The sequence below is a fragment of the Bubalus kerabau genome, chromosome 1 (assembly GCF_029407905.1).
Source record: "Bubalus kerabau isolate K-KA32 ecotype Philippines breed swamp buffalo chromosome 1, PCC_UOA_SB_1v2, whole genome shotgun sequence".
NCBI classification, from domain to species: Eukaryota; Metazoa; Chordata; class Mammalia; order Artiodactyla; family Bovidae; genus Bubalus; species Bubalus kerabau.
The window spans coordinates 167,292,407-167,345,277 of NC_073624.1; the positions used below are offsets into that span (position 1 = coordinate 167,292,407).

At 38.7% G+C, this 52,871-nt stretch overlaps 1 protein-coding gene across 8 annotated transcripts; it reads left to right on the forward strand.

Moving 5' to 3' along the window:
* The first annotated feature begins 342 nt into the window (after window positions 1–342).
* ZFAND4 (zinc finger AN1-type containing 4) lies at window positions 343–51,765 on the forward strand. 8 transcript variants are annotated; one of them, XM_055538777.1, is made up of 11 exons: window positions 343–455; window positions 6,239–6,539; window positions 25,494–25,569; window positions 26,481–26,548; window positions 30,392–30,578; window positions 37,189–37,336; window positions 42,224–43,399; window positions 44,051–44,105; window positions 47,715–47,756; window positions 49,677–49,794; window positions 50,781–51,765. In XM_055538777.1, the coding sequence occupies exons 2-11, from the start codon at window positions 6,356–6,358 to the stop codon at window positions 50,914–50,916; spliced, it is 2,190 nt and encodes a 729-aa protein (XP_055394752.1). In that variant the 5' UTR covers window positions 343–455; window positions 6,239–6,355; the 3' UTR covers window positions 50,917–51,765. The 8 variants fall into 8 exon arrangements, with proteins under 8 accessions (XP_055394752.1, XP_055394779.1, XP_055394764.1 ...); XM_055538789.1 differs by having other exon boundaries at window positions 365–771; window positions 49,677–49,798; XM_055538787.1 differs by having other exon boundaries at window positions 367–771; window positions 37,192–37,336.
* The last annotated feature ends 1,106 nt before the right edge of the window (window positions 51,766–52,871 follow it).

Consider the following 52,871-nt stretch of genomic DNA (forward strand, 5'->3'; position numbering starts at 1 on the left):
TGGCTTCAGCAAGTCAGGCACCTCTAAGCGCCTTAGGTTGGTCTCGGTAAAGGTGCTGTCCACACCCTCGTCCGGCCACAGGCCAACCCTGCTGTTCCCAGAAGGCTGTGCGACTGGTCTGCCGCCCGCTTTGGCCCTCGTCAGGCGGCCACTGTTAGTAATAAAGGATTAACATCCGGGCTTCTCCTAACCGACAACCACCACCGAACGCGAAGGAAGCCTGGGCTTCCGAGCAACCGCCGGCATCCGGCGGTCAGGTCCCGCCCCTGGCCCCACTGATTGGAGGGCGACGCGAGCGCTGGCGAGCGATTGGTACGCGGTGTCACAAAGGGGCGGGGTCGCGGCGGCGGCGGCGGAGCGTTGCTCGTCGGTGCCTGCAGCAGCGTCGCTCGTGGGGCCGCGCCTCCTTAAACACCTGCGGGAGGGCGAGCGAGCGAGCGAGTGGAAGAGAGCCGGTGAGGGCGAGCGGCCGATGGGGAGGGCGCCCAGCGTCGCGGGCCGCTGAGTCGGGCCGCGCTGTTGCCGCTGGCCTCTTGGCTGCGCCCCCTCCGCCGCCGCTGTCCCGAGACCGGCGCGGTGGGCTGCTTTGGCGGAGGAGACTGTCTCCACTTTCCGCCCCCCCCGCGAGCGCGACGCGGGGTGCCCGCCCCGCCGGACAGGTGCTTCCCTGCGAGTCGCCGATTCTGACGCGGAGCCTGACCTCTGCGGTCCTGATCGGGCCAGTGCGTATGCGTAGCCGGAGTTTATTCTGGAGGTGCACGGGCTGCGCAGGTGACTCCGTCCTCTTCAAATGTCTGTACTTTGAAGGCTCGAGAAGGCTTTGGCTCCGAAGAGTTTCCCAATCCCGCTGGAAAACTGATTTCAGAGCTTAGGGTACAGATGCGTGACGTGGTGGATGTAATTCTGAAGCTTATATTTAAAACTTACGGGTATTTCCAGACATTAGTAAAAACAGTTCATTAAAAGTTGGTATATTTAAGGGCTGCGTAATATACTGGATCTCTTCATGTCGGGAGAAGAGTTTAAAAGAACTGCTTTTATATGACATACTCTTTAGAACAGAGAGGATAAAGCTGATTTTGAGTTACTGAAATTAGTTATTCAGCACGGTCCTGCGTTACCTGTCTTTCATTTCCCTTACATCTGTGGTGATTGTATTTTAAGGACTTTTTCAGAGGACAAGAGAGAAATGTTTGCTGCCATTACTCTTAATAGCTAAGCATTTTTTTAAAAATTATTGGTAAAAATTCTGGAAGTAATTTTTCCACCTGCATTCGTCCTTTCTTCCTCCTCTTCTGTTTTTTTCTTTTTTAAGCTGTCCTTGTATCATGTTCCATCCTTGTTTTGATTCTTCTTTGCCCCTCATTTTCCAACATCTTAGGGTTCCATAGTAAGCTCAGTCAAGCATATTCACCCACAACTTTCAGAAGGTGTCCTGATGCAGTGATTTCTACTACTGAGGAAAGGTATAATTATTTCTTAGAGGCATACATTTCAGTTTCGAATTTGATTACCAATCTTGCTTCTTTTTGGATGTTGGGAATTACTGCATGATTAGGACCTAGATTTGTGGCAGTGCCCTAGTACCAGGAATGCTCTTCTAAGTTGCTGTTTTTTCTTTAGACCATAATTACTGTATCCATTCTCACTGTAGATGAAGGGCTTCCAAACTTGTCTTTATGTTACCTTCTCCCATCTCCCACCCCTTGTTTATTATATTCAGGGCATTGCTGTGGAAGTCTACTGTGGTGAAAGAAATGCTTTTTGTGTTTGTCTCTGAATTCCTTGGGCAGGCACTGGTCACCCATGGCTTTATTTTTCTAATGCTCAGTTTAATATTCTGACCCCTGACTTCCCTTACTAGATCTCTTACTGTGTAGAATAAAAGTGCTCTTGGCTTTGAGGGTACAGACACTGATAATTCTGTAGTATGTTCTTATTTGATATAGCATGATAAGTATGTTCTTACGAATCCACATTCTACCAAAATTGTATTTTGAATCCAAAAACAGTCATTTCAGTGAGATGGAAAAAGGGGTTGGGGTTCATTTTATACATTCATTATTTCTACAGGCCTGTGAAGACATTAAGGACATGAGAAGCGCAGCCTGAGCAGTAGAGCCATATATCTGGCTTTTACGTGAGAGGAATGGTCTTTTACCACTGTCGCCAGCAGTAGTATTGGCGGCACAATACTTTGTGTTATTAGGGCTTCCCTGGTGGCTCAGACTGGAAAGCCTCGGCCTACGATGCGGGAGACCCGGGTTCGATCCCTGGGTCAGGAAGATACCCTGGAGAAGGAAATGGCACCCCACTCCAGTACTCTTGCTTGGAAAATCCCATGGACGGAGGATCCTGGTAGGCTATGGTCCATGGGGTTGCAAAGAGTCGGACATGACTGAGCCACTTTGCTTTCACTTTGTGTTATTATATTTATGACTCATTATTTTGATAGTATAACAGCACTTGAAGCAGCTGTGCTGCCAGCAAAAGCTTTTCTTTCATCATATCTTCAGGAGCTTTTGCAGTATATGCACAATGCAATTCAGGTTCCCTAGTTAGTTAATTATATTAAATATACTTCATTATATTAAATATGGGCCAGAATACTGGAGTGGGTAGCCTATCTCTTCTCCAGAGGATTTTCCCTAACCAGGGATCGAACCAGGGTCTCCTGAATTGCAGGTGAATTCTTTACCAGCTGAGCCACAAGGGAAGCCCTGTATTATAGTTTTGCTCTAAAAATCAGTTGAGAGGGTGAAAATTTATTTACTTTCTCATTGAACAACCTTTTAATGTGCACCAATATGTACAAAATACTGTTTTAGGTGATGGGGCAGTAAATCCTTCCCTTAAGTAGCAAAAAAGCCATTTTAAAAATGAAACTGATTGTAATGGGTGCACTGTATTATGGAGGTCAGAGTGTGAAGGGGAGTAACCATAAAAGGTTTTGTGGACTAGCTACTATTTGAGTTGAGTCTTGAAAGGTCATAGGTGCTTGTCAAGTGGCCAGGTGTGGGGATGACAGTGAGGAGAGGAGAGCAGGAGCAATGATATAGAGACCAATGTATTCTGAAGCTGCAGGTGCAAATGATTAGTGGAGAGAACGCCCGAGGTATTGCAGGACGGGATGAGCTATGTGTATAAATGAAGTAGGGCTTGGGAGCCTTTCTAAGGAGTCAAATCTGTAGACAGTGGGAAGCCATTGTGGGGCCTTGAGCTAAGGAATAACGTGATCAGTTCTACATTTTAAAAAGATAACCGTGCTCTACATTGCATGTTATTAGCGAAATGCAAATTAAAGCAGTGAGATACCATTTCGTTCAGTTCAGTTCAGTCGCTCAGTCATGTCTGACTCTGCCACCCCGTGAATTGCAGCACGCCAGGCCTCCCGTTACATGCCTGTTAGAATGGTCAGAATCCAGATCACTGACAACATCAAAAGCTCATGAGGAAGTAGAGCAGTAGGAGCTATTCATTGCTGGTGGGAAAACAGCATAGAACAGCCACTTTGAAAGACAATTTGACAGTTTCTTAAAAATTAAACATATTTACCATAAGATCTAGCAGTTATACTCATTGGTATTTACCCCAGTAAGTCGAAAACTTAACGTCCATACAAAAACCTGCACTTGGATGTTTATAGCAGCTTTATTTATAATTGACAAAACTTGGAATCAACCAAGAGGTGTCCTTCAGTAGGTGAATGGATAAATAAACTTTGGTACATTCAGGCAGCAGAATGTTTTTCAGTGCTCTAAAGAAGTGGGCTATATCAGCCCATGGAAGAACGTAGACGAAACTTAAATGCAAATCACTAAATGAAGGAAGCCAATCTGAAAAGGCTACATACTGTATGATTCCAACTGTATGACATTTAGGAAAAGGCAAAACTATGGGGATGGTGAAAAGATCAGTAGATCAGTGCTTGCCAGGGATTGAAGGGAGAGAAGGATAAAGAGGCAAAGCACAAAGGATTTTTAGGGCAGTGAAGCTGTTCTGTGTTACTATAATGATGTTACTACAATCGATAGAGTTTGCAAAACCAAGAGTGAACCCTAATGTGAACTGTGGGCTTTGAGTGATGCTGCTGTGTCAATGTGTTCATTGATTGTAACAAATACACTACTCTCATGTAAGTTGTTGGTAGTGAGAGGCTGTGCGTGTGTGCGGGCAAAGAGTGTATGGAAATTCTATTGTTCAGTTGCTAAGTCGTGTCTGACTCTGCAACCCACCGACTCCCCACTCCAGGCTTTCCTGTCCTTCACTGCCTCCTGGAGTTTGCTCAAATTCATGTCCATTGAGTCTGCAATGCTATGTAACCATCGCGTCCTCTGCCACCCATTTCTCTTTTTGCCTTCAATCTTTCCCAGCATCTGGGTCTTTTCCAGGGAGTTGGCTTTTTTCATCAGGTGGCCAAAGTTTTGGAGCTTCAGCTTCAGCAACAGTCCTTGCAATGAAAATTCAGGGTTGATTTGCTTTAGTATTGACTGGTTTGAGCTCCTTGAAGTCCAAGGGACTCTCAAGAGTCTTCTCTAGCACCACAATTTGAAAGCATCAGTTCTTTGGCGCTCAGCTTTCTGTATGGTCCAACTCTCACACCTGTACATGACTACTGGAAAACCCATTGCTTTAACTATACAGACTTTTGTGGTAAAGTGATGTCTCTGCTTTTTAATGTGCTGTCTAGGTTTGTCATAACTTGCCTTCCAAGGAGCAAGCGTGTTCTAATTTCATGACTGCGGTCACTGTCTGCAGTGATGTTGGAGCCCAAGAAAATAAAATCTGTCACTGTTTCCACTTTATCCCCTTCTGTTTGCCATGAAGTTACGGGACTGGATGCCATGATCTTAGTTTTTGAATGTTGAGCTTCAAAACAGCTTTTTCACTCTCCTCTGTACTTGGAGACTGTACTTTCTAGGAACTCTATACTTTCTGTTTTATCTTGCTGTGAACCTAAAACTGCTCTGAAAATAGTTTATTTAAACGGAAAACAGATTCAGGCTTTAGGCTATCTTAGGTTCATTTCCTCATTTAGTCTGAATGCGTGGTTTCACTGCAGTGCATTCTAAAGTCAAATATTAAGTAATTTTAAAATTTTGTGTGATCTTTTCCCCTGCTTAAATATAATTAAGAATAAAATAATTTCTGAATTATGTGATATGATACCTTAATCCAGTTTTTATTAAACTTTACTTTTTTAAAAAAAAAGATAACTGATATTCTAGAGAATAGATCAGAATAATGAAGGGCAAGAGTCAAAGATCATAGCTAGGCTATCAAAATTTCTCCATTAAGAGCTAATTATGGCCTGAACTAGGTCCTAATCAGTGAGGTTGGAGAGGGTCATGTATTATAGAAATGTTAAGTTGTCCTGTTAGAATTGGTCACATCTGGATCCCTTGAGGATTGTGAAAAAATCTAAACTGATTCTTGGACTTCTGGCTCGAGTGACTAGGTTAATGGTGGTGCTCTTTACCAGGATGGGGACTAGGACAAGAAGGTGGTTTGTGGACAAGATGCTTAGTTTTGGATGTGTTGGATTTCAGATGCCTGTGGAAATCATCTCTGTAGAATGGAGATATAGGTTATTAATTAAACCACACGTTTTAAAAAATAAGTGCTCCCTTATATTGTTAATGAAAATTGCAGTGAGTTCAGTGATATATGCTTTGGCAAAAAAAAAAAAAAAAGTAAAAAATTTATCATTCATTTTTTCTTCTTGATTTTTGCACTGCCCTTGTGTTCCCATTCTGTTCGCCTAGTCTTCCAGATATTCTTCTCCCACTTGGAGGTTTTACCCATTCAGTGTGATTCAAATGTACAATGTCTATAACATTATGCTTTATATGGGTTATAAATGTAACTTGTGTATTTCAGGAAAGGATGTGCATAACATTCAAGGTCTTGCAAATGTATACCTACATGTTGAAGTCATTGGTTTAAGTATCATTAACAAGAAGACATATAATTTGTTCAGCATGCAGTATACATAAGTAACTGCTGAGCTCTAGTAAGATAAAATATATCAAATATACCTATTCTTAATAATCTTACATTCTAACTGGTAGAGAGTGCTTTCAAAGACAATCGTGAATAGTTTAGGAGTAGACATAGTAAGCACTAAAACGAATTCCGGGCTGTCTGGAAGATTGATATAAGCCAGAGTTCAGAAAATCTCTGTGGAGGATTGAGACTTTCACATGGGCTTGTTAAAAAAATTATTCTTGTTTTTTAGGTATAAAACTCAAAACATGAGCAACCATATATATAACCAGTGTTCAAAGCTGATTTGGCTAGAACTGGAATACAGTTGCCTACAGCATATTCCAGAGGAATTAGAAAAGTCAAAGTAATGGATAACAGAAAAGATCCTCCATTCTTCAATGAAGATAACGTGGGACCATTTTACTACAGACTTCCTTTTTATGATACCATGGAGCTCTTCATTGAAACACTGACTGGAACTTGTTTTGAGCTGAGAGTTTTACCCTTTGAAGCTATCATTTCCGTGAAAGCGAAAATTCAAAGATTGGAAGGTACTAGTCTATTTTTAAAATTTTTAGGATATGAGGATTAAATTTGTTCTTCAAGATCGTGTAATACCTTTTTAGCATTTCTTGTGGAGAAATGTCGACCATACATGGATTAGAATCGGATGATGAATCCTTATATGGCCCCTCTTCCGCCTCAGCAGTTACCATGAACTGTCTTGCTTCCATTCCTGCATTTCCCCGCTCTTCCCTTTCTACCAGATTTTTTTGAAGCAAATCCCTGGCATTATGTTAATGTGTGAAACAATATTTTAAAATGGTTTTCAGCAGGTTATGATGATGTGCAGATTCTGCTGTAACTACCTTACAGTGATCATTCAGTGACTCGTGTTACTTTTTTACAGCTTTGCAAAAAAATTTTTTTTTTTTAATGTGGAGATTTTCTGAGGAGAGTCTTTGGTGTACATTTACATAGATTTGAAGTTTCCTCAGTATAGAGGTGGAGAAGGCAATGGCACCCCACTCCAGTACTCTTGCCTGGCAAATCCCATGGATGGAGGAGCCTGGTAGGCTGCAGTCCATGGAGTTGTGAAGAGTCAGACACAACTGAGCGACTTCCCTTTCACTTTTCACTTTCATGCATTGGAGAAGGAAATGGCAACCCACTCCAGTGTTCTTGCCTGGAGAATCCCAGGGACGGGGGAGCCTGGTGGGCTGCCGTCTATGGGGTCGCACGGAGTCAGACATGATTGAAGCAACTTAGCAGCAGCAGCAGCAGCAGTATAGAGGGATACTGAATGTTGTATAATATCTCTTTTTTGACTGGTGTATTTGTGAAAAGTGTTATGAGTTACTTTGTGTTAAAAATTAGTCTTTTTCTTTGGCAGATTTCTGAAAGAAGTGGTTTTTTGCCATTTACAGTTGAGTAAACACTAGAAAATTGTTCCATGTAACGCTAAATGGGTCTTTGCATTTTGTGCCAGCTAGAACTAGCTTATAATTTAAGGCAGAAACTAGCATTGCCCTCCAGCCCAGTTTAAGTTCAGAATTAAAGAAGGATGAGGAGGATTGGAATTTTTTATCTTTGTAAAGTCAAGGATCTTGGTATTTGAGCTTCTGAATGATAATTCATTTTTGACTTTGTTCTGCTTTTTTATATATATGATGTTGTAATGGTAACTTTTTAGGAGCAGGAAGATTGAAAAAAAAACAGCCTCTTGTGTTCTAAATAATCTCTGCATTATTTTCTAGCTTTCATGCATAATCTCTGAGCAGCTAAAGCACTCTAGAAGGAATTCTGTTTAGTTATCTTAATGTCAGAAGAGTAAATTTGGGCTTAGGGAAGATTAGGTACTCATCCAAGAGAACTATTCACTGACAGGATTGGATAAGAGCCAAGATGTAGGAGACATTGTCAGGATAAAAGCAGTGTACTTTGTAGTTATTAGACAGTTGAATCCTAGTTTAGACATACAAAACAAATATACTAATTGAGAGATTAAATGAAGTAACGTAGAACCTCTGCTGTCTTTGCTAGGGCTATCATAACAAAATGCCATAGAGTAGAAGGCTTAAACGACAGACATTCATTTTCTCACAGCTCCAGAAACTGCAAGTCTGAGATCAGGGCACCAGCACGTGCAGGCTCTGCTGAGGCTGTCTCCCTGACCTGCAGATAGGCTTACTTTCAGTCCTCACATGGGCACATCTTCTTGGAAGGATGCGGATCCCGCTGTAAGGGCCGCACCCTCATGACCTCATCTAAACCTGATAATCTCCCAGAGGTCCCATCTCCGAATGCCGTCACTCTGGGGGCTTAGGCTTCGAGATATAAACTTGGGGGATGCAGCTCAGCTCGCAGCACTTAGAGCAGTGGCCGTGCTCCGTGTGCTCAGCCACGCCCACTCTGCGACCCTGTGCACTGCAGCCCGCCAGTCTCCTCTGGCCATGGGAGTTCCCAGGCAAGAATACTGGAATGGGTTGCCATTTCCTTCTCCATGGAATATTCCCGACCCAGGGATCGAACCTGAGTCTCTTGTGTCTTCTGCATTGGCAAGCAGATTCTTTACCACCGCACCACCTGGGAGGAGAGACAATCCTTATTACAGAAAACGCCACTGTGTTCCTCACGTAGGCTGGAAATGCCTGCAAACCAGGATTAGCGTGCTTAGCCATCAGAGAAGCAACGTAGAAGACAAACTCACACCTGAGACTCACCCACCTGTGAGCAGTTCACTCAGGTACCTGGAGACGTAGGATCAACTCTCTCTGCCAGGGGTTGGACTGTCATCAAGGGAAGGAAAGGTGGGAGGCCCCGCTAGTGGTCAGTAGACCTTAATTGCTTTTCCCGTTCCCCACCCTGTAGTCCTCACCCCTTCTTTCCTTCCTGTTCTTTAAGCTTTGGTAACTCCTTGCAGCATGTGGGCAGGGACAGTCACTCTTCTTCAGGAGGCTTCGAGAGGGATTCCTTCAGGTAAAATACATACTAATCCTTTAGTAGGGGATCTTTCTATTTCTACCCTGGAGAACATTTGAGAGTAACATTTTGGAGCAGTCTCCCAAGATAGAGGAAACTGGGATAGGGCAGAGGGGGCACTGCTCGGCCCAGTTACTCAGGAGAATGGTGGTTCCGCTGCGGTGCTCTTCCTGTTGGGCAGCTTTGGGAAGTTGGGAACTAGAGCATCATAGAAGAGAAGAGGGTAGATGGAGAGCACTGCAGAGAAAGTTTGAAGGAGTGTGCTGGATAGACGTGATGAGGCTTAATGAGGAAGGAGCAGTACTTACAAGGGAATCTAAATGGGCCTCGATGGGCCAGGAGCACTGAAGCCACGCTGCCTGATTCCAGATTACCAGCTGAGTAAATTACCCTCTCTTTACCTCAGTTGTGCTAATTAAAAGTGGGAATAATAATAATAGCTATTTCAAAGAGCTGTTCTCAGGATCGAATGAACTGAGTGAACAGCGCTTAGCAGAGCATCTGTGCTCTATCAGTCTGTGGAGATAGTGCGATACGCGCTCACCAATATAAATGCTGTGCCCTTGGGAGGAGATGCGCTTTAGTTCTGAGTTTCCGGAGAAGGGAAATTGTTTGGAGCTTATCATTACGTAGAGCAGTGATCTGTAGAGAAGAGTACATAGTACTCAGAGGATAGGAATTTGGAAAGAAAAAATGTGCCAAGAAATGTAAGACATTATTGTCAGCTGGTCTTCATTGCCACGGGCAGTGGATCCCCTGGGCTTGCCATCAAGTCATTGGCATTACTGCTTCCTAATCAAGATTTCTCTTCATGGGATAGGATTGTTCTCCTGGACAGTTTTTGAGTAGATGGGACCATGTTAATAGTTCTGACCAGTGAGCTATGGATGGAAGTGTCCATCAGCCTGAGTCCGTGAGTGGCTATGGTGAGCAGAGCCCTCATCGTGACATGCAGTAGACATGTAACTTATGCAGAAAATAAGTTAAATGTCACTTAAACCAGTGACATTTTAGGCATGGTCTGGGATAAGTTCAATTTAACCTACTTTATTTTGCCTCATACAGTATCAAGTAGGCATCCATTTTTTTTTTTTTTTATAAATAGTTATCCAAATACCATCTACTGAGCTAGTCTAGCCTCTCCTCACTAATTTAATGCCTGTCTCTCTTCCATTTTTGTGTGTAGACGCAACTGTCGATCGCCTGATGGGTCTCCCTGTGCCAGTATTGCACTGTCTCTCTGTGAGGCTTCAGGCTCCTCCAGTTTCCTTGTTTTGCCTCCTCTGTTCTCTTTGGGTTGCCCTGAGAACTCCTCCCTAGAAAGAATCTGCGTGCTGGAGCCCTTTCTGTTGTAGTCTGCTGTTTTACACTAGGGTCCTATTAGTGTGGTGGTAAGGTACTGGGGAGGGGAGACTGTCTGCTGTCTAATGATTAAATCTCAGTCTTTCAGTGGGCCCATGTCTCTGGGGCAAAGTTTTTCTTAGCTTCTTACCTTTCCCCACCATATAATCACTTAGGTGAAAAAGCAAGAACAGAGGAGTCTGGAATCACCGAAATCTCCTTTCACCAGGTGGGATCAGCCCCTAATAAAGTGAGTTGGCCTCCATTATGGAGAATACTCTGGAATTTTTCATAATGTTTATGTCCCCCTCCCTCTGCCCGAGCTATAGGGGAACTTTCTTGACTTCTGAGTAAGAACCTCATGCAGTTTCTAGAGATAAAACTCTCAAAAGTGCTACAGCTCCACTAAGACTGTGACTTCAGGGACTCCTCAGTCCCGTGTTAGCCATACTCAGCCCCTACCAGATCCTGAAACTGCCGTTTACATTTTCCTGCCAGCTTATGTCTCTGGAGGCTTCTGCTTCAGGTAAGCAGATCTTGGCTGTAACTCTCTGGATTTTCCTATCTGTAGGTTTGGACGTGGTGGTTTGCCATCCTGCCTCATTTTTCTGGTGGCTCCAAGAAAAGTTGTTTGTTGAATTTCAGTTTGTTCAACCTTTTTCTTATTGTAAGGATGGGAGTGGCAGCTCACATGCCCTTTACATGTTTTACATAAAACTGGAAGTCTAAACTTTCTTCTAAATGTAACCATTTATGATTTAAAATTTCCTTCCAAGAACTGTGTTAGCCAAATCCTACAAGTTTTCATAGGTGGAATTTTGTTGACATTAAATTCTCAGAGTTTGTTTTGCCAGAAATATTTATTTTTTACTATTTAAAAATTATGTTAGGGGCTCTGTAACCACAGTTATATATAGGATTGGATACATTTAATCACTTAAAAATAATTTATTTATTTTAATTATAGGCTAATTACTTTACAGTACTGTGGTGGTTTTCGCCATGCATCGCGTGAATCAGCCACGGGTGCACATGTGTCCCACCATCCTGAACCCCCTCCCTCTCCCTCCCCACCCCACCCCTCAGAGTTGTCCCAGAGCACTAGCTTTGAATGCCCTGCTTCATGCATCGAATTTGCACTGGCCTTCTATTTCACGTGTGATAATACACGTGTTTCAATGCTGCGCTCTCATACAGTCTCCCCTCTCCCTCTCCCACAGAGTCCAAAAGTCTGTTTTTACATCTGTGTCTCTTTTGCTGCCTTGCATATAGATTCGTCAGTACCATTTTTTTTTTTAATTCCATATATGTGTGTCAATATACTGTATTGGTGTTTTTCTTTCTGACTTACTTCACTCTGTATAATAGGCTTCAATTTCATCCACCTCATTAGAACTGATTCAAATGCATTCTTTTTAATGGCTGAGTTAATATTCCATTGTGTATATGTACCACAGCTTTCTTATCCATTCGTCTGCCAGTGGATATCTAGGTTGCTTCCATGTCCTGGCTGTTATAAACAGTGCTGTGATGAACATTGGGATGCACGTGTCTCTTTCAATTCTGGTTTCCTTGGTGTGTATGCCCAGCAGTGGGATTGCTGGGTCATAAGGCAGTTCTATGTCCAGTTTTTTAAGGAATCTCCACACTGTTCTCCATAGTGGCTGTACTAGTTTGCATTCCCACCAACAGTGTAAGAGGGTTCCCTTTTCTCCACACCCTCTCCAGCATTTATTGCTTGTAGACTTTTTGATGGCAGCCATTCTGACCTGCATGAGATGGTACCTCATAGTGGTTTTGATTTGCATTTCTCTGATAATGATTGATGTTGAGCATCTTTTCATGTGTGTGTTACCCATCTGTATGTCTTCTTTGGAGAAATGTCTGTTTAGTTCTTTGGTCCATTTTTTGATTGGGTTGTTTATTTTTCTGTTATTGAGCTGCATGAGTTGCTTGTATATGATTTGATCACTTTTTGTAGTTTATACTCACTCCCAATATTCTGACCAATAATATAACATGTTTTCATTTGTCTCCAAGATCTAGCAAACTCTTTTACTCCACTTTTTACTGAATATATAAATATAATTTTATATATTATACAATTTTGTATATTGTAAAATTCACTATTTTTAGTATTATATTCGTTTTCTTGGGCTGCCATAAAAAGGTACCACAAACCAAGTGGCTTAAAGAATAGAAATTTATTGTCTCATATTTTCAGAGGCTTAAAGTCCAAGATCAGGGTGTTGGTATTATTAGTTCCTTCTGAGGGCTCTGAGGGAAAATCCAGAACATGCCTTTTGCCTAGCACCTGGTGGTTTTCTGGTAGTCTTTTTTGTTCCGTGACTTGCAGAAGCATCACCCCAGTCTCTTTACATCTCCCTGTATATGTCTGTGTCTATCTCCAGATTTCCCCTTTTTATAATGACACCAATCATACTGAATTAGGGCCCTCCCTAATGACTTCATCTTAACTTGATTAATTTGTGAAGACTCTCTACAAGTAAGGTCAGATGCTGAGGTTCTGAGGGTTAGGACTTAAGCATATGAACTCCTGGGGGACACAGTTCATCCCATAACTAGTCTATGTTCATAGTCCTGTCAGTGTTGACAAACGATACTGTCATGTAACTCCCACCATGATCCAGGTACAGAACAGTTCCATCACCCACCAAAATTCTTCTGTGCCTTTGTGGTCAACTTGCCTTCAGACCTGGTACCTGGCATCTACTGATGTGTTTTTGTCCTCATAATTTTACCATTTCCAAAATTTCGTATAGCTGTATACAATAGTATGTAACCTTTTGAGTCAGCTTTCTTTTGCTTATACATATGATACACATGCATTTGAGATTTATTCATATTGTTCTGCGTATCAGTAGTTCATTCTTTTATGGCTGAATAGTGTTCCATTGTATGGATATCCTACACTTCTTCATTCCTAAGTTGAGGGACCCTTCACTTGCTGGTGATGTTGAATAAAGCCATTTTTAAGTTTCATGACAGTTTTTTATGGGTGCATAAGTTTCCAAGCCAGGCTTCAGCAATATGTGAACCGTGAACTTCCTGATGTTCAAGTTGGTTTTAGAAAAGGCAGAGGAACCAGAGATCAAATTGCCAACATCCGCTGGCTCATGGAAAAAGCAAGAGAGTTCCAGAAGAACATCTATTTCTGCTTTATTGACTATGCCAAAGCCTTTGACTGTGTGGATCACAATAAACTGTGGAAAATTCTGAAAGAGATGGGAATACCAGATCACCTGATCTGCCTCTTGAGAAATCTGTATGCAGGTCAGGAAGCAACAGTTAGAACTGGACATGGAACAACAGACTGGTTCCAAATAGGAAAAGGAGTACATCAAGGTTGTATATTGTCACCCTGTTTATTTAACTTCTGTGCAGAGTACATCATGAGAAACGCTGGACTGGAAGAAGCACAAGCTGGAATCAAGATTGCCGGGAGAAATATCAATAACTTCAGATATGCAGATGACACCACCCTTATGGCAGAAAGTGAAGAGGAACTCAAAAGCCTCTTGATGAAAGTGAAAAAGTTGGCTTAAAGCTCAGCCTTCAGAAAACGAAGATCATGGCATCTGGTCCCATCACTTCATGGGAAATAGATGGGGAAACAGTGGAAACAGTGTCAGACTTTATTTTGGGGGGCTCCAAAATCACTGCAGATAGTGACTGCAGCCATGAAATTAAAAGACGCTTACTCCTTGGAAGGAAAGTTATGACCAACCTAGATAGCATATTCAAAAGCAGAGACATTACTTTGCCAACAAAGGTCCGTCTAGTCAAGGCTATGGTTTTTCCAGTGGTCATGTATGGATGTGAGAGTTGGACTGTGAAGAAGGCTGAGCGCCAAAGGATTGATGCTTTTGAACTGTGGTGTTGGAGAAGACTCTTGAGAGTCCCTTGGACTGCAAGGAGATCCAACCAGTCCATTCTGAAGGAGATCAGCCCTGGGATTTCTTTGGAGGGAATGATGCTGAAGCTGAAACTCCAGTACTTTGGCCACGTCATACGAAGAGTTGACTCATTGGAAAAGACTCTGATGCTGGGAGGGATTTGGGGCAGGAGGAGAAGGGGACGACAGAGGATGAGATGGCTGGATGGCATCACTGACTTGAACGTGAGTTTGAGGGAACTCCAGGAGTTGGTGATGGACAGGTAGGCCTGGCGTGCTGCGATTCATGGGGTCGCAAAGAGTTGGACACGACTGAGCGACTGAACTGAACTGAACTGAAGTTTTCATTTCACCTGGGTCAGTATTTATGAGTAGAATTGCTGAGTTGTGTTGTAAGTGGTTTTTTAACTTAATATGAAACTGCCAACCTTTCCAGAGTGGCTGTACCATTTTGTATTCCTGTGAGTAGTGTCTAAAATTTCTTGTTGCTCTGTATCATCAGAACATGGTATTGTCTGGGTGTTTTGTTTCTTTTTTGCCATTTTAATAGATCCTGGTTATATCTCATTGTGGTTTTAATTTGCGTCTCCCTAACTAATGATTTTGAGCATATTTCTATTTTCCTGTTGATTACATATTCTTTGGTAAAGTTTCTATTCAATCTTTGCCCATTTTTAAAAATTAAGTTTTCTGATTATTGTGTTTTTAAAGTCCTAGTGCTTTTAAATTTCTCATATGTTTCCTTGTGTCTTCTTTGACCCCTGAAGTTTTGGAGGTACACTTTTATTTCCATACTTAGAGGAATTAAAAAGTTTCATTTTATTATTAATTATGAATCTAATTGCAGGTGGTCAGTAAACAGAATATTTATGGTAAGCATGGTATTTATGTGTACAATTGTCTTTGAATCTTATAGTAACCTGGGGCTCTATAAAAATTTATGTGTGGTATAGAAGAAACAGGAAGAAACAATCTGATGAGGTAGATTATTGACATTGCGAGTTCAAGTATATCTAAGCAGAGTGGGAGGTTAGCTCCGATGTAAATCTTTGTTCTCTAAATCGCACAACCACTGTTTTTTTTTTTTTTTTTTTCCCCCACCTGCTTTCTGGAATTGCAAGATGCTCTAGGATGATCTTGTGTATTTTTTGCCCTATCTTAGAAGTAGCCATTTCTTCAAGAAGCTCTGGTTCCTTTTTTTGGAGTATGGTATTAAAAACCAAGATCTGGGCATGACAATTGATTTTTCAGCAACAATAATAGAAACCAGAAGACAGTGGAATATTATCTGCACAGTGCTGAGAGAAATAACAGTTTCTACTTAGAACTGAATTTAACTTCCAGGGGTGAAGACAAAATAAAGACATTTCCAAACAAAAACAAAGCTTGAATTTCCTAACAACAAATTCTTGCCAAAGGGACTTCTGAAGGATATATTTTAGAATGCAAATGATCCCTAAAGGAAGTTGATGATGCAAGATGGAATGGCATATTTTTGGGAAAATCTAAATAAACATTTACTTAAAAAAGCAGTATATGAAGGTTTGAAAAAATAGTGTTTGAGGTTTTAAAAATAAAATAAAATTAAAAAAAAAAATCCTAGTAACTGGCATGCAAATCAAGGTGGAATTGTTCGTATTGGAAGTCATAAGGCTCTCAGCGTTGTTCATGAGGAGGATAAAGATGTGATTAGCTTTTAGACTTTATTTTGTTAAATATGATCATTTAAATTTCTAAATTCATCACTTGAGATTAGAAATAGAATTAATTTCAAAATGACAGAAGTGCCTCACCTTTTCTCATCATTCAGAATTAATACATAAAGGAGGCAAGAGATAAAGCAGAGCAATTAGAATGCACAAAATAAGGTAGTAAAAATGAATAGAAATATGTCAGTAATCCCCCTAAGGTAAAATGGATACAACTTTCTAATTGAAAAGCTATTAGCAGACTGGTTTTTTTTAAAAATCATATGAAATGCTGTTTGCCAGAGACCTAATCTAAAATAAAAGGTTCTCAAAATGTTGAAAGCAGAATTGAAAAAGATATATCAGGAAAATACTAACCTGAAGAAAGCTGGTGTGTCTGTATTAGTAAAGTTGTTTTGTAAAATACATTTCAAAGTTAAACATGTGAACAAGTCTTGAGGAGGGATATTCCTGGTAGTCTTGTTGATAATGTCAGAAATCTAGCAACAAGCTGAGGGACTACGCTAGAATGCATAAGTTGTGGTATATGTAAATATTGTGTCATATGGTGGGATCAAATTCTGTGAATTGACAACAAGGAAAACTAATGAAATAGTAGCTTTGTACACGGCATGGATAAATTGAGAACAATGGCGAACTAAAAAAAACAAGACGGATGAGCACAGTATGATTCTACTTACATAAAGGTCAGAAAGGGGCAAGGAAACACTATCACTGCAAGTAAAGCGTTGACATAAGGCGGAGGAGTAAACCGTGCCACGCACAGAACCACCGTTTCCCCTGGCTGGAGTGAGGAGGACAGTTGCGGAGAAGCAGGAATATTTTTTTCCTTTATGTCCTTCACTGGGTATAGTCAATCTTTTTTCCGTCCTTCTAGTAGGTGTGTAGTGATATCTCATTGTGGTTTTCATTTGCGTTTCCTTAATGATTAGTGATATTGAGCATCTTCATGAACTTATTTGCCATCCTTATATATTCTTTGTTAAAGTGTCTATTCATTTCTTTTACCCATTAAAAAAATGGTTGAGTTTTAAGTGTTCTTTATTCCAAATACAAGTTTACACATTTTGCTGAGATTTTTCTCCCAGACTGTGGCTTGTCTCTATTCTCTTAACAGTATCTTTTGAAAAGCAAAAATGTTAATTTTGCTGAAGTCCAATTTATGGATATGAAAATGGATATCATATCTATGAATATGTCAATCTGAGATCACAAACAATTTCTTCTGTATTTTCCTGTAAAGGTTCACTTGTGTTGATTTGCCACACCGCAGCAGGCAGGGCTAGTTTCCCAGTCAGAGATCAGACCTGTGCTCCCAGCATTGACAGCAGAGTCTCAACCACTGGACTGCCAGGGAAGTCCCAATTACACTGATTTTTAAAATATTAAACTAGCATTTCTAGAATTCCCTTGACTTGATCATATTGTATATCTTTTTAATATATTGTTGTTTGTTAAGACTGTGTCAGAATATTTGTATATTTTTTTCATGAAGAATATTGATTTTATTTTATAATGTGCTTGGTTTTGGTAGGGAAGTAGTGTCTTCATTGAATGAATTGGGGCTATTCTTTCCTTTGCAGTTTTTAGATAGAGCATAATTGGTGTTATAGCCTCAAATGTGAAGCTATCTCTAATAAATATAGGGCTATTCAGATTATCTTTTTCTTGAGTGAGTTTGGGTAGTTTGCATCTTTCAAGGATTTTGTTGATCTGTTAAATTTTATTGGCATAGAGTTCATAATATTCCCTTATTCTTTCAATATCTGTGTAGTCTGTAATGATGTTACCCTTTTCATTCCTGATACTGGTAATTTGCATATTATTTAACAAATTAGCCTTTATTAATTTTAGTGAATTTCTTAAAGAATCAGATTTTGTTTTGATTTTTTCCTCCTGTTTTTCTTTTTTCTATTTCATTGAATTCTGTTTTGATTTTTATTAATGTTTTGGCTTACTTTGGATTTAATTTACTCTCTTTATAATTTCTTGAGACCAAGGTTATTGATGTGATTCATTTTTTCTTACGAAATATTGCTATTTAGTGCTTTGTTTCCTCCTAAGTACTACTGTCTTCTTGGTATTTCATATATTTTGATACGTTGTGTTTTCATTTTCATTTGGTTCAAATTATTTTCTAATTTTCCTTTTGACACCTTTTTTGATCCATGGGTTATTTTGAAATATGTTGCTTAGTTTCTAAAAATTTGGAGAATTTCTAGAAATTTTTCTTACATTGGGTTATAATTTAATTCTGCATAATTTTCATTCTTTTAAAATTTAGGAACTTGTTCTGTGGTCCACAATACTGTCTATCGTGGTAAATGTTACCTATGCACTTGGGAAGAGTATGTATCCTGTTATTGATGTGTGCAGTGTTCTACAGATGTCAGTCAGATCAATTTCTGTGGTAGTGTTGTATATGTTCTGTGTATTTACTTATTCTGTCAACTTTGGGGAGAGGAGTATTGACATCTCCAGCTAGAATTGTGAATTTATCTTTTTCTCCTTCCAGTGCTGTCAACCTCTGATTCATGTGTTTTGAAGCTCTGTAATCGAGTGCATACATTTTTCAGATTGTATGTCCTCTTGAGTTTATTGACCTCTTCATTATTGTGAGATTAAATTCTTTATCCTTGCTGATAATTTTTACCCTAAAATCCACCATATCTGATGTTAATATCATCAGTTCAGAATTTTTTGATTAGTAGTCAGCATAAAATATGTTTTTCTGTCCTTTTAATCTGTTTATGGCTTTACATTTAAGATGTCTGTTTCTTGCAAGCAGCGTATAATTGAGTTTTGTTTTTATTTCTAGTTAATCCAATCTGTTTGCCTTTTACCTTTCAGCTTAATTTAGGCCACTTCATCTATGATGACTGTAGCTGTGATTAGGTTTTAGTTTGTCATTTTATTGTCTTCTGTTTGTTCCATTTGTTCTTTATTCCCTTTTCCCTCTTTCCACATTTGTTTTGAATAAATTGAGTATTTGTTATCATTCTATTTTGTTCTCCTTTGTTGGCTTATCAATTATAACTCTTTGCCCTAATATTTTAGCTATTGGCTTTGGTGGTCTGTAATACACATCTTTACTTATTTTCTGTCTTCAAGTGATATACCATTTCACGTATCTTACAAGAACCTCACAATCGGTTGCTTTCATTTCTCCCCTGATGGCCTTATGCTTTTACTGTCAGGCATTTTCTCTTACGTGTGTTGTAAACTCCACAGTACACTGTTTCCTTTTTGCCTGCACCGTCTCTCGTCTTTTCGCCTGCACTGTCCACTGTCTTTTCTTAGTTCTGTCGGCAATCATTTTATCTCCTCTTCCTTTTTGGACATTTTCTGTCCTTAATTTCTGAATTCCTGATTCAGAGTACTGAATATTTCAGATGCTTTAGTATGCTTAGGGTGTGGCCTTACAGTTTTCCTTCACAGTTATTGTTCTGGGTAAAGTTTACCCTGGTTGATAGGTGCAGAATTTCATTTTTTAGATTTTACTATTAACTTTCTGTGGATTTGTTATTTTTTCTCCTGTTGATTTTTGTGATGTTCAGGTATTCTACAGATTCTGTCTAATGGTACTCTGCCAGTTTAACAATGTCCAGATATTTACATAGATGTTTTATGTCTGTTTTGTGGTGATGGTGGGGAGAGATGAATGTCTCCACTTCTGTGGTTATCTTTGTACTTGCAGGACTCTAAGTTTTTACCCAGTGTTTCTTTTCCCCCAGAACACTGAAATTACTAATGGATGCTCTTCCTTTTTTGCTTTTTGCCTCCTATAGAAGTTCCCTCAAATTGTTTGTCCTTAAAAGTCCTTTACTTGTAGGCAGTTTTCTGGTGTGAGTCCTTTTTGTAGACTTTTCAGACTTAAAATGCCTTCCTCTTCCTTGTGATGGTTTTGTATTGAACTTGTATACCGCCATTAGCATTAACTTTTCCAGTTTTTCTTCATCAGCCTTGCAGGAGCAGGAGCATAAGACTTCCCACTCTGGGACAGAGAGATTGCCCCTTTTTATTTCCAGTCATTTTGAAGTTTAGACATTCTCAGTCTTCAAATTATGAGGGCTGAGGGCTTAGTTTCTGTGTCGATTCACTTCCCTTCTTTTTGTTCTGTACTATTTTGGGAGAAAATATTGAAAGGGGAGCGATGGTCCACTACTGTCTTTAATTATCCATGAGTGGTATTGATTCTGGGTTTATTTTATAAATGTAGATATGAACATGTTCTCAAACATACAAATATCTGTGTGAAAATTCTAAAAAAGACACAAGAAACATGTTTGAGTCATTATTATGACTAGATGAGGTTGTTAGTGTGGGGACCCTCCCCACCTTAATGGGTATAGTGCCCTTTTTAGAAGAGATAACCTGGGAATTCTTTTTTCTGGGCGTGCTCATAAAGAAGAAAACGTGAGCTCACAGAAAAATGTCAGCCACCTATAAGCTAAGAGAAGTGGTTTCAGAATGAAACTTATGCTTTGACCTTGGATTTCCCAGCCTTGAGAATTGTGAAAACATAAATCTCTGTTGTTTAAACCGCCCAGTCTGTTGTCTTTTGTTACGGCAGCCTAAGTAGACCAAGACGCACACACACAGACGCACACACATTCACAGATACGTGCACACTTGTATATTATTACAGTTTTTTTTGTAACAGTAAAAAATTTGGATGTGTGAAAATATATCTTAGCAAAGGACTGGGTAAATAAAACTTACGACAGAAACACATACTGGAATATCGTCTAGTCATTGTACACAATGTGTATTTTCATTTATTGATATGAAAGATGTATGCAGTATATTAAGTGAAAACTTTATAAAACAGCTCAAAGTATGTTCCAGTTTTATTAAAAGGAATAAGTTTTTAAAGGAAATTTACCCCAAATATTGAATATAGATTTTATTGGACTTAGGACTGCATGTAGTTTTAATTTTCTTTTGAATATTTCTGTGTTGTCTTTTTAATAAGTTGTTTTATCATAAACAAATACTTGAATTTGTGAAAAGTCCTAAAAACACTGACGGAAAAATCACATATATGGAATCTGTCTTTTGGGAAGACATGTTTGTTTAATAGGAATTAGTTTTTCTGAATGTAGTTAAGAGTTGGGGCTTAAAGGCAAAGGGCCACCTTTAAAGAGGGATGCCATATTTCTCTTTGCTAAATCTAACAACCCTATATTAAAGGAATATGATTTACTTTGTATATTTGAGATTCTAAAAGTGTTCATAGTAGAAAGAACCCAAATATTTTTCAGCGTGCAAATGAGGAGGTTAAGGGTCACAGAGGTTGATGACTTCCTCAAGGTCATCCAGCAACTCAGGTGCCCGTCAGGAACACAACTCAAGTCTTGCACAATTCTTGTCACCCTGTCTTGCATGTCAACCTTCTGTATTTTTAGCTTGCTAACTGATAGCTAGATTCTGTTAATAGTGATTATAGGAGTTAATCTAAGCAGTGTTGTTACTTTGTCTTTAATCCTGTTTTAAAGTTTTTTTTCTTTAACACAATAATGCTATACAATGTTGGTTAAATAAATAATGGTCTTACCTACCCGTGGGCTTCCCTGATAGCTCAGTTGGTAGAGAATCCGGCTGCAATGCAGGAGACCCCGGTTTGATTCCTGTGTCAGGAAGATCTGCTGGAGAAGGGATAGGATACTCACTCCAGTATTCCCGGGCTTTCCTTGTGGCTCAGCTGGTAAAGAATCTGTGTTCAATGTGGGAAATCTCGGTTCCATCCCTGAGTTGGGAAGATCCCCTGGAGAATGGAATGGCTACCCACTCCAGTATTCTTGCCTGGAGAATTCCCTGGGGTCACAGAGTCGGACATGACTGAGCTACTTCCTCACTTCACCTCACTTCACTTTACTACCTACCCATATTGCTTTTATCTAGCTATTCTGGCAAAATCCTATAATTTAGGTTGAAAAGATGACCACAGCATATTAAACAAATTTTTAAAAAATATTTATTTATGTATTTTTGGCTGTGCTGGGTCTGTGTTGCTGCTTGAGCTCTGCTCTAGTTGTGCTGAGTGGGGGCCACTCTCCGGTTGTGGCCCATGGGCTTCTCATCGCAGTGGCTTCTGTTGTGGTCCATGGGCTCTGGGGCCTGTGGGCTCAGGAGTTGCAGTTCCTGGGCTCTAGAGCGCAGACTCAATAGTTATGGTGTCCTGGCTCAGCTACCCGCGGCATGTGGGATCTTTCCGGAGGGGGGATCAAACCTGCCTTGTTTCCTGCATTGGCAGGCAGATTCTTTACCACTGAGCCACCAGGGAAGCACTAAGTTTTTTAAAATATTAAAGTACTTTTAACATGAAATAATTCTAGCTTAAAAGCCTTTCCTCAGCGGCATTCTTTCTTGCTGCTGCTACTGCTAAGTCACTTCAGTCGTGTCCGACTCTGTGTGACCCCATGGACGTCAGCCCACCAGGCTCTCCCGCCCCTGGGATTCTCCAGGCAAGGACACTGGAGTGGGTTGCCATTTCCTTCTCCAATGCATGAAAGTGAAAAAGTGAAAGTGAAGTCGCTCAGTCGTGTCCGACTCTTAGCGACCCCATGGACTGCAGCCTACCACGCTCCTCCATCCATGGGATTTTCCAGGCAAGCAAAAAAAGTGAACTGTTCCCAGTTGGGAGATACATGTATATCCACCTCCTGAGCCCATGGGCTGTATTTCATGATCTTTTGGAACATTTGAAGAATGTTTAGTAGCCGTTCAGGACTTCACTTTCACTTTTTACTTTCATGCATTGGAGAAGGAAATGGCAACCCACTCCAGTGTCCTTGCCTGGAGAATCCCAGGGACGGGGGAGCCTGGTGGGCTGCCGTCTATGGGGTCGCAGAGGCGGACACGACTGACGTGACTTAGCAGCAGCATCAGCAGGTCTACTAACAGGCAATACTACTTAAACATACACCCAGACAGCTACTTTTGCTTTGTGGAGACTGGCTTATCTTCAGACTGATCAGCATAAAGGTTGACTGCAGTCTCTGGAGTTAGCCTGTTGGGGCTTACATCTCTAATCCACACTCTCCAGGTGTTACTTAGTCTCTCAGTGCTTCAGTTTTAGCATTTGTGAAATATATATCGTAGTGTTGCCTGCTTCACAAGATTATTATTGTTGCAGTTACATTATGATAATACAGGTCAAGCATTTATAACAGTGCCTAGCTTATAATAATAAAAACTAACACATATTGCATTTACTGCTGTCATTCTAGTCAACTTTTTTTGTAGCATCATAAGCAAAAGTAACTTGAGAAGGCAGTATGTGAAATATTTGGAAAAGGTATTCATCAACATATCAACCATTAAATGTTCTCTTGAGTATAATGCTCACTCTGGCTAGTATAGTCTTCAGGGATTCAAATGTACAGTTTGCAGAAAAAGAAGTTTACGCTGAAGTATGGAATCTGGGCTTCCCAGGTGCTGCAGTGGTAAAGAATCCAGCTGCCAGTGCTGGAGATGCAAGAGATGCCGGTTGGATCCCTGGGTCGGGAAGACCCTCTGGAGTAGGAAATGGCAACTCACTCCAGTATTCTTGCCTGGAAACAATGGACAGAGAAGCCTGGTGGGCTCCAGCCCACGGGTCCCAGAGGGTTGGGCACAACTGAGCGCATGCACACACACACTCAGATGTGGGTTCTGCCTTAACACTTTTTCAGCATCACGGAGATGCGAAGACACTGTCTTGTAGACCATAATTTTCAGCATTGAAAATTGCCCATGTGTGTGCATACTCAGTTGCTCAGTCATGTCCAACTCTTCTCAAGTATTCTTGTCCAGGCAAGAATACTGGAGTGGGTAGTCATTCCTTCTCCACGGTATCTTCACGACTCAGGGATTGAACCCAGGTCTCTTGCGTTGCAGTTGTATTCTTTACCATCTGAGCCACCAAGTAAGCCTGAAAATAGTCCATAATACACTTTTTTTTCAAGATTAAATTATTCTTTACTAGTGTTCAGACTCGGAGAAGGCAGTGGTGCCCCACTCCAGTACTCTTGCCTGGAAAATCCCATGGACGGAGGAGCCTGGAAGTCTGCAATCCATGGGGTCGCTGAGGGTCGGACACGACTGAGTGACTTCACTTTCACTTTTCACTTTCCTGCATTGGAGAAGGAAATGGCAACCCACTCCAGTGTTCTTGCCTGGAGAATCCCAGGGACGGGGGAGCCTGGTGGGCTGCCATTTATGGGGTCGCAGAGTCAGACACGACTGAAGCGACTTAGCAGCAGCAGCAGCAGCAGCAGCAGTGTTCAGAGTACAAAAGGCATGTTAATATGCGGTTATGGACTATAATCCCATTCAAGGTGGAAGGAATTTTCTAATATATTAATGTTTTATGGTAAATTATATTCTGTGCCCTGTTTCAAGATTATTGACTTTTCTATTTGGAAGAGGTACGAAAGATGCATCTGAATCACTAAATAATCTCACATATAAACAATCATTATTCCATGTATACATGCTGGTCTGGGAACAGACTTTTAGAATACAAATACTTAAGGCCAAGTAAACTAAATGTTGTATTTTTAAATATAGATATAATTGACATTATATTATTTCAGAGGTATACAGCATAATGATTTGATATTTGTATATAAAGTTGGCACCTCATACCCTCTGGTTCTGCAGGATTTAATCAACTATGGATTGAAAATATTGGGGAAAAATTACAGAAAATTGCAAAAAGCAAAACTTGAATTTACATCATTAGCAACTATTTACGTAGTGTTTATATTGTATTAAGTATTGTAAGTAGTCTAGAGATGACTTAAAGTATACAGGAGGATGAGTATAAGGTTATGTACAAATAAATGCTATGTCATTTTATATATAAGGTACTTAAACATCCAGGGATTTTGGTATTTGTGGGGGACTGGAACCAGTATCCCTCGGATACCCAGGGGCTGCTGTATTGTAAAATGATCAATGCAATAAGTCTAGTTGATAGTTAACATCCATCACCATACAGTTACAAAAATTTGTTTTCTTAATGATGAAAAATTTGAGGACCTATGCTTTTAGCAACTTTTAGATATACAACACACTCTTATTAACTATAGTCTGCATGTTGTGCATTATATTCCCATGACTTTTCTTATTTTATAGCTTGCACTTTACACATTTAACCCCCTTCACCCAGATTGCTCACCTTCTACTTGTAATACACTTTTAATGCTAAATATAACTAAATGAGGCTGTACTTTGCAATGTTGAGAACTGTTCTCTAGGCCTTAGATCTAAACTCTTCAGAGCTGATTTCAAGATATTTTTTTAAATGACTTCCTATTCTTAAACTTTGTTTCAAGGCCAGAGAGCTACTGACACATACTGTTCTCACTGCCCTTCTCTAGTGAGTGGATGGAACCTCATCTGCTTTTAGCCACGCCTTTTTCCTACAATGCTGTACGTTTTAGCTAAGCATCTGTCATTCAGTTTAGAATTGTGTTTATTATTATTTATTTAATGAAATAGATTTGTATCATACTCTTCCAAAGATTCTATTGAAGTTTTAACCAATTTCTTTATAACCTTCCCCTAAGGTATTCCCATCTGTCAGCAGCACTTAATTTGGAATAACATGGAACTTGAAGATGATTATTGCTTGAATGATTACAAGTGAGTGTAATTGCATATCAGATGTTTTATAGATGCTCAGAATTATGACTCCATTTACCTTTGATTTTCTTCTGAATCCTTGAATCATGTCTCGTCTTCTTCTGAATAATTCTTGGCCCTGGATCTCAGTGTAAATTCCATGCTTTAAGATGTGTTGGCTCCATACCCATGCCACCTGGTCCTTGTCCTCTGGTTCTTTGTTTCACCTTTTCACTATTTATACCAAGCTGTTTACCCCTGCATTTTTAGACTTCCTTCTTATCTTACCTTCTTTCTGCCCTTCTTTGAATATTGACTTATTCCCACCTGGCTTCATTCCTTTTCTTTCGTTTTCCCAAGTGTACTGGGTAAAGGGAGTATTGCTCTTCATGTCTCTCATTTTTCTTAAGCTCTCCTGATGCGACACTAAGTGACACTCTGGGCATCAGTGATTGCAAGTATGCTGTCTGACCTTTTGTCTTTCTCCCTTCTCTCACATAATTCTTCATTCTTTCCTAAAACAAAAAGGTCAGAGGCCATGTGGAATAGCTGGGAGAGCACTGGGCATTGGGAGCTTGTAGATTGGCAGTTTTTCTATTTTATTAGTTAGATCTGTTATTTCTGACACTTTGGGTCTTAACAGCTTCTTTTCTTCTTAGGGCCTAACATGTGAAATGATGAGGCTAAACCACAGAGGTCCTTTTCATACTTTTTATTCATTTCATATTTAAGTTTTATGAGAACTTCATGTTTTCATTATTTATGCAAGTAAATAAGTTAACATTTTATATTTATGCACATTGCTATATCTTTTAAAAAATCTTTTAGAGTAGGCACTATGCCTGATAAACCAACACATAAGTATGTGTATATTTAACACTGAATGTATTTTGATGTTTGTGGTTTTTTTTGTGTGTGTTAATTATCCGCAGCATTTCAGAAGGTTGTACCTTGAAGCTGGTTTTGGCTATGCGCGGTGGACCTATAAATACTAGTAGAGGTAGGCATATGTTCAAATTACGTATATTAAAGCAATTTGACAGTAGTAATCTTCAAGCCAGATGATGTTATAGCCTCAGGTTTTATTCAGGTGTTTTTCCCTGCTATTACGTCTTAGAAGAACCACACTTGTTTCTCTCAGCATTTTTTTTTATTTAAAAAAAATTATTTTTGTTGAAGTATAGTTGATTTACAGTGGTGTGTTAATTTCAAGTATCTAGCAAAGTGATTCAGTCATACATATTTATATGTGTGTTTATTTGTATATGTATGTATCTTTTTTAGATTCTTTTCCTTTGTAGGTTATTATATTAAGTATACTTCCTTGTGCCATATAATAGGTCCTTCAGCATTGTTTTATAAAGCCTAAATGCACAGAGGCAGGAACTCACGTTCCAGAAAATCTCATGATTCCTCATTCAATCCAGAAAGATTTAAATATAAACCTCACCAGTATAGGAGAGGACAGTGGGAGGGCATAGTATAAATATTACATTGTTATCCCTGTCTTCAGGTGCAGTTTACTGGTCTTGTTGCTTTTTTCAGTCCACCAAGTCTTCAACTCCTGGGGTAATGATTGTTGTAGGAAATTCCAAAGACGCCTCTTAGCCTGGTTTGTGATGCATTTGGATTTTATAGATACTATCTGTTAAAGCCTTTTTCTCAGGACGTGGGTGTCGCTGAGAGTCCGTTCATTGATTCATTCAGGAAGCACATGTTGAGCATCTCCTAGATGTTCAGTGCAGTGTTCTTGGGAGAGAGTGTCCCTGCTTCATTCCAGTGCCCACAGTAGGCGTGAGGAGAATCGATGTCGCTCTAAGCGGCTGTCGGTGCTGCGGGGGCGGCAGCAGCATGACAGTGTCTGTGGGAGTAGGGTCGCGGGGCAGGAGGAGAGCCCTGGGGATGGCGGCGTGAGCAGAGGCTGGAGTAGCGGGAAAGCTCCAAGCACGGGAGGAGCTGGGAGTGCTCACCTGTGTCCCTGACTCAGGTTTGTCACATGAGTCCCCGAAAAGCAGAGGCGTCCATCGCTTCCGAGAGCAGTCCTGCTCTGTAGGCCTCATTTTGGGGAAGGTCTTTGTGTTTGATCCTTTACTAACCAGAAAATTGAATGTTAAGTATTGATTCCACTGATGGCTTAATACTTCTTCCACAAGTCAGATTCCATCTCCATGCTTCCTAATTTTGATTAGAAAATAGGGTTATCACCGTCTTTTTCTTAGCTATTTCAAGAGGATTTTTTGAGATAGGTTACTGTGACTGTTGAACTCTTATGGATAAGTTAGAAAAAAACAAAGATAATAATGTGAGAGCTGATTAACTAGACTCGTAATATCAGGGACTTCCAATTAATTGGACTTAAAGTGGCCCATGTGACGTCTATACTACCAATTCTGAAAGTAGTACAAAAACCCTAATGCATTTACTGAGCCGTTACGATAGGCGTGAATTTAATGACGTGTGAATTTCATTGTATTATATTTTTGAAGTTTGTTATTTGTGTATAGTATTGTCTTTAAACATGGATGTTTTATTATTGTTTATTATTATTATTATTTATTACCTGCTTTTCTTACTAGGACTACAATTATATATATAAGAAAGAGTATGAGCACCACAGGTTCTGAATTTAAAATATATGTATTTTTAAATTTAAAGTAAGTGAAAGTTATCACTACCCTTTTGTAGTTGAAGCGTTGTCATACATTTTCCCTACAATTTCCTGTGCCTTGTTTGTAACTGAAAAAGTCAAACCCTAGAACTTGTCTTATTTGATATTTTAGATTAAGTTTTTAATAAGTTTGCCTTTATTGAGTCAGCTTTTAAAATTTAACAGCTTGCTGTTGTCTACCTCCTTTGTTTGTTTGGTTGCTAAGTTGTATCTGACTCTGCAACTTCATGGACTCTCTTTATCGCCTGCTAGTCTCCTTTCCCCATGAGGTTCTCCAGGCAAAAATACTGGAGTGGGTTACCATTTCCTTCTCCAGTTGTCTGCTTTACATCATTGAAAACTTTGTGAAAAGGAAAAACTACCCAAATCTAGAACTTTTCCATATTGTATATCAGAAACCTTATTTTTAGCTGAGTCTTACTTGAAATTCGTGGTTTAGAAAATATCTTTATCATGTGAATGCTAGTAATACTTAGCTTTTAAAATTGATTTTGAATTAAACATTATCAAAGCAACCTAGAAAAGGACTTCCTTGGCAGTCCAGTGGTTTGGACTCTGCTTCCACAGCAGGGGGCATGATTTTGCTCCCTGGTGGGGACTAAGATCCCGCAAGCTGCATGGCACAGCCAGAAAAGGAAAATATTTTCCTTTCTAAAACTCAATTTTATCCTAAACTATATGCATGATATTTTATACTTGATGAAACCTAAGTGACTTTTCTATTCTGGAAAGGGATGTGTGTGTGTAGACATTAAGTGCATACACACAGTCAGTGCCGACGGCTCCTGAAGGTAGGCACACTGTTGGTTAAACAAGACTTCCCTGTGGTTTTAGTAATGGCAGCGCATAGCTTTTGTTTCTTGTTAATGTAATGTGGAAAGTGTTGCATAAATACATTTTGTGTCTATGAAAGTCTTATCAAAAATAAGGTAAATCTTACTGTGTTTCTAAAGTTTCTGTGTTTTATTAATAGTGGGATATTGAATTTAGGATATGGGGACATCATTAATGGTTAATTAGCTTCAGACTTTAATATTCATTATTGTTGTGACTTTCTAAAGGGTAGTTTAGCACTGTGATTCTGTTAATAAATGAGCTACTTGAATGAAAGTTATGGAGTTTGAGAAATTGTTGCCTCTTTAAGAAAGAACAGTGTTTGTGCAACTTGACATGAAAATGTCTTTGGGAATGAGCTCTTTTTGCTGTAGCCATTACTTAGACCCCCCGATCTGGGGTTCAGGGGCTTTTAGAACATACAGCCTGTGAGCTAGCCACCTCTTGAGGCTTGTTCCCACCACAAGAGCAGGATCTGTGGCTGCCGTGGATGAGAGTGGCTTGAGATGATGGTAGCAATATCATTCAAGCCTGACGACTGCTCTAGACCACTGGAGCCACGTGCGCGGACGAGACACACAGATGTACACCAGAGCGTGTGGGGTCCTGGGCGGGTGCTTGCAAGTAGCAGCATAGTAATCATTACAGACAGCGGTTTTGTATAATAAGCGGCCCCTTGTGGTGTCGAGTTACCATGTACTGCAATGGCGCCCCACTCCAGTGCTCTTGCCTAGAAAACCCCGTGGACAGAGGGGCCTGGAGGCTGCAGTCCATGGGGTCTCAAAGAGTTGGACACGACTGAGCGACCTCACTTTTGCTTTTTTAAAATTACCTGTCTTCACGTCAAGAAAGAACTCTGAGAAGAATCAGCCTTTATATAAAACCAGAAAGGGATTCACTTCTAATTTCTAAAATATGTCTCCCAGTTGTGTGTGTTTTAAATCTAAAGTAAGTGGAATTTACATTAATTTTAAATTATTGATTGTTGAAACCAATATTGGAATGTATAGGGAGTGGAAGATACGAAGTGAAAGTAGTTACGGATGATTACGTCATAGAATGAGTGAATGTACACTCCAGTGGGCCAGGAAAGCCTCATGCATTTGGTTAAACCCTGTCTTTGTACATAACAACATATTTCTTTTCTCTCATATTAATACAGCATAGTAAATGTTGTACTAACTATAAAAAGACCAAAAAGTTATTTGAAGAATATAATATATATGTATTGTATGCACAGGATTGGTGTTCAAATTTGACATGTTATATCGTGATGGTGTACAAAAATGCATTGAACTTGATATAAATTGAAAACTTATCTATCAGTGTTTCCATTTGTAGTTCCTCTGGAAGATCCACTGAAGAAGATGGCTGAGTACATGGATTCCAGCCGAGATGAGGTCTGGGAGAAGACCTCCTGCAACAAGCAAGTTACACTTTTGGTATACCAAGAAGGAGATCAGTTGAATTTCTTCCGTGTAGTAGACAGGGGAGACGGCACTCTAACACCATTGTCTGAATCTTTAAGGTAAATAGGTTTTCATTTACATGTCTCACTTAGAAAAGGAGAACATCATATGATACGCCCATAAACCTTATGTTTACACGTCTCACTTAGAAAAGGAGAACATCATATGATGCGCCCGTAAACCTTATGTTTACCTTGTGTTGTCAGAATAGTCTTACTATAGTCAAAAGATTAACTAAATTTTATGCATTCTCCCCTTCTCCCCATCCCACCTCAGTTATATAATTCTGAAATTGTCCTTCCTATGATTGATAGGAGTAATTTCTAAAACTGAAATTTCTTTATGGAGTAGGATTTTTTATAAAAATATTTGTCATTAAAACTCTAAGAGGCCTACTGGATTATTGAGTTTTGTTATAATAGTATGATGTTATATCAATATAGCCATGGCATAATATAAAGGATTAAAAAAAAAATTAAAAAAAAATATATAAAGGATTAAGCCTAAAGTTACTCTTTTTTTCCCCCCAGAATTTAACTGTTGCTTAAAGGTGGATAAATCTTTACTTCTCTAGTCCTATTTTCCTACTCTGTAAAAGGTGGAGGGGGATGCCTTGGTGGTCCAGTTGTTAGGACTCAGTGTTCTCACTGACAAGGGCCCAGATTCAATCCCTGGTTTGGGAACTAAGATCCCACAAGCTGTGGGGCACAGCCTCAAAAAATGATAAATAAATAACAAATTATATAATGTATAATCCTTAAAAAAAGGAAGGAGGGTTGTTTTAAAGTCAGAAGGAAACAAAGGTACTTGGGCTAGGCAGTAGAAAAGTTAGTAAACTGGATAAGGTAAGTTTTAAGTTTCTGTGCACTCTGCCTTACTATGATTTTTTTAACCTTATTTCACTTTAAAACATTCATTAGTTGTTGTAAAAAGACATTAAAGTCTCTGGAAAAGCAGGTAAGAGGGCCTTCATTTTATCTGAAAGGTGGGGAGTTAGGAATAACCTCTGAGAAAAGTGAGCTTAGAAGAGAAGTAAGACAGGCAACGAAGGAAAGGTCACAGGTGACTAAGATTTAATCCCACAGCGTTAAAACCTAGCGGCAACCCCACTCTCACGAAACTTACCTTGCTGTCTGAGGTCAGTTTCCGTGACTTGGGAGTCTAGGCACAGGTTAGCCGGTGCTCTTTGCAGGCCTCCGCAAAGCTGCAGTCAAGGTGTTGGCAAAGGCGCACCCCCACCTGGACATTTCAGTGGGGAAGATAATCTGCTTTCAAGCTCATTCACTTCGTTGGCCTGTCCCTGACAGTCGTATGACTGAGGGCCCTGGTTTTTTTTTGCTGGCTTTTGGGTAGAGGCTGCCTTCAGTTCTCTTTTGATTAACTCAAAATCAGCTGATTTTGGAGCCTGAGTTATATCTGAAAAATTCCTCTACTTTTGCCATATTCTGTTGAATAGAAGCAAGGCATAGGTCATGCCAAACTCGAGGTTAGGAGAATATACAGGGTGTGAGCACCTAGAATTGGGAATCAGGGAGTTCTTTAGGATTCTGCCTCGCCTCGGTGTGTTATGTGGAAGAAAGATTATACTTAATCTGTTGGCAGAGAGCAGACATCAGGAATGGTGTGTTTTGTTGACTCTGTGTCAGAATCTGGTTAGCATTGCAAACATGCCTTAAACATAAAAGTAGAGAAGAGGGAGCAGTGAGGCTGCGGCTTTAATCCAGCATCTCTCTGTTTAGGCTGTGAGTAGGATTGTCTTGCCATTCGCCAGTTTGCGGTTGTCTCGGTTTTCTTCCTCAGGACATCCTCTTTGGCTCTCCTTTCCTAGAGGAGAGAATCTAAGCTCCACAGCTTGGCGTGGAAGGCCTTTTACACCTGTTATCATTTTTATAGCTCCTGTTTACTATGCCATGCTTTTGTACTTCTTTTTTGTTTGCTTGAAACATCACTTACTCCTTTTACTAAGAGTAAACACAAACCTTCTATTTGTGTTTAAGACATTATCCAAATGTTATTATGGATTTCAATTAAAATTGTATTATTGTTCCTCTTAATATATTCTTTGTTTCTTTTACTTTTCTCTGTAGTCACTTACCAGAATTGGACAAGGGATAGGGTGGATGAAGAAGCAGAGCAGAAAGTTATTTTCTTATCCCGAGAGAGGCTTTCTTAACTCTTATAATAGGAGACAGCAACCATTTCTGTAAAGGGCCAGATAGTAACTATTCTAGGGTTTTCAGGCCAAGAGATGAAGTTAAGGATACCATGTAAAAGTACTTATATAACCAGATAAAACAAATTTTCACAAAATTTTTTCAGACAAAATTCAAAATATAATAATTGAGTGTGTGTATCTAATTCAGGTCTACTAACGAGAAGAATGGAGTTCTCTTTTGTGGGAGTAATAGTTTAGTTAATTGGGGTTGAAAGCGTTACCTGTCAAAATTTGTGGAATCAGTTGTGAAAATTTATTTGTTAATATTGATCTGGAATGAGGTTTTATTTATCTTTAAAAATTTGTACTTCCAAATACTGGTAGCAGTCCATGAGCACATGATTTTAATTGAGCACTTTCGTCACTAGGAAGGCATTTATAGAATACTCTTAGAGTATTTTTTGCTGTTTGCCTTTAGTATGTGACTATGTTGCACTTCCAGTTGAACATAGGTGGAGCTTCTCAATTGCACATTTAAACAGATTTTTGAAATATGCAGGTTTCCTTTAACTTCCATTGACACTGTTGGTTCAGTAATATGTGACAGACTGAAGTATTTACTGCGGAATGCCTTCTGGTGAATAACACAGATAGCCATAGGCTTTAAACGCCTCACATTTTCGTTAGCTTTGTACATTTGTTCAACAAGGTTCTCCTGTTCTGTCAGTTGTGGCAGGTCTTACTTCTTGGTGGCTCAGATGGGAAAGAGTCTGCCTGCGGTGCAGAAAACCTGGGGTTCTTTCCCTGGGCTGGGAAGATCCCCTGGAGAAGGGAATGGCAACCCACTCCAGTATTCTTGCCTGAGAAATCCATGGAGAGAGGAGCCTGGCGGGCCACAGTCCATGGGGTCTCAAAGAGTGGGCCATGACTGAGTGACTCACAGTTTCACTTCAAGCTATGCTTGGCGATTTAGCAACTTTTTTGAAAATATTCTTACCTGTGCTTATTTCATGCAGACTGTACATTGGGTCTAGTTCTTCAGTCACTTCAAATTTGGTATTGATACCCTGAATAAACAAAGACAACTGAGTAACATGCGGCTTATATTAACTCATCAAAAGCCAAGGAAGAAAGTGACTCATTTGCCTCATCTTTTAACTGACTATTGATGTTGCTTCCATTGTTCTCAGCTCTTCTAGAAATTGTTCTTGCCAAAAAAATTGTCTTTAAACAAGTTTATTTTCTCTGGCCACATTTTTTCAACTGCTGTGTTCAACTGCTTAATTCACAATTGGTAAACATTTCCTTGTTTGGCTGGTAAACAAGCTACTTCGAAGCTCCTTTCTGTTGCACTCTCATGTTCATTTTCATACTGTGATGATATATTCCATTTTTAATTTTCTGCTCTTTCTTATCATTGCTTTCCTGCAAGTTGGGCATGTTGTCATGATTCCTTAATCTGATAATGTCCAAATATGTTGTTTTTCTTTAGCATACCTGTAGTAAGTGTCCTTGTATCATAAACACAGTACTCTGCTGCTTAATTGTTCGCAAAATGATCTTCCCTGGTGGCTCAGTGGTAAAGAATCCAGCTGCCAAGCAGGAGACCTGGGTTCAGTCCCTGGGTAGGGAAGATCCCCTGGAGGAGAAAGTGGCAACCCGCTCCATTACTCTTGCCTGGGAAGTCACATGGACAGAGGAGCCTGATGGGCTATAGTCCTTGGGATTGCAGAGTCTGACAAGACTGAGCACTCGCTGCAGTGCTTTAAAACTGCAACTTTTGAAATTCATTCTTCTCTTTGTTTTGACTTGTTGGGTATGTACTAGTAAAAAATATCATTGTACAGTGATACACATGGCACTCGAAATGCTGTTGAATTATGCCTGTGCCACTGTGATTTATAGCGCTAAGCCACAGAGCAAAGCAACGAGAGAGCCACATACAGTTTCCGTAGTAGCTATCAACTCTGCTAATGTAGTGCAAGAGCAGTATGTGTAACGTGTGATCGAGTGTGACTATATTCCAGTAAAACTTTATTGGACACAAATACGAATTTCACATTTTCACATTATGAAATATTATTTTTAATTTTTTTCAACTGTTTAAAGTTATAAAGACTATTCTTAGCTCGTGGGTCAATAAGAAATAAGTGGTGGACTAAGTTTGATCTTGGTCTCAGTTTGCCAGTTCTTGCTCTAAAAAAGAAATAGAATTATTTGATTTGTTTTGATGCAACATCTAGTATCAGTCATCACTATTAATCTCAAATCTTTGCACCTTACCGCTTTTTTAAGTGGGAAGAAATAAAAGGAAGCATTGCAAAAGTTAATTAAATTCTAACTTATCTGTGAAAGTCGCATGAGGACTTGGCTTCAGGATGAACAGTATTCTTGTTGAAATAAATATTGCATTTGCACATCTCTTATTCTTTAATCATATTATTAGATTAAAAGATTTAGAAAAAGTTAAATATAGCATTCAAGAAAATATTTACAGCATTTAAATATAAAGAAAGATATTCTTGGATTAAGTTGATAAATTAATGTGTTATCCTAGTTACATTTTTCCATTTAGAAAAAAATTGAGATTGGCTTCTCAGTGAATCATGAATCGGTGCATTGCGAGAGAAAACACAATAAGGTGGTACTTGAAAAAATTAGGTGAACTTAAAAGTGTTTTTTATCTGCTAAAATGCATCCCGTGAAGTATTTCTCACGTGTGTATGTATGTATATTCACACACACAAACACAGAAACACATTGGTCTCTGTGGGAAAACGGTAAAGGACCAGTGTTTTATTACAGGAAGATTGAGTCAGAAACCTCTTTCAGTGTTCAATATGGATAAATTTAAAATGCCATGAGATATAATGAGAAGTAGTTGAAGTTAAAGTATTATAAGATGAGCAAGAATAGAATATCTTGAGTCATTCCTTCCAACTCCAAGGGAGAACTGGCAGAAATCTTCACTCAGCCCTCGTTTTCAGGTGTAGTTAGCCTCCGACGAGAGCCTTCACGCACTGTAAGCTCTGTCTCTTGTTTGGATAAGCATGGTGCAGTAAGGGCTGTTGCTTGGTGCATGGGGACAGCAAGAAGCAGGATAAAGCACCGGCTTTGGAGCCAGAGAGAGGAAGGACTTTAGTCTTAGATGCATCGTTTACGCGTTGTGATTTTACTAATGATTGAACAGAATCATCTAACTTCTCTCAGCTGCAGGCTCCTCATTTATAAAAATGGGGTGTAATATCACTTCATGTAAATTCTGTGAGGATTAGAAATATTATGTGGAAAGTGCCTGGCAGATTAGGCGTTACTCGAGTAGCGAGCAGCAGTGTTAATTTGGTCTTATGTCATTATGTCAGTTTTCATTTTATACTAGACGTCTCTTGTATTTAGGTAGAAATGATGGTCACAGACCAAGCAGAGGGACTGAGTTGATTATGGAGACCAGTTCCCACCGTTACTCCTCCTGACACCATTGCTGCTGTGTAGTGTAACTGACCCCTGGTTTCAAAACGTCACCAGTTTCACATTTGGTTCCCTAAATGTGAATTTTAGGAAGGGACACATCCACTCCCAGCTTCACGTTTGCATGATGGTAATAGTCCTTCAGAAGTGGTAGGGAATATGCCTTGCTAGGGTTGTCTTAGATTGTTTCCATTTCTTAGCAATCATGTAGAACAGGAATCTTATTAATTCTCATACTGCTTTAGCATGCATACTTTAGTTCTCCTGTAGTACACTGGACACAGTGACTAATATAAAGTCTTGCTATGCTCTATTTAAAATTTCAGTCATTCTTCAAATACACTGAGATTATGTAGCCATTTAAGTTTTCCCCTTATTGAAAAAGCTGAATGAAATTACAATTATTTGTGTTCTAGCAAACATTTATTAAATGTTTAATAAATCTAGCAAACATTTATTAAATATGTGCCAGGCATTGTGCCAGGTGCTAAGACTGGGAAGATGGAAAAAGCCCAGTATTAATACCTGCTTTCAACTTGCTCACATATAGAGGAGTAAGAGGGAAAGATAGTCATATAATAGTGGGGCAGTGTGATGGTACCATTATGCTATGGCATTATGTAGTCAGAAGGGATTCCAAATAATAAGATGTGAATAGATGTTATTGTAATTGATCAGTAATTGGAGTGTCTTACATTTGTAATAATTTGACATGACGTGACCGAAGTGTGTCTTTTCATTGTAAAATCTGTGCTATTCTGAGTGGTTCCGTTTCCAAACAAAAGATCTTCGCTTATGGTATATTGACTTTAAAGAAAAGCTCAGTTATACTAGATTTTCGATAAAGTTAAATCATAGTATTTATCCTCATTTATTTTTTCTCATAAGAAATACATTTTTGAAGTACATTTGCCTTGAACTTCCATTGAGAAAATGAACTTATTTTATCATTAGTATCATCTATAGCTTTATATTGTACTTAAATATTTTTAGTCATTGGGCAGGTATCAGGTGCATTTCAATAGCAATTATCATTTTCTTTGCAGTAGTGGTTCTGTGTATAGTTTGTATGCTGATGAAGATGAGGAAATAGAGCCTTCGCCTTCTGGGCAACAGATAATTGAAAATTCAATAACTATGAATAAGATGAAGCTGCTGAAGACTAAAATGGAGAACATGAATCTCAGCAAAAAGGTGAAGCTTGGCCAGGTCTTTCTTCAGTTTATCCTTGCAGGGCTCGCAGCATTGAGGTCTGTTGGTAATTGTTGGGAAAAACATTTATATAAAATATTATTCATCTCAAGTTTCTGACCTCATTTATTGAAATATTAACCGTAAAGAATTAATTTTTTTCAGCCAGCAGTGTATTTAATGTAATAATATTGCACTCAAAATAACTCATGGCTTTAAAAAATTTCATGATTCTAGAACTAAGAAGGATAATAAAAGAGAGTCTAACCTTAATTTTGCAAGTTACTTTTTAAAATGCTGTTAATATTTACTTATTAGGGATAGGTCTGTCTGGGTGTTGGTAAGGAATGTTTAGCTATCCTAGATATTGACAGTTTTCCAAAATCATTGAATGAATTCTCTCCAGTAGTGAATGAGAGTTACAGTTTTCATGGGTTCTTACCAGTATTTGATATGGTTCTTCTTTTTTATTTTTGTCATTCTCATTGGTGTGTAGTGGCATTACATTATAGTTTTAATTTTCATTTCTCTGATTAATGAAGTTGAGCACCTTTCATATATTTATTGGGTATTTGGATATCCTTTTTTGTAAAAATGTGTATTCAGTTTTTTTGCCCATTTAAAATATTGGATTGTGTTCATTTTGCTTACTGATTTTTTTGGAGATTTTTATATATTCTGTATATTAGTTCTTTGTCATATGTATAGCACTACTCTATAACTTTGCTTTTCACTCTGTTGGTAACTTTTTCTTTATTGAAATGTACTATGTACATAAAATAGAATTCACAAGTCTTTAATATAGCTTGATGAATTTTTACATTTATATACAGTCATGTAGGTACAACTCAAATTAAAATAGGACCTGTTTTTCTCTCCACGTTTTCTTACAGCCTTTCCCAGTCAGTGCCTCCCTTTCCCTGCTCCCAGAATAACTTCTGTTCTTACATGTGTCGCTACAAATTAGTTTTTACTGTTCTTGAACTTGGTACAAATGATATCGTATGTACTATACTTCCTTTTTTTGGTCTGGTTTCTTTTGGTCAACATAATACTTTTGCAATTCATCCGTTTGTTGCATGTATCGGCTCATTCTCTTTTACTGCTGTGTACTAATCCATTGTATGACTATACAGGCATACCTCGGAGATATTGCAGATTCGGTTCCAGACCACCACAATAAAGTGAATATCACAATAAAGTGAGTCACACGAATTTTTTGGTTTCCCAGTGCATATAAAATTTATATTTACACTATACTATAGTCTGTTAAGTGTACAATAGCATTATGTCTAAAAACAATGTACATACCTTAATTGAAAATACTTATTGCTGAAAAATGCTAGCCATCATCTGAGCCTTCAGTGAGTTGTAGTAGTAACGTCAAAGATCACTGATCACAGATCACCATAAGAAATATAATAATAATAATGAAAAAGCCTGAAATACTACAAGAATTACCAAAATGTGACCCAGAGATGCAAAGTGAGCAAATGCTGTTGGAAAAATGGCATCAATATAGACTTGCTCAATGCAGGGTTGCAGCAAACCTTCAACTTGTAAAAAAGCAATATCTACAAAGTGCAATAAAACGAGGTATGCCTGTACTTCGTTTATTCTTTCTCCTTTTGACATTTTTGGCTTTCGTCAACAAAGCTGCTTTGAGCATTCTTTTATACACGTCTTTGGTGGACACATGCACTCTTTTCTTTGGGGCATGTAGCTAGGAATGGATTTATAGAGAACCTCTGGGCTCTTGATTCTGTTCTCTTGGCCAGTATGTCTGTCTTTATGCCAGTACCACACTTTTCTGATTTACTGAGCTTTGCAGTAGGTTTTGAAATCAGAAAGTGTGAGACCTGCAACTTTGTTCTTTGTCAAGATTATATTGACTCTTTGGAGTTTCTTGTGGTCACTTGCGAATTTTAGGATGGATTATTCTATTTTTGCAAAAAAAAAAAATCCATTGGGATTTTTTGATAGGAATTATATTTAATCTTTAGATCCATGTGACTCATGACTCTGAACTCCTTAGTTTACAAATATGTAGAATATTATATATCTTTTTTATTGATTTGTAGTTTAATATCACTGTAGTCAGAGAACATACTCTAAATGATTTCAGACCTTTGAAATAAGTTGAGGATTGATTTGTGACTAAGCATATTGGTAAATGCCATTTGGAAAGACTGTAGTCTGTTACTGTGTGTGTGTGTGTGTGTGTGTGTGTGTGGTGGTCTGCATATATCAGTTAGATAAGTGTTATTTGTGTTCGATCTTCTGGAGCCTTTCTGATTTTTGTGTGTGTCTGTTTTCCATCAGTTATTGAGAGAAATTTATTAGAAATCTCTCCTTTTGTTGTGAATTTGTGTGTTTCTTCTTTTAGTATGTTTATTTTTGCTTTATATATTTTGAAACTGTCAAACTAGGTCAGATGATGTAGTACAGATTTGTATGATATCCAAGGAATTATGGTATCTTTCTTGTAGTTAGTATTATTATAAATATTGTTATTTATTATTATAAAAATGTTTGTCTTATAATGCACTTGTCTTAAAAGCTATTTTGTCTAATATTAGTATAGCTAAGCTAGCTTTCTTTTGATTTATATTTCTATCGTATATCCTTTCCATTTTATTACTTTTATTCCTATGTTGCTACATTTAAGAATTTTTCTTATAATCAATGTATGATGGATTTTTTATTATTTTTTAATCTAAACTGACAAGCTTTTCATTGTGTAACATTTAATATAATTACCAATACATGTGAATTTTTATCATCTTACTATTTGTTTTCTATTTAAACACCTGTTTTATGTTTCTTTTTCCTCTCTTTCTTCCTTTCTTTAATCTACTTTTTGTTTTTCAGTTTTTATCCTGTTACTTTATTAGTAGTTTTTTCAAATGGTTGCTCTAGAGATTATTTGTACATTCTTGACTATAGTATAATAAAAATGATTTTTATCCCTTTTCTTTTAATGCTAGAATCTTAGAACACTAACTCCAGTTACACTTATGAACATCTTTTGTGTCGTTTTTGTCATGCATTTTAATTTACATATATTTTGAACACCTCAAGTTGTTTTATATTGCCAATATTATTTATATTTATCCACATATTTACCTTTTCTGTTGCTCTTTATTCTTTCCTGCAATTACTTGCTTCCTTTAAAGATTATTTTCCTTCTGTCTGAATCTTCTAGTGCCCTTTTTTTTTCATTTATGACTCTTGGCAATTAAATATCTCAGTCTTGGTCTGAACCCTTACTTTGCCTTTTTTTATTTTGAAAAATGTTCAGTCCTTCAGAAATGTTATACCTGTGAACATCCATGGACATTTTACCTAGATTCAACAATTAACATTTTTTCCACATTTGCTTTCTCTGTTTTTTTTTACCTGATTCATTTGGGAGTTAGTTCCCCCTAAATATTCAGTATATAACTCCTAAGAATAGAGTCTTTTCCTATATAACTGCAATACAGTTATCCTACACATAATTTATCACTGATACACATTATATAATCTATATTCATATTTCTTCATTTCTCAATAATGTATTTGCTAGCATTTTGTTTTATTTTGATTTTTTGTTCTCTTTTCAATTTGAGATCTAATCAAGAATCATGTGCTGTATTTAGTTGTAATGTTTTCTTGGTCTGCTTTTTTATGCAGAATTATTTCTTAGCCTTTTTTTAAACATTCATGTCAAATAGTTTTGAAGTGTTGGTTACTTTTGTAGAATATCCTCAATTTGAATTTATCTTATTGTTTCATCATGATTAGATGCAAGTCAAACGTTTTTGGCTGGATATTACATTATCTACATTTTCTTATATTTCTAGGTTGGGAGTTTTGGTATTTCATCAGGCATTCCATTCTTTGTCATACTTATATCAGTACATGTCTTAAAGATAAGTGCTAAGGCTTCATACGTGTGATTTTCAGCTGTAACCACACATCATGGATTGCCGTGACACCTCTGTTAAAATGAACTGTACTGGGAGCCCCTAGGCCACTCCTAGATGTGATGGTTTGCTGGAAGGACTCACAGGACTAGCATATCGTTTTGCTCATGGTTAAGATTTATTTTAGCAAAGGGGTACAAAGCAAAATCAGCAAAGGGAACAGGTGCATGGTGGGTGAAATACAGAGGAAATCAGGTCCAACTTTCCCCATGAAGCCTCATAAAATGCACGTGCTTGCTTTGTCGGTGTGTGTGATCAGCACCTGTGGAGTGTTGTCTACCAGGGAAGCTCATTAAAGACTTTGTGCCCAGGGAGTTCATTAGGAGCTCTTAATGAAGGCACCCTCTGCCTCGCATGTACCAAAATTCCAGACTCCCAGAAGAAAAGTCAGTGTTCAGCATAAACCGTATTGCTTGCACAAACAAATTAGGCACAGTGAGTGTCTCTTACAAGTTAGGGTAGCAGGAACCTTCTTGAAATACAAGTTTCTAGAAGCCAGCCAAGGGCCAGACTTGCAAGCAGGCGTTTTCAAGGATAGCAGTTTAGGTCATCTGTTAACTCTCTTCTGCAGTAGCTACCTATCCAAACACTTGACTCATCTTACTAGGAAAAGTTGTTGGGGATCTGAAATAGGTCAGCTGTGTTATATCTAATATAATCAATTTTCTTGTCAACAAAACTGACAATCAATAGTGATGAAAAAGAAAATTGGTTTTCTTTAACATTGTTTGGCAATTATACTCAATGAGGAAAGATAGCAAAATTCTTCTCAATCATAAGCTTAAGATTTTAATCTTTTTAAATATTTTAGATTGAGGTAATCCAAATGCCAACATGTAAGTAACCTTTTCGTTGATAATTTTTGTTATTGTGTGGAGAAAATGATTGTGTAAAGGATTATGTATTCATTCCTTTCTTTTAGCCTAAGAAAGCTGTCAAGGTAAAACCTCGTCCGCCCGTAGCTCCTCGACCTTGTGGTAGTTCCACAGCAGCTGCTCGCCATAGGTTGCTAAGAGTCCTTCCCCACATCGGGCAGGCTTGTTTACCTTCTGCTGGGAACACACATCTCCCTGACTTGGCCAGCAGTGCAGTTTCCAGTTTGGCAGCTCTGCCCGCTGCTGATAGACCCGTATCATCGATCACTAGTGATCTTCCTAAGGAAGATGAGAACTGGGAGAGTTACACACTGTCGCACTCCAGTAGTGGCTTCAGACGACCGTCTCAGGTGCCTCACGTGGAGTTTGAAACTGACAAAGAGCTTGCTGATGCTGTGCTCCACCTTGGATCGTCCCTGCCTCGGCGCACAAAGCACTTTCCGGGAAGTCTGTCATCTAACAATGAGGATGACGCTGTTTTATTTCCAACTTCAGAAGAGTGTGTCACAGAAGAGTCACTTCCACCTGAAGTGGGTTCATCTGCTTCCATTACAGAAGGGAATGCTGGTGAACAGAGCAGTGGCGTAGGAGGCACGCGGAAGGTAAACCCAGAATCCTCTCTCATTAATGGTGATGAAGGGTCGAAAGCTAAAGAGCAGCATCTGAAACACGCTGCAAGAGTGTTGCATGGTGAATCGGTAGAGGCTTCAGTTCTCAGCCGCCATGAATTAAGGCCTCACAAGAATAGACTCTTATCACCTCTTCGCTGTTCTGCACCAATGTCACTCCATAATTCTCTGGCGAAACCACAGAGACAGTCCAAATGTTGTGAGTCTGGGAGCCTCCAGTCTTCTGCTTCACAAAACCTGCTTCGGTCACTGGATGTTCGAAATACATCTGATTCGTCTTTCTCTAGGACTACTCGCTTTCGAGCTGTTAAAGTTGATTCAACTGGGAAAAGATCTGATATTATTTCTAAAGTTGAGGCTCGGGATATCACAGAAATGGCTAACAGGGCATCCAAAGAGCCTGTTGGTTTTGTAAATAATATAGGTTTTCTTGCTTTGCTGGCCCGGAGAGCAAGCAGAGACAGCTTACAGAGTGCACGTGGGGCAGGCAGGCTGCGGACCTCTGGAATTGGGCTGTCTACAAACCTCCAGCATTTTCAGGAAGAAAGCCTTAGGAAAAGTTCTCCTCAGTTAGAAACTACAGAATTTTTTTTAGTAAGTATTTGCCTTTCAATGTGTTCTACTAGTTATCCTTGTAGTGATTCAGGGTACTTTGTTTTTTGTTTACATGTTGAATAAAGAGGTTCAAGGTTGAATTCTTTTCATAACTTCCTCTTAAAATGTCTGTCTAGTTTATAGAAAATTTTTTGACAGTTGAATTTTAAATAATGTTTTAGTTCTAAATTTAGAACTATAATTTGAAACTAATTTAATATAAATTATTTTTTATAGTACCTTAAGATTATTTTAATTTTAAACAATTTATCATATTTTTAAAATGCTAAATATTTTAATTAATGTTTTTCCCTAATAAGAAATTTTATTTGAGCCATCAAATTTTACTCTCTTCCATCCAAATACTAACCAGACCTGACCTTGCTTAGCTTCCAGGATCAGACAGGATCAGGCACATTGAGAGTCATATGGCCGTAGACAGCTGTGACTCTCTTGAAGGTGAAGAGTAAGTACAATATTGATGGATGTGACAGCCAGGTCCCAAGTTAATTTACTTAAAAATAGATTAAATAATTTAAAGTGAAAGTTCATCAACATTTTTGTCATAAAATATAATTATTTCATGTTAGGTGATCTCTCCTCTGTTTTCCATTAACTCACCTGTATAGTTGTTTTGTGTTTTAATTGTAGTCTGCCCGTGGTATTGGAATGAATGGAAATAATACAACATCAGGGAAAAGAGTAGGTAAGCTACAGATAATTTTGAAAACAATATAAGGCTAATAATTATAGCATTATGCATACTATGAATGTGAATTTTCAGAGAGTACTGAGAAGAACATTCTCTGTGGTGTATACAGAGCAAACTTCGTTAGACTTTGTTCCACTGAAGAAATGATTGAGAGAACTGACCGTAGGGCATATTTGAAGACGGAAACAGAAATTGAAGTTGAGTTCTCTATTGTCTGGAAAAGGATATGGTCTATGTGAAAAGATAAGATGAATGAAAAATTAACATGTATTTCACAATTTATCTAGTCCCTGGCCACATGTGGGGTGCAGGATGAGTTTTGAGAAAATACCCTAGAAAGGTGTTTCTTAAACTCATGGTCCAATATCAAGGACAATAAGAGCTCCATTTGATGAACTGGTTATTTCTGGGTAAAAGAAAGGGACGGTCTCTTTGACTAGCACTTTCCAAGGCATACTAGCAGAAATGACTATATTATTAGCATTACTTCTACCAATAATATCTTAAAGGTATACTGGCCAAATACTTGTGAAGAAGCCATTACTGCCGTCTGTTGTGTTCTAGTGCCCAGGCTAGAGATGGGAACTCGAGCACACATGCAGCACGTTTGTAGCCCCAAGGCTCTGGAGGCTACATTACGTATTACGGCTGTCATGTGTGTTTCATGTCTTTAAAGAGATAACTAAGGTTTGTTTCCACTACTGTATAAAGCCCAAGGTTCTAAAGTTGTAATATATCTACTTTTTTTTTATTGTAATAAAATTTACTATCCTAACCATTTTTAAGTGTACAATTGAATGGTATTAAGTACATTCACATTTTTAGCCAACCAGTATCACCATGTATCTCCAGAACTCATTTCATCAAAATGGAAACTCTGTACCCATTAAACTTGAACTCCTCATTACTCTGTCTCCCCAGACCCTGGCAACCACCGTTCTGTTTTCTGTCTATAATTTTAACTACTCTCGGTACCTCACATAAGTGAAATCATTCAGTATTTGTCTTTTTGTGCCTGGCTTGCTTTATGTAGCATAATGTTCCCTATGTTGTTCATCTATGTTGTAGCATGTGTCCAAATTCCCATACTTTTTAAGCTGAATAACATTCCATTGTGTGTATATACAGTCTTTTGCTTACCTATGCGTCTATGGATGGACACTTGTGTCACTTCTACATTTTAGCTACTGTGAATAATGCTACTACAAACACAGTGTACAAGTATCTCTTTGAGACTCTGATTGCAGTTCTTTGAGTGTATATCCAGCAGTGGCATTACTGGAGCATGTGGCAGTCCTGGTCTCAATTTTTTAGGAATTGCTGTATCCGTTTCCATAGTAGCTGTGCTGTGCCACATTCCCAGCGGCAGTGTGCAGGTTTCCAGTTTCTCTACTTTCTCACCATACTTGTTATTTTATGTTTTGTCTGATAGTGGGCATCCTATGATGCTATATGAGGCGGTATCTTATTGTGATTTAGATTGGCATTTCCCTGATGATTAGTTATGTTGAGTACCTCTTAATGTGCTATGTGGAGATCTTTGGAGAAATGTGTGTTCAAATTCCTTGCCCTGGAGGCAGGAAATTTAAAAAAATACCTTGCCCATTTTTGAATTTGTGTCTTGGTTTTCTTGTCGCCATATATTCTGGATATTAATTCCTTATGTATGATTTGCAAATATTTCTCCCATCTATAGATCACCTTTTTACTCTGTTGATGATGTCTTGATGCTCAACAGTTTTTAATTTTCATAAAGTTCAATTTGTCTATTTTTTTTTCTTTGTTGCCTGTGCCGAGTATTGTGTTCAATAAATTGTTACCAAATCCACCGTTAATGAAGCTTTTCCTTTACGTTTTCTTCTAGAAGTTGTGTAGTTTTAGGTCTTACATTAGGTCTTTAATACATTTGAATTAATTTTTATATATGGTGTAATGTAAGGGTCCAACTTCATTCTTTTCCATGTGGATATCCAGTTTTCGGGGCTTCCCTGATAGCTAAGTTGGTAAAGAATCTGCCTGTAATGCAGGAGAGCCCAGTTCGATTCCTGTGTCAGGGAGATCTGCTGGAGAAGGGATAGACTTCCCACCCCAGTATTCTTGGGCTTCCCTTGTGGCTCAGCTGGTAAAGAATCCGCCTGCAATGTGGGAGACCTGGGTTTGATCCCTGGGTTGGGAAGATTCCCTGGAGAAGGGAAAGGCTACCCACTCCAGTATTCTGGCCTGGAGAATTCCATGGACTGTATAGTCCATGGGGTCACAAATTTTTCATCCAGTTTTTGAGGCTATATTCGTTAAAAAAAAAAAAAACAAAACAAAAAAAACAAAACCTGTCCTTTTCCCCATCAAATGGTCTTATTAGTACCTTGTCAAAAATCATTTCATTATATTTGTGAGAGTTTATTTCAGAGTTCTCTGTTGTGTTCCATTGATCTATATGTCTGTCTGTATGCCAGTGCCATGCTGTTTTTGATTAATGTATCTACTTTTAATATTATAATTATTTTCCTTTGAGCATGTGTGCTAAATTGCTTCAGTTGTGCCCAACTCTTTGCGACCCCGTGGACTGTTGCCTGCCAGGCTCCTCTGTCTATGGGATTCTCCAGGCAAAAATACTGGCGTGGGTTGCCATACCCTTCTCCAGGCGATCTTCCCAACCCAGGGATCGAACCTGCATCTCTTAAATATCCTGCATTGGCAGAAGGTTCTTTACCACTAGCGCCACCTGGAAAGCCATAAATAGATGGCAGTTTTCTTTTGACATCTATTTAAATCTGTCTTGTACTAATCCACAGCTCAGCCTCTTGGAAGTTTGAATTGTACTTATTCTATCTCCTTAAACTCTAATTCAAGCTACAGTGCTTTCTTCTGAAACTGCTGTTGCTGAAAAGATCTTCATAATTTTCAATCCAGTGGATGATTCTGTACACTTACCTTGATTGTTATGGCCCTTCTTCTTAAAAGAGTTTTTCTCTTTCCTTTCTTTTTTTATTCTGGGCTGTTACATTTTTGTAGCTTTTTGTTTTTGTGTTTTTTTTTTTAAACTTCAGGTTTCTTTTGAACTTGTTTTACCAGCCCCTCTCCTTGTCCCCAGATATATACTCTTGATTGATTTAATTTAGGTCAAGTCATCAACTGCTACCTGCAGTTTACGATTCCCCAAACTAGAGCTGTGTAACTTGTTGCCATTTCCTTCCTGCCATACAGTAATAACAGCATCATTCTCAATTACTTAGAAGAGTTTGTGAAAATTCTGGCATAAGTTTTGTTTAATTGACTTAAGTTTTTCCATTGGTTCTCTTTGCTTTTCACTGTAAGGTCTTCCTTGGAAATTGTACCCATCCTCATCATTTTAGTTATCATTTTTAGGCAGATGACTACCAAACTTGTATCACAAACACTGCCTTATTACTTTATTGCCTGACTTTTCTTTTGGGTGAATTTTTATAGATAATTGTGTTAGACCAAATATTAAAGTAGGAAGTACCAAACAAGTGCCTTAATCCAAATATCTTTATTCTCATTCTGAAAAGCAACTTTTCACATCAGCATTATTTTATTGACTTTTTCTTTTTTCATATATGTTCATTACATATTTGAGAGAAGGCTTCAGAGAAGAGTTAATGATTAGTGATATCTTCTTACTGGGTAAGTAGAATGCTACTCAGTTGACAAAGTTCCTGAGTGTTTTGGAAGAGGAGGTGGCACCTGTAAGTGGATCTGGTGTGTCCTTCAGGTGGGGTGATGCGGCGCGTGACAGAAAATGGCCCTGGGAAGTTACAAAGGCATATTGGACACACAAGTCCTTCAATGTCAGCCCATGGAGTTTGAATTTTTCCTCTTTGTAGGAGGGAACTTACCTATTTGGGCTGGTTCCCAGCATAGAGATTGTGACTAATACTTGTTTTTTTCTGTAGTGGGGAGAAGGATAAATGGAAACCTTTGTCATAGGAGAAGACTGCAGTTCTGTTTCTGTGCCACCTCATGCTGGCCACTACTGTGTGCTCTGTTTCTGCACATTCACAGGAGTTTGTGAACGAAAAAGGGTTGGGAAACTTAAGTACCCCAAAGAAAGAAAGACATGAAAATATGACTACGCTGAACTAAATTTTTGTCCACAGATTTTTTTTTTTTTAACTTTTGTTTAAGGAACAATATCCTAAGCCTGAATTCCAGAGATAATTGCCATTAGATGGATGTCAGAGGGTATCTGGCAGTATGCGCCTTTCCTCTGCATCCTGTGCAAATGCCTGTCTTATTTTCATTATTTAAGAAGAGGAAAGCATCCCATCGCCTTGGTGAAATGTTCTTGATAACTCTTAAGTGCCCTTGAAGAAGAAAGTGCTTATTAGTTTGAGTTGCTACCTGACCACCATTAGGAGTCCTAAGTTAGCTTCCAGTTTGGGGCAGTTTTCCCCCAGATCTGGGAGTGTATTTTAGACTAGTCATAAAGCATTAATTTTATTCTGCTTGTATACACAGAACCCAATCCGGATTGTGGCAAAGGGCATGCTGCCAATTAAATGTGATTCAACGTTTTGAACCCTTGAAGGATTACTTTCAGCGGCTACATAGCATTAAGCCAGGCCTCCCAAGCCTGTTTTGGTAGAGTGGGCGCCATTTCCGCCGACACGCCTGCCCTTCGTGTTTGCTTTGTTTGCCTTTTCCTCCTTGGCTTTGGGGTCACCAAGCACTGGGCACTTGGACTTCTAGTGTAACAGCTGTGGATGCTCATCAGTGGGGTTTCTTGGAGTTTTGCTCAGTTTTAAAAGCATTTCACTTAGTATTAAACTGATTTAATCCTTTCTCATATAATAGCAGATGTGCTCTTATATTTAAGGTAAAAAGTCAACCTGTTGCTATAGCCCAGAGTTTAGTAAATATACTTTGGAACGGTTGTAGTACTGTGAAATTGAACAGTGCACCCTACAAGTCACTATTGATAATACCGTATTTTATATAATTATAATATTTTAAAAATTCAGAATGCTTTTTATTGTGAGAACTGAGTTGACCTTTGAACACTTAGAAACTTAGGGAGAAAAATACATGTCCTGTTATCTTAAAAATGAACAAATTGAAGCTTTAAAGTTAAATAATTTGCCGATGGCTCGATGCATTTAGTTTCTGTGGTATAATTAGCACCAAGAGCTCAGTTTCATGACATTCTCGTGCTCCTGCTTGGCGTGAAAGAACAGGGTGATTTTAATACATATGTTGTTCCTCAGAAGCTTCATAAATACGATTTTGAGCCAGACGTTTTTCTTGATTCTCTGTCAAAGTGTAGTGTACTTTAAATATATGTATTGCCTTCAGAAATAATCAGAAAGGTATTGATATGTATAAAAATGTCTTAGTCAGTAGAAATTACCATGTCTTAAGAGAAATAACAGTTTGAGTTCATCTTTATTACAGACTCTGTAAATAATTTTAGATATAAAAAAGCACAAATTGATATTTATGGCTGAGAGGTTTGCTGTGACAGGATGTGTCTAATGTTTTGTTTCTTAGTATTTCATATTTAGAATTTCATTTCTGTGTTAATCAAAGTGTCCTTTCTCTGAACAGGAGAGTGCACTCATCACCTCCCACCTGTGAAAGCCCCTGTTCAAACGAAGAAGAAAGCAGCAAAGCATTGTTTTCTCTGTGGAAAGAAAACTGGACTGGCTACTAGCTACGAATGCAGGCAGGTTGGCTAGCTGAAAAGTCGAGATGCTTGCTTTTTGGTGACCCAGCTTAGGGATACAATAGAAAATGTTCTTTAAATTGCCGCTTCATAATATCATTTAGATGATGTTCAAATAGCAGTCCTCAGCTGAACTTCTTATTGGCTGAAGTAAACAGCAAATAGATAGCTTACGCATTTCCAAACTCCTGAGATCCTCTCCTGCCCTTTAAAGTAGGATATGTAAACCAATGGAAGAGTGTGTTCTCTTTGTCTTATGATAGATAGTCTTGGTTTTTCTTTGAATATAGCTTGGGAGAACACCTCTTCCAAGGTTCTATTTTAAATTGAATAAAAAGGACTAAATTTAATGTTAATGTACTGTTAATTATATGGTACACTTTTGTTTCAAAAGAGATGAATAATATGTTTACAAAAATAATGAGTTTTTCTACCAATAACTATTTAGTAGTATTGATTAATATGCTCCAACGATGGTGTCTGCCCTTAGGTTGAGGCCAGGCATTAATTAAAGCTGCTGCTTTTTAGAGTGTATTCTGTTCAAATAGAAACAGCTTACCTTGTTGCTGAAATACTTTAAAATCCTTCCATGGCATAGTTAGGTTTTACATAATTTGATTTTCTTATAAGACTGAATTTCTCAGAAATCCACGGTTTGCCCAGGCTTACAGATATGAAAGAAGGCGGTGCACGTATCTATTGGCTCTCGCAGCTTTACTGCTTCATAAAGGTCTACATCCTCTTTCACTTCAGAGGAGATTCTTTATTATACACTTGGACATTCATGGACAATTAACTTGTTCTTTTTTTGGGGGGGGGGTGGTGCCTGTGCTTGTTTATAAGTATAAGGGAAATGTCAATTCTGAAATTGCTAAAGAGAACCAAAAGGCTCCTGTTGGACTACCTGAAGTCAAGCTTTGATCTCCCAAAGAGAGGAGGCTCTTACAGAAATGTGGCTATTCACATACACTTTTTTTGTGCTTTAGATGTGGAAACAACTTCTGTGCATCTCATCGCTATGCAGAAACTCACAGCTGTACCTATGATTACAAGAGTGCAGGGAGGAGATACTTACAGGAGGCAAATCCTGTGGTTAATGCACCAAAGCTTCCAAAAATCTAACTCTTGCTCTGCGCCTAACTGTTCTGCACAAGGAGTCGTATTACAGTGACAGAAGAAATATTGTTTAGACTGCATTATTTTTGTTCGACTCCAAAAGACTTGCCAAATAACAAAAGCTTATAATGTATACTGTTGGAGAATGAGAAAGCTACTGTATTTGACACCTTTATTCTTTGGTGAATCAAAAAGTTTAAAAAGTAGTTTTGAGAACTTCATAATGATGTAGCTCTGTTATTACATGTCTTGTGTTAAGTATTTTATATTTGATATTGCAATTTTACTAAACAAGTCTTCAGAAGATGCACTTTAGGAAGCTGACACTGACTGTGTAGCCAGCTTCCATGTTGTACAGAAATGAGCTGTCATAGAATGGCTCTACCCAAATCTACAGTTTTTTTGTGGGGGTGGTGTGGGTGGGGATTTAAAAAAAACCCATACGTGAAAGTTCATTGAATTTACTGGCAAGTTCCTTTTTATGTCAAGCTTTTTATAAAAAAGAACATTTGGTTTTCCAGTGTGGTTTTAACACATGTATTTCTTCTGTATTCAGATTGGCATTTGGTATGTATCCATTCTACAATATAAAACACATCATGTTAATCATAGTATATATCTCTTAAAATACTGCTTTTTGAATGGTAGTCCCACTTGTTGCCATTAAATAGAGAACCCAACTTGTCACTTTTTGAAAAATGAGTATATTGAAAACAAAATCTCAGAGCTTGGTTTGTTTTTCTTATGTTGAGTGCTATTACCAGGAAAAATTCAAATAAATATTCAATATCATTATGATTTTGATTTGATTATTTACAATAATTTTCTCTTATAAATACTTAAAAAATAAAACCATTTAAATAAATCAGTAATTTATTCTGCTTGGAAAAAATGACTATCAGTATAAAAGAATTCTTTTACAGTATAAGGATCCTGCTCCCCAGATGTAGCTAATACAGCATTCAAGCTTTGAGGAGGCCGCTTGCCTTATGGAAGCTAAGTTGAATCTGATGCTGAACCCTGGCAAATAGCTAACAGGCAACCCACGTGGACTCTGCAACTCTGGTCCAGCCCTGGTGGGACGTGCGTGGGTGCCACAGGCTAATACAGAAGTGAGCAAAATGGGGAGTTCTGTTATCACTCCTCTATTTCTTGTGCTCTGCTGCTGCTGCCAAGTCACGTCAGTCGTGTCCGACTCTGTGCGACCCCATAGACGGCAGCCCACCAGGCTCCCCCGTCCCTGGGGTTCTCCAGGCAAGAACTCTGGAGTGGGTTGCCATTTCCTTCTCCAATGCACGAAAGTGAGAAGTGAAAGTGAAGTCGCTCAGTCGTGTCCGACTCATAGCGACCCCATAGACTACAGCCTACCAGGCTCCTCCGTCCATGGGATTTTCCAGGCAAGAGTACTGGAGTGGGGTGCCATCGCCTTGTCCGTTCTTGTGCTCAGTCGTGTCCAACTCTTTGCAGCCACATGGACTATAGTCCACCAGGCTCCTCTATATGAGACTTTTTCCAGGCAAAAATACTGGACTGGGTTGCCATTTCCTACTCCAGGGGATCTTCCTGACCCAGGGATTGAAGCAGCATCTCTTATGTCTCCTGCGCTGGCAGGAAGATTTTTTACCACTGTGCCAGCTGGGAAGCCCTCTACTTCCCTCTGCTAGTAAGGGTTAATAGCATGCTTTTTAAGGGGGGCTATCTGTATAGGCTAGTGAAAAATATTTCTGTGTCGCGTAGTTCACTTTTTTTTCCCTTTATCAAGACCACCTGTGCTTTAGATATTTAAAATCTTAAGAACTCTGTTATGTGGATAGGCTGCTGAAAAATGGAGCAAAACATTTTATTCTATAGATAAAAATGAATGCTTAGGACACATTTGATATATGCTTAGTGCACTATGCTTTTTAAACCAAGACCATGCATTGTAGAAATCACTCTTGCTTTAAGTTTACCAAAGATTT

What these genes read in the sequence shown, in the direction of transcription:
- ZFAND4 (XM_055538777.1), top strand. Translation starts at nt 6,356, where the DNA reads ATGGATAACAGAAAAGATCCTCCATTCTTCAATGAAGATAACGTGGGA. An exon ending in ACCTATAAATACTAGTAGAG is followed by an intron (nt 26,549 to 30,391) that starts GTAGGCATATGT and finishes TTCCATTTGTAG; the next exon opens with TTCCTCTGGAAGATCCACTG. An exon ending in AAACTACAGAATTTTTTTTA is followed by an intron (nt 43,400 to 44,050) that starts GTAAGTATTTGC and finishes TTTTAATTGTAG; the next exon opens with TCTGCCCGTGGTATTGGAAT.